This window comes from Leucopleurus acutus (genome assembly GCF_964270905.1).
Source record: "Leucopleurus acutus genome assembly, chromosome: 3".
NCBI lineage: Eukaryota > Metazoa > Chordata > Mammalia > Artiodactyla > Delphinidae > Leucopleurus > Leucopleurus acutus.
Window position 1 is genome coordinate 10588430 of NC_139145.1, and position 55638 is coordinate 10644067.

Sequence of the window (55638 nt, forward strand, 5' to 3'; positions counted from 1 at the left end):
AGGATTGAACCTTGGCCTTTTTCATAGCCATTCTGTTAGTTAAGTAGTGGTATCTCATTGCGGTTTAAATTAATTAGCCTTTCCTTAATAAAGTTGAGCACTTTTTCATATATTTATTGGCCATTTGAATATCTTGTTTTGTGATATGACCAGATTTATTTTGGGCCTATTTTTAAATTGAGTTGTCTATTTCTTATTGAGTGGGAAAATTTCTTTACATATTCTGCACGTGAATTATTATTATTTTTTAAAATTTTATTGGAGTATAGTTGATTTACAATGTGTGTTAGTTTCAGGTATACAGTAAAGTAGTTCAGTTATACATATACATATATATGTATATTTATGCCTTTTCAGATTCTTTTCTCATATAGGTTATCACAGAATATTGAGTGGATTTCCCTGTGCTATACAGTAGGTCCTTGTTGGTTATCTATCTATCTTATATATGTCTATCTTATATATAGTAGATATATACACATATACATAAAGATGTATATGTTTTTCTTCTGCTTTGTGGGTTACTTTTTCACCATCAGTGGTGTTTTTTGATGAGCAATTCTTAATTTGGTCACACTATGTGGCTTGCAGGATCTTAGTTCCCCAACCAGGGACTGAACCTGGGGCCACAGTGAAAGCACTGAGTGCTAACCACTGGACCGCCAGGGAATTCCCAAGCAGTTCTTAATTTTAATGTATTCCAGCTTATCAAATCTTTTTTTTCCCCCATTTGTCTCCTATTTAAGAAATTTCTGCCTACTCCAAGCCATAAAATCATGGGTTTTCTTGTTTGTTTTTTTGTGGTACGCGGGCCTCTCACTGTTGGGGCCTCTCCCGTTGCGGAGCACAGGCTCCGGACATGCAGGCTCAGTGGCCATGGCTCATGGGCCCAGCCGCTCCGCGGCATGTGGGATCTTCCCAGACCGGGGCACGAACCCACGTCCCCTGCATCGGCAGGCGGACTCTCAACCACTGCGCCACCAGGGAAGCCCCAATCGTGTTTTTCTCTATAATTTTTGTTTTACCTTTCACATTTAGTTCTGCCATCATTTTGGAATCATGGGGATCAATTTTCATTTTTTTCCATGTGAATATCCAATGGACCCAGCTTTATTGGAAAGACTGTCCTTGTCCCACTGTAGTCATTGCTGTCATACTAGGTGGTCCTGTGTGTGTGGTTCTGTCCTCTTGCACTGGTCAGTTTTCTACTCTTTTTTTTTTTAATAAATTAATTTATTTATTTTTGGCTGCTTTGGGTCTTTGTGGCTGGGCACGGGCTTTCTCTAGTTGCGGCGAGCAGGGGCTACTCTTCGTTGTGGTGCTTGGGCCTCTCATTGCAGTGGTTTCTCTTGTTGTGGTGCATGGGCTCCAGGCATGTGGGCTTCAGCAGTTGTGGCTCATGGGCTTAGTTGCTCCGTGGCATGCGGGATCTTCCCGGACCAGGGCTCGAACCCGTGTCCCCCGCATTGGCAGGCAGATTCTTAACCACTGTGCCACCAGGGAAGTCCCAAGTTTTCTACTCTTGCACCAATCCCAAAGGAGAGAGGCTTGATTCTACTTACATAAAGTTCAAGAAACAGGCAAAACTCTTCTATGATGTGTAAGGGAGGAAAAATCCCAAAACTTTTCTTCTACATTTATACATTCTTGGCTGGGGCTCTGTAGCAAAAGTAACGAGAGAAAAGCATACAAATCTGTTTTACATGACCCTGAAACCTTCATAAGGAGATGAAGACACACAAAAAAGTGGTTATGTCTGAGCACTTTTTTATGCTAGGTTTGATGCAGACTGGAAAGCCATAGAAAAATGTGATTGAACAAAAGGATATGAGCTAAGGGTAGTAAACTGAAGGAAATTTAGCAGTCTTGTACAGTTGGATTCCTTTATGTGTCCCTCCATCTTCAGAGATAAGGACACTCCTTTCCTCTGGTGTAGGAAGGACAACTATCACAGGAGGGTCCTATGACCTGCTTCAGGGGAAGGTCAAAGAATCCTCCCTGAGTCATTTCTCTGATTCCCTCAACTTAAAATATTTGATATGCTAAGGTGCCATATTTTAGGGTAGTTGTGTCCTGAACCATGTCAGATGTTATTGTTTTTAAAAGTTTTTGGCTGTGCCACGCGGCATGCAGGATCTTAGTTCCGCAACCAGGGATCAAACCCATGCCTCCTGCATTGGAAGTGCAGAGTCCTAACCACTGGACGGCCAGGGAATTCCCTTTTATTTAAAATTTTATTTTATTTTATTTTTTGGCCACAGATATTATAATAAGTTAAAATGATCTCAGTGGCCTTGGCTTGCAGTGGCTTGAAGCAGGATTTTGGTTCCCTGGCAAGAGATTGAAGTCAGGTTGTGTCAGTGAGAGCCCTGAATCCTAACTGCTAGACCATGAGGGACAGTGACAAGGCCCTGGCCTGTTGGCTTTGTAGAAATGAATTTCCACTGAGAGATGGAAAGTAGTGAAACAAGTAAAGTGTTTATTAGAAGGAAAAAGAGTATGTGTGAATAGACTCACATGGGCGAACTCAGAGAGAGAGTCACATCCTGCTGGTAGTTTGAATCACTTTTATAGGGCGTTTTTCCCAGGTTTCCTTTGGCAAGTCACCTGGCTTAGCCTGGTTCTGAGTCCATATTTGGTTTATCTCAGGGTCCTCCACTGTGTGCATGTGCATCTCTTAGCCAAGATGGATTCTAGCAAAGAGGCCTATGGGTAGGTTGATATCACCTACTATGGGGTGGCGCCCCCTCCCTTTTTGACCCCCAAGGAGCCTTTCTGCGCATGTGTAGTTGGGAAGGTCTCCTTGACCTGGAGAATGAGAAATATATGGTTTCTTTATCTTTTATCTGGGCAGGACTCTGCTCCTCTCTGACCCTGCTATTATCTTTGTCTTGGAGTATCTGGCCACAGGGGACAAACTCCAGTTGCTCAGCCTGGAGGCCATCTATCTCCTGCCTCAATAATAGGGTTTCCCTTGGAGGATGAGGAATTGTACTGACCAGGAGGGCCATGAAGGGAGCTTCTGTGTTACTGGTAATTTTCTTTTTGAAAAACCTGGGTAGTATGTGCATAGGTGTGTGCATTTTGTGGACATTTTTTTATAATTTGCGCATAGGTATGTTCTCTTTAAAAATTTATTTGTGGACTTTCTGTATGTTTGTTGTAAAACAAAGAATGTTTCTCTCCATCCAAGTGCTACAAGGATTAAGCCATTAGCCACTGCAGTTGCTGATGGACAGTAGTGCCTCCTGAGAGGAATTCAGGATGAAAAACAAGATGAGGCACTCTGTGCTTTAGGAAAACAGGCCCTTTATTTTATTTATTTAAATTTATTTATTTATTTATTTAATTTATTTATTTTTGGCTGCGTTGGGTCTTTGTTGCGCACAGGCTTTCTCTAGTTGCAGCAAGCGGGGGCTACTCTCTGTTGCGGTGCGCAGGCTTCTCATTGCGGTGGCTTCTCTTGTTGCAGAGCACGGGCTCTAGGCACACAGGCTTCAGTAGTTGTGGCTTGTGGGCTCTAGAGCGCAGACTCAGTAGTTGTGGTGCACAGGCTTAGCTGCTCTGCGACATGTGGGGTCTTCCTGAACCAGGGCTCGAACCTGTGTCTCCTGCATTGGCAGGCAGATTCTTAACCACTGCGCCACCAGGGAAGCCTGAAAACAGGCCCTTTAGATAGTATATTTCAAGAAGAAATTTAATGAACCCAGATTCTTGGATCTTCCCATACATAGAAAAGCACTAAAATCATTAACTGAGATATCTGTTCCTTGTGAGTAGTAATAATCTTTTACCGAGATATGTGCTTAACTGCATGTATTCCCTAGCCAAAAATCATATATATACTGGCTTCTCCCCCTACCTCTTTGAAGCAGTCCCTTCAGAGCTACTGAAAGGCTCTTGTTGCTGAACACAAGTTCTTGTGCCTGAAGCACAGTGAGGCCAAACAAACCAAAACATTGGAGTTTGGAGCAGAGGCAGGTTTATTGCAGGGCCAAGCAAGGAGAATGGGTGGTTTATGCTTGAAAACTCTGAACTCTCTGGTGGTTTCCTGGGAGAAGTTTTTATAGGCAAAATTTGGGGGTGAGGGCTGCAGGGTTTTTGACTTTCTTCTGATTGGTTGATGGTGAGGTAACAGGGCGGTGTTAAAGGAATCTTGTGCTCAGCCAGAAGTTACCATCGTCCACTTGGGTGGGGGCCTTATTGGGGACCTTAGTTCGTTCAAAAGAACTCAAAGATATTGTTATGTATATCCCTTGAGGAGGATCAGGATCTTGCTTTAATCACTGCACTATAGTTTCTTGACTATTCCTCCATTGTTTCTGCATTCCCTGTTTCCCTGATTAGCAGCTGTTTGAATCTGCCATTTGGAACTCAGGGAAAGTCTAGGAGGCTGAAGCCTTCATCCTACAAATAAGAAATGGGGGACCCAGAAAGGGTGTTTTGCCCAGGAGGGCCAGTTTCAAGTCCTGCTGTGACCTTTCATGACTCAGAAACAAGAAAAACATTTCTGGCAAAGCAATCAGATTCTGGATTGATGGTCAAGGTAGAGCTGAGCGTTGCCTGTTGGATCAATGGGACAAAGAAGGGTCCATGATGTTGCCAGGGTTTACAATGGACATGTGGAAAGATGGGGTTGCTATTATTTGAAGTTGATAAGGTGGAGTCAGGAGTTTGATTTGTGGACTTTAAATGTGTCTCTAAAATACCCAAGTGGAGAGAGAATATCTCATTCTGTCTGGCATTCAGGGCAGAGGTGTGGGATGGAATTTTGATTCTTGAGTGTATACACAGTACTTAAAGAGGTAAGATTCAGTGCTACCACAGGGATTATAAGACGAAAAGAGGCCTGAGAACTGAGTCCCGAGGCACTTGAACAATTAGAAGTTGGGGGGAAATTAGCGCCATCCGCAGTTTCCACCGAGGTACCCCCGCCATGCCCGTCTAAACTCCAGAACTACATTTCCCAGAGTCCTTTCCGTCTGTGCTTCCTGGTTAGAGGCCGTTTATGAAGTCCCGCGACACTTAGAAGGCGGAAGTGAAGCGGAAGCCATTACTCTCCGGAGGCGATTGCTGCTGTACACATGGGCAGAGGAGCGGTCCACCGCGGCTACTTCCGAGCTGTTGGTCCCCGCGACAGACCGGACCTTTCAATGAGTTTCTCGTCCCTTCGGCAGCAGCTTCCGTGACCTCTGCTCCCCGTGATTCTACCCTCCGTGATGTAAGACCCGCTTTCCTCACTTAACCCTTTACTCCCCGCTTTCCTGAGGACAAGAGAGGCCATAAGGCAGGGAGGGGTATCGGGGGATAGGGACCTGGGACCGGGAAGCCAGGCAGCCAGGAAGAGTGTGTTTTAGATCCTGTGATAAGCGGTATGAAACGCTAGTGATGAAGTTTAGGACCACTGTATTTAGCGACAAGGGGGAGGCACTGGTGATCTGGTCCAAAAAAACTGACATGTTGGGATGGGGACAGAAAAGCCCGGCCGAAGTGAATTCAGGACATTATTTTGTGTGTGTGTGTGTGTGTGTGTGTGTGTGTGTGTGTGTCAGGAATTGGAGACCGCAAGGATAAACTACCTACCTTTTGCTTTGTGGTCAGCTTTGTCTAACATTAATAGGAGCACACTGGTTTTCTTTCTGTTACCATTTATCTTGAATAATTTTTACACTTAAACATTTCAGTTATTTATCTTTATTTACTTTAGTTGACTCTCGTGTAAATAGCTTATAACTAGATTTTAAAATGCACTTCAACATTGTTGTTTAATTTGAGAATTAGTCCATTAATATTTATTGTGATTACTAATATTTTGCGTTGATCTTTACCACCTTATTTGGTACTTCCTGTTTATTTTTTTCCCTTCAAATAATTCTTTTATCAGAATATAGGACATATATGTCCCACAAAAATATGAAAACACAGAAAATTAAAAGAAAAATAAAGTGAATCTGCAAACCAGGCCAAGAAAAATAAGTATTTGAAACCTCGGAAACCTGTATTCTCTTAAACTGCGTCTTTCTCTTTCCCCATGATTTTCTTCCTGGATTTTACTGCTTATATGTTTTCTCAAAAATGTATTTACTAATTTTGGTAATTACTTGTAGGTGGACTTACACTAAAGTATTTTCAGAGACACCCTCTTTCCATATTGATGGAAGTACCCATTTTAATTTAGATATTTCCAAATATCTTGTAGAAGATTATATGCACCTACCTACCCATTCTTTTTCAGGTATTTTGTGACTCAAATTTTAGTCAGTTTACGAAGTTCCACATACCGGGGTTTTGTTTTCAAGTTGTGTTGAATATATATATGGATTTTGAGAATATTGGCATCATTATGCCATTGAATTTTACAATTAATTAGTTATCTCTTTCTTTAAATAAATTTATTTTTGGCTGCGCTGGGTCTTTGTTGCTGCGTGCGGGCTTTCTCTAGTTGCTGCGAGTGGGGGCTACTCTTCATTGTGGTGCACGAGCTTCTCAATGTGATGGTTTCTCTTGTTGCGGAGCTCGGGCTCTAAGCCAGCGGGCTTCAGTAGTTGTGGCACGCGGGCTCAGTAGTTGTGGCTCGCGGGCTTAGTTGCTCCATGGCACGTGGGATCTTTCCAGACCAGGGCTCGAACCTGTGTCCCCTGCATTGACAGGCAGATTCTCGACCACTGTGCCACCAGGGAAGTCCCAGTTATATCTTGTATAATGCCTTTCAATAAAGTTTTATGAGGATCAGCAAAAACGATTTAAGGGTTTGGTTTGTTGTTGTTAGATTTATTCCTAGGAAAGTGTATACTTTCCTTTTGCATCACACACATTTTTTAACATTTACTTTCTTTGCTAGACAGGCTGAGGACTTTGAGTAGCATTGAATGGAGTTGGATAGCAATCTTGAAGCAGTCCTGTTTTCTTTCTGACTTTAAGGGAAGTTAACTTGAAAGTTTGCTGGAGGCTTTTTTTTTTTTTTTTGAAAAGCGTTTATTAGGTAAAAGAAGTCTCCTATTTCCTAATTTAAGAGTTTTTGTCATGGACAGCTGTAAGCTTTTAACAAGTGATTTCCGCCCCCCCCCCCCAGCAACTTCTTTGATGTGTTGATGGATTTCAATCACCCTTTGAAAACTATGATAGGTCTGTGATAGGTTCTAGTTCTGTTTGTGCTTTGAATGAATAAGTGAAAACTAAGACTTTCTCATTTACCTGATAATGTGGTGAATTAAACCAATTGATTTTCTAATGTTACATTAAATTTGCTTTGGTAAAATAACTAAATTGGAAAGGATATGTACTATTTTACCATTTTTGGTTTCTGGTTGCTAGTATTTATTTTTTATTTTTTATCTTTTTATGATTTGCATCTATGTTTGAGTGAAATTGGCTTGTAATTTTCCTTTTCTGTTTCAGGTTTATTCCAGCCTCATAAAGTGGGGTGGGAGTGTTCCCTTTTTTTTTTTCTAAACTCTGGAATATTTTGCCTAAGAGTAGAATAACTTGTTCCTTAAAAGGGAGTTTTACCAGGAAAAACCATTGGGGTCTGAATTTTCTTTGTGGAAAATTTTAAAGCTGTTGTTTCAGTTCTATAAGAGTCATAGGGCATCCAAGTTCTCTATTTCATTATGGTAAGTAAAATTTCTTTAGGAATTTATTCATTCCATCTAAGGCTAAACTGTATAGTCAAAGTTGTTAATAATGTGCTTTTATTATATTTTTAATGCTGCTGCAAGTGTAGTGTTTTCTAGGTTTTCATTCTTGTATTTATATATTCTTTTTTTTAAAAAAATACATCCTGCCACAATTCTGTCAATTTTGTTTTTCATGAAGAACCACTTTATAATGTATACGTTTTCTATTTCATAACTTTCTGTTCTTTATAATTGTCTTCCTTTTACCTTTTTGGCATGTTTCTTTACAGTTTCTTACATTGGAACGTGCACATCCGAAAGGATTACAGTGGTAGTATTTTATTTTACTTCAGTTCTAAATATTATCAAATATTATGACTTCTTTGGCATGTGAATTATTTAGACCTTTTAATTTCCATTTCTGTGATGTTTTTCAGGTTATCTTTTGGTTTTGTTTGCTAACTTACTTGCACTATAGTCAGAGATTGATGACGTTTTCTGAGACACACATTGTGCCCCATGTGTGGTTGGAGTTTATAGTTAGGAAATACTGTTTCATCTTGTGCAATCTGCATATAGTTATTGAATTGTCTGCTTGAACATATTATTGAGAGCTCTGGTAGTGGCTTTGTCCATCTCCTTAGAGTTCTGCCCCCCACCCCTGATATATATATATATATATTTTTTATATATATATATATTTTTTAATAAACTTATTTATTTAACTTTGGCTGCGTTGGGTCGTCCTTGCTGCACGCGGGCTTTCTCTAGTTGCAGTGAGGGGGGGGGAGGCTACTCTTTGTTGTGGTGCGCGGGCTTCTCATTGAGGTGGTTTCTCTTGTTGAGGAGCATGGGCCCTAGGCGTGCGGGCTTCAGTAGCTGTGGCTCGCGGGATCTAGAGTGCAGGCTCAGTAGTTGTGGCGCACAGGCTTAGTTGCTCCGCGGCACGTGGGATCTTCCCAGACCAGGGCTTGAACCCGTGTCTCCTGCATTGGCAGGCGGATTCTTAACCACTGCACCACCAGGGAAGTCCTACCACGGATATATTTTTGAGGCTATATTATGAAATATATATAGCTTTTTCTTGGATTGTACCTCTTCTTTTTGTAATTCCTCAGTTTTCTCTATTAGCCTTTTTGCCTTAGTTCATTCTGATATTAATATATTTAAACCAGGTTTTTTTAAAAAAGTATTTGCCTTGTATATCTTTTTAAAATTTCCATTCTTGCTATATCCTTTCTCTTGTAAACAACATATAACTGGATTGTTTTTACTCCATTTTGAGAATATACATATTTTAGTTGAAGCATTTTGTCCCTTAACATCCTTTTTTCTTTCCTCTATCTTCCTTTGATTTGAGTACTTTTTTCATTCCACATTTTTCTCTGCATATTTTGAATTTATCTACATGTTTATATGCATATTGAATTTATTTATGTCTATTATTTTAGTGGTTATTTTGGAGTATTCTTATTCATGCTCGTTCATGAAATTTAGATTTTTTAATTATTCATGGCTGTGTTTTGTCTTCGTTGCAGTACGTGGGCTTCTCATTGCAGTAGCTTCTCTTGTTGCAGAGCACGGGCTCTAGGTGCACATGTTTCAGTAGTTGTGGCACGTGGGCTCAGTAGTTGTGGCTCACGGGCTCTAGAGCACAGGCTCTGTAGTTGTGGCACACGGGCTTAGTTGCTCTGCAGTATGTGGGATCTTCCCGGGCCAGGGCTCGTACCCATGTCCCCTGAATTGGCAGGCATATTCTTAACCACTGTGCCACCAGGGAAGTCCCTAGATTTTTGATATGTTATCACTCTCCTGATTTACATGGTTTTGTGATCATGAATTTTAATTCTATCTATTTTTAAACCTCAGAAGAGATTATCATTGTATACAGTCATTTTTAGTTTCATTTTACCCACACATTGTCCATTTTGTATGCTTACTTTGATTCTTGGACTCTTCGGTATAAGTTCTTAACACTCTTTACTTTGGTTCCTTGATTTTTTTATTTCTCTCTAAAATAACGTATTTTAGAATTTCTCTTTTCTCTGAATGGCAAGCCCCAATATACCTTTATTTTGCCATCTTAGTAGGCATTTTGGTTGCTAAAGGACTGTATATTTTATTCCAGAGCCATGAAGATGTTCCATTGTCTTTTGGCTTCCATTGTTGCTGGCGAGGAGTCAGGTGTCAGGCTAATGTTTATTTCTTTAAAGCAGTGATTCTTAAAGTGTACTCTTCAGACGTACAACATCAGCATCACCTGGGAACTTATTAGAAACGCATATTCTTGCATCCCCAGTTTCTGATGAATCAGAAACTGGGGATGCGGCCTAGCAATGTGAGTTTTTTGGTTTGTTTTTATAAAATATGTTTTCAGTGTTTTGTTTGTTTTTGCTGTACACGGGCCTCTCACTGTTGTGGCCTCTCCCGTTGCGGAGCACAGGCTCCGGACACGCAGGCTCAGCAGCCATGGCTCACGGGCCTAGCCGCTCCGCGGCATGTGGGATCTTCCCAGACTGGAGCACGAACCTGTGTCCCCTGCATCGGCAAGCGGACTCTCAACCACTGCGCCACCAGGGAAGCCCTTCAGTGTGTTTTAACAAGCCCTCCAGGTGATTCAGATGCATCTTGAAGTTTGGGAATCATTGCTTTAAAGATAACCTATGCTTTTTCCCCGGCTGCTGTTAAAATATTCTTTTTGCCATTGCTGTTTCTCTGGTTCAGTGTTGTTGTATCTGTGATCTGTTTTTATCTTCAGTCTCTTTATATCTGCTTTTTGAAATGAGAAATCCACAGCTACTATATTTTGCAATAACTGCCTGTGCTCCTTCTCTCTCCCTTTGGAATTCTATTTAGAATCAGTTCAGCCCTTTTCCCTCTGTCCCCCATGGCTCTTTATACTTATCATCGTTTTATCTGTGTGCCCTCATGTTTATTTTCTAGAAGTGGTTTTTAAATTTAAGCCTGCATAGAAGTCACCTATAATGCTTGTTAAAACAGATTCATCAGTCTACTCCAAAGAGTCTCATTCAGTTGGACTTGGATATGAACTGGGCATCAGAATTATTAAAGCTCTCTAGATGATGTTTATGCAGCTGGCTGGGGGAACCACACTTTGTGTGATACTCTAGAAAACAATTTTTTGGGGGCTGTGTGTAATCTGATAAAACTGTTTACCTAGTCCCTGCCATTTTACCTTTATTTCAGCAATTGTAATTGTCGTCTTAGAAATTACACATTTTTAAATTTCTGAGTATTTATCGCCAGCTTGTGAATGATTTTGAAAGCTATCTGTCTTTTTTAAAAAATTAATTAATTAATTAAATTTATTTTTTGGCTGTGTTGGGTCTTCATTGCTGCACCCGGGCTTTCTCTAGTTGCGGTGAGCAGAGGCTACTCTTTGTTGCGGTGCACAGGCTTCTCATTGAGATGGCTTCTCTTGTTGCGGAGCACGGACTCTAGGCGCACAGGCTTCAGTAGTTGTGGAACGTGGGCTCAGTAGTTGTGGCTCGTGGGCTCTAGACTGCAGGCTCAGTAGTTGTGGCGCACAGGCTTAGTTGCTCGGCGGCATGTGGGATCTTCCCGGACTGGGGCTCGAACCCGTGTCCGCTGCATTGGCAGGCGGATTCTTAACCACTGCACCACCAGGGAAGCCCTCTGTCTGTATTTTGTGTTGCACTTAAAATAGTTTTGAGTGGAAGGTTTAATCAGTATACCTAGATTGCCTGTTAACCTGCCCTTTTACCCCTGGTACATTTCATCTGGTTGAAAGCTTACAGATAGTGAAGTACATAGAGATATTAATTTACAAATGTAACACATTTCTGGAATGAGAAAAGTGGCATGCAGTGTTCTCACTACTGTTGTTACTTTGTCTATGTGTACAAGAGTAACACTGTTAGAAACAGTTCTAGCAGAGGCAGAAATATCACTCCATAAAAGTAACAAAAGAATCATTCTGTCTTTAGTATTTACATCTGCAAATTCTGAATATCTTGGGGCAGTATTATAAAATTGAATGTGGGGATTTTAAATCAAATATTGGAAGAATTATGGCCACAAAAGGAGAAGTCACAATAGAACAATTTTAAAGGGTAAAATGTGTTTTGGACCAAAAAACTGATGTAGGAGGCAGATCTTCTGTAATTGTGGGGAGCAGGGGTGAGATTAGGGTGAGGTATGTGGGCGGAGGCATTAACCCCGCACTTGTATGATGCTGAAAGCACCTGTTTGAATTTTGTACTCCAGCAACCTGTCTTACCTCACCCTCGTGCTGATCCTGGCACAGAGAAAAACAGATCCCAATGAGAATGGGCTAAGATGTATTGAAATAGAAAAAGGGAACTGTTTTCACTGTGTTATAAAGGAAATTAAAAGAGAAATTAAGCAATCTCAGTACCTCTTTGAAAATTCTCTCTCCATCGCATTTATCTGTGCTGATATCAGTCTGATCATCGTGGTTTTGTTTCATGTATTGTGTAGAAACAGGAGTCAAAACTTCTTTAATAGATCCCATAACTGTTCCTAGACTCCCCTGCTCCACTTCCAGTCACTTAGATGCTGAGGTAGTCCTGTTGCATCTGTATTCAGGGTCACTGAGTGTAGCTCAACAAGTGGTATAATTGCTCAGATGAGAAACACTCCAGAACCTTGCTCTGGCCTCTAGTTTGCATTACCATGAGACTTTGAAAATATCCCCCAGGTTTGAAATTGATGTGAGTGCACTCTCTATCCAGGCTTGAACCGTTTTGTTTACCTTGCCCCACATTGTGGGCAGTTCAGGAGCCAAGGTGTAGCTAAGCTTTATGGCTGTGTCCTAGCAGCTGGGTCAACATACATCTCATAGGACCTGAAGGGGAGCCCCCCCGACACATACACCAAGATCCATAGACCCCCTCCTTTGTGATCTTCCCAAGACCCCCAGGTTCGGGAGGGCCTTCTCAATATGAAGAGAAATGTAGATCAGCTTATTTGTCATCCATTCATTCTTTTGCTCACTATTATCCTGTTCGTCATCTGAGGTAACTGTTCCAGACACCTCAACAGTGAAAGAAACAAAGAAGTGGAAAATCTATCTGCCTGGAGCTTACTGTCTGGCTGGGCATAAGGGAAGAAAACTAAACAAGTAAAATACATAGTATGTGTGGGAGAGACAGTAATGCTTACTAGGTATTCTGTGTGCTGTCCTACACTTCCCAGGATCCCTGGAACTAGCAGGGGTATGTGACTAGTTCTGGGCAATGAGCTATGAGCACTTCAGGGCCAGAGCGTGTGTGTCAAGGTGCACAGTTCTCTAGGCACACCCTTCTAATCATCCTTGGACAGAATGACCACGGGTTTCAGTTGGCTCAGATACAAGAGGCATGCCCCCGTGTAACTGGTAAAGTTTCACCACCAGCCCAGGTTGAACAAGTAACATGAGCCAGACATAAACTTCGTTTCATCGAGTCATTGAGATTTGAAGTCTGTTTTTGCAGTAAAATAGAGCCTACCCTGACTTAACACGGTATATTAAGTGGAGGTTAGTGCTTTGAAGAAAAATAGAAGAAGGAGTGGGGTTTAGGGATAGACAAGCAGAGGTTTGCATTTTGATTAGAGTGGCCGGTAAATGCCATGTCGAGACACTTAAAGTTGACTAAAGATCCGAAGCAGGAGAGGGAGCAGGTACACTTGAATGTGGAGAAGCACATTTCCGTGTAGAGAACAGCAAGTGCAAAGATCCCAACGCGGGAACATGCCTAGCACAGGCATAAGGCCCAGTGAGGAGGATAGTGTGAGCAGGGCCACAGGGGCCGGGAGCCAGGAGGGGTTGTGGATGAGGCAGCAGGAATGTAGGGCTTTGGCTGAGTGAGATGGGACGCCAGCAGGTTTTGAGCAACGGAGTGATGTGACCTACATTTTACTGGCAAAGTTCTACTTGCCATATAAACTAAAGGACAGAAACAGGGATACTTTAGGAAGCTATTGGAATGATCTAGGAGAGAGGTGGTGCCTTGCACCAAGGCAGTATTAGAGTAGGTGGTGAGGAGTGGCCAGATTTTGGGTAAGCTTTCAAGGTAAAGCCCGTGGGATTTGCTGGTGATTTGGATCTAAAGTGTGAAAAAGGAGAATCCAGGATGACTTCAAGGCTTTTTGCCTGGAGCTCCTGGAAGCATGGAGTTGCCATTGAGATGGAGAGGCTGGCAGGAGCTCAGTGTTAGGTGTTTACCTTGAGGTCTTATTAGATATTGCAGGGGAAATGTTCACGTAGCGCTCATCTACCCATTTCTCTGGCTCATGCTGCCTGGGGCAAGTACCAAGTAGTGGAGAGTGGCATCCACTGTAAATTAACAGTTTACAGTTTAAATCGCCAACGGCCATTTTGTTTTATGATAAAAATAATAGTGTTTTAGAGTGAACATTTATTGAGCACATACAGTCCCATAATCCAGTGTTATAACCTCCAGTTTCCAGATGAGGAAACAAGTTTAGTGAACCCATTCTTTTTGTTTTTTTTTTTTTTTTGCGGTACGCGGGCCTCTCACTGTTGCGGCCTCTCTCGTTGTGGAGCACAGGCTCCGGAAACGCAGGATCAGCGGCCATGGCTCACGGGCCCAGCCGCTCCTCAGCATGTGGGATCTTCCCGGACCGGGGCACGAACCCGTGTCGCCTGCATCGGCAGGCGGACTCTCAACCACTGCGCCACCAGGGAAGCCCCCATTCTTTTTTTAAAAATAAGTTTATTTATTTATTTATTTATGGCTGCGTTGTGTCTTCGTTGCTACGCATGCAGGCTTTCTCTAGTTGCAGCGAGCGGGGGCTACTCCTTGTTGTGGTGTGCTTGCTTCTCATTGCCGTGGCTTCTCTTGTTGCGGAGCACGGGCTGTAGGTGCTCGGGCTCAGTAATTGTGGTTTGTGGGCTCTAGAGCGCAGGCTCAGTAGTTGTGGCACATGGACTTAGTTGCTCCGCGGCATGTGGGATCTTCCCAGACCAGGCCTCGAACCCGTGTCCCCTGCATTGGCAGGTGGATTCTTAACCACTGTGCCACCAGGGAAGTCCATGAGCCCATTCTTGAATGGAGCCCCCATGGGCAAGAAAGCTGGGCTTGCAGCACGGTGGGGTCACCTGAGGTCTCAAGGACAGACAGACAACAACCTTCGTGGATGTGTAATCAGAACCTGTATGTCAGTACCCAAGGGAGGAGGGATTTCAGAGTGTGAACATGTGTGGGATGAGGGAGAGGAAGGCTCAGGAGAACCCTGGCCCTTAGGGATCCTGGCAAAGGAGGAAGGACCACGAGCAGGAGTCTCAAAAAGAGCATTGCCATTGAGATGGGAGAGATGGAGGAGGACAACCTTGGGATATGATGCACAGTGGCCAAGAGCAGAGGTTCCCCGGGAAGAGGGAGAGAGGGGAGATTGGTAATGGGCAGGATCATGTATTGAGATTAAGACAAGAATCAGGAAAAAGCTGTTTCCTGATTTGGTGTCAGGGGGTTCACATGCAGAGGTCACCTTGAGAGGGGACATGTGTGGCTCTGGAATCAGGTTCATTAGCCCCTGTTTGACCTTTGTCACATGACCTAACCCTTCAGTACATGCCCCACTTTTTCCTCAGGATACTGCTTACCTCCTGGGGAACTTGTGAGTATTAAATGAGAGTCCCTGGAAAGACTCAGGAGATACTTTGTACATAGTAAGCATGCTTATGTTGTTATTTGTAGCATTGGTATTGATGTTGGCAAGAAAAGTTGGGGGACAGAAACTTGAGCAGAAATTTGTAAATTGAGAATAGAGGAATAAGTGGGAGGTGAGGGTGGAGACCTTGTTTTTCAGTGACTCTGAACTTCTTTTTTTAACTTATCGAGTCTCTCCTTAGTAATCTGATGTTGGAACCCAAATCCTCTACTTGAGAAAGGCAAAGGTTTGTTCCAAGTTCGACCTCAGAAGGCTTGCAATACCTCTTTATACCCAGAAGGTGGCAGCACCTGATCTCATTTGGAGACAGGTACCATGGTATCTAGAAGTGAATGAAAGATGGTTAACATTTGTGTATTTCCTCACTGCAAAAGGGGAAAGAGAAGGGAGCTAATATTTGTTGAGAATCTACTACATCAGCTGATGTAGTATTCTTGAATCTCTGAGAACCCTCACTGTTCTCACACAGGTGGTACTTATCAAATAAAACCATGCCGCCACTGCCACCTCCAAAGGGAGGAATGAACTCAGCCTTTTCAGTTAAAGAAATTAGGGCCCAGGTCTCACCCCTGCCACCTGCTATGCAATTTTCTGGCAGTTACTTAAACTCTCTGAGCCTGTTTGCACACCTCTGATGGTGCTATAAGACCCATCTGATTGGTTTTCTGTGGGGTTCAGGTAAACCCAACACTGGATCGTGCTTAACATGAGGTGGGACCTGGGTTCCCACCAGTGCAGTGCTGTTCACTCTCTTTGTAAACCTTTCAAAGAGAAATGCAACTACTTTTATTATTATTACTTCACCCAGTTTCATAAGTTGTTCCCAAGAGTATTACATTTTTCTATTTGTGTTTTATTACATCTGGTTTGTTCACATTTCTAGAAAATAGGTAAGACTGGTGCTTGGTAACATTTAATTACAGCTCAAGGAATTAAACAGCTTGCTCCTTATTTTCCAGTTGACAAGCAATAAAATTGTGTTCTACAGTATTTTACATCCCTACTCAGTTTTTAATTTGAAAAGAACATAATTCATCACCTTGGCAGACAAGTGTTTTTTTCTAATGTATGATAAGTATGTGTAGCTAAAGAGACTGCAGATAAAGCAGTTTTGCGAGCATTTTGGCAACACTTACTAAATGTTTAGTCATAAATGTTGACTAAACATTTCACTATCTAAAAATTCGTTCTAAGGAAAAACTTGAAAAAAACTGCAAAAATTTAGCTGCAAATATTTCTTCCAAGTGTTGTTTTTCTACTTGTGAAAAATTGGAAATATTCTAAGCATTTTAACGTAAGATCATTTCAATAAATTGATGTGCCTATTTAGAAACACTTAGAAAATGAAGACCTTAAAATATCAAAACATTAATGAAAATACATTATACAAATAGTACAGCTGATTCTAAATTTCATCTGCAAAAGAAAATATTCGAGAATATCCAATATTTTTGACAAAGGAAAACTGATGAGTGACACGTTGTCCTAGATACCGGAAGATACTAAAGTAATGTGATTTTTTTTTAACTTTTATCATTTGAACTTGATTTTACTATTCATATATCCTTTTCTTCATTCAATATTTTAAAAGTAATTTCTACGTGTGAGGTACTATGCTTGGCAAATGTATAACCGAATCACTTTGCTGTATGTCAGAAATTGCTGATATGTATAACAAATCAGCATAAATTCAGATGAGATTTGATAATCACCTATATGAAAAAACAAAACAAAACTGCTAAAGGATTAATTCAGCCAAACAATAAATGACTGGGGTAACTATGACATATGGATTAGCAGTGATGGAGGTCAGGGCAAGATGCCCCAAAATATGCCACTTTAGCATATTGATTATTTTGAATTAAAGTTACATAAGAAAACAGTTGGCGTGAGAAGGACACTCTGACCCTTTTTTGCTACCCTGAAAGTAGGAAATAAATCTCCGTGTGAAAGGCACCTAAGGCACCTTCCCTGTACCAGAAGGCAAAGAGACATCCTTATCTCCAGAGATAAATATGAAGTTCAGGGCTGAGAAGGCTGTATAAACAAAATTTATTACTTCTTTACCAATTTACTACCTCAGGCCCAAACTTTGTCGTGTCAGTTCTTCACAAATTTATTGTTTCCTTGTCTGAAAGGTATAAAAGCTGCCTGCTTTGTTCACTTGAGTCTCATAGAGAATAATGTGACATTGACTGAGAACCAGACAACCTATCAGCGACATAGAGTCTAAACACCACCCCAGGCTTAACATGTATACAGGTAGCTTGATCTCCAGGTAGCTTGGTCTCTTTAGGAGTCCAGAGGTGTTTGAGATTGTCTTGGTTTTGGTATCAGGGTAATGCTGGCCGTAAGGATTTTGTTAGAAAAATGTTACCTCTTCTATTTTTGGAAAAGTTTGAATAGGATTGGTGTTAATTCTTCTTTTAAGTGTTCGGTAGAATTCACCAGTGAAGTCATCTGGTCCTGGACTTCTCCTTGTTGGGAGAATTTGATGACTGATTGCGCCTGTTTATTTGTTATGGGTCTGTTGATTTTCTATTTCTTCTCTAGTCCATTTTGGAAAAGTGTATGTTTCTGGGAATTTGTCCATTTTATCTAGATTACCTAATTTGTCGGTGTATAGTTGTTCATGGTATTCTCTTTATTTTTATTTTTTAAAATACCTTTTCTATTTCTATAATGTTGTGGATTTTTTTTTTTTTTGCCCATGCCTCACGGCTTGCGATGACCAGGGATTGAACCCGGCCCTGGCAGTGAAAGCCTGGCGTCCTAACCACTAGCCCACTAGGGAACACCCTTTCAGAGTCTTTTTAATTTCTGTAAGGTTGGTAGTAATGTCCGCATTTTTACTTCTGATTTTAGTTATCTTGTTGATCTTTTGAAAGAACCAACTTTTGTTGATTCTAGTTTTTCTGCTCTCCATTTCATTTATCTTTGTTCTAATTCTTTTGCTGCCTTTAGGTTTAGTTTGCACTTATCTTGTGGCTTAAGGTGTAAAGTTAGGTTGTTTGAGATCTTCTTTAATGTAGGTATTAACTGCTATAAATTTTCTCTGAGCACTGCTTTCATTGCATCCCATCAATTTTGCTGTGTTACATTTCCGTTTTCATTTGTCTGAAAGTTTTTTCTAATTTCCCCAGTGATTTCTTCTTTGTCCTGTTGGTTGTGTGAGAATGTGTTGTTTCATTTCCATGTATTTGTAAATTTTCCAGTTTTCCCTCTTATCATTGTTTTTTAGGTTCATTCCATTGTGGTTGGAGAATATATTTTGCTATTATTTGTCTTAAAGTTGGTTGAGAATTGTGTTTGGCCTAATTTATGGCTTATTCTGGAAACCCTAATTTTCTTTTTTTTCGTAAGTTTAGTTCATTGATTTTCACTGAGCTTGTCCACTTTTTAATGTAGACATTTAACTGTATACATTTCATTCTGAGAATGATTTTAACCTCATTTCACAAGTTTTTATTTGTTGTATTTTCATGTAGTATAAAATATTTATTAAATTTCCTTTGTTTCATCCTCTACATAAAATTATTTGTCTTTAACTTCCAAATATTTGAGTGTTTTCTAGATATCTTACTGTTATTAATTTCAAATCTAGTACATTTGCTGTCTTTTTAAATTTGAGACTTTTTTATGGTCCAGCATATATGATCCAGACTCTATTGCTGGGTGTTGAATTGGAGAAAGCTAAATGATTTGGAGACATGTGGTGTAAGAGGTAGAATTCATTGACTTTTTTTCAAGAGTTTTAAAACATCTACTTAATTTTATTATTGAAGTATAATTAATTTATCATTTTGTGTCTATTACTACTGTACAGCAAAGTGATTCAGTTATACATGTATATACTTTATCATTCTTTTCCATTATGGTTTATCATAGGGTATTGAATATAGTTCTCTGTGCTATACAGTGGAACCTTGTTGTTTATCCATTCTGTATATAAAAGGTTACATTTGCTAACCCCAAACTCCCACTCTATCCCTCCCCCAAACCCCTCCCCCTTGGCAACCACCAGTCTGTTCTCTATTCATTGACCTTTTCTGCCCCCACCCCCCTTCATTTTCTATTTAATATCGGGTAGTGGATTAGGACCTGAGTACAGTGGTGCACTCTCCTAGTTTACTATATAGTTTAGGAAACAGTATAAAACAAGGAAATAAAAACAAGGGAGTAAAAACATAAAAATACATTGTGACAGGTTTTGTAGGAGAAAGAGAGTCAGCTAACAGAGAAAGCCAAGTTTTTTCATATGAAAATAATAACTTAAATTTTTAATGTGAAGAAGGTTGTGTGGATTTTTCTTTAGTTTGTAAGTGATTAGAGCCATGGAATGGAGCAGTTAAGTTGTAGCTTTTTTTTCCCCCTCATCTTTATTGGAGTATCATTGCTTTACAATGTTGTGTTGGTTTCTGCTGTATAACAAAGTGAATCAGCTATATGCATACATATATTCCCATACCTCACCTCCCTCTTGTGAGCGGCCAGAGGGCTGGCTACTGATTCTCTTCGTTGAGCCCAGAAACACAGGCTCAACAGGCTTTTGTATGAGATGTTCTTTGGTGGCTGTTAGTAGGCAGTGAGAATATGATTTTGAATTCATATTGGACCTTGAGTGTTAGAGATGAAAATTAAGGGACATTAAGGGAAGCCTTGGCAAAAAACAGAGTATGAAGAGCAATAGGGTAAGGGCTGATTCTTGAGCAAATCCAGCCTTTAATGGTAGAAGGAGACCTTCTGAAAAAAACCTTGACAGAGTATCAAGAGAAGTAGAGAGAGAACTAGGGAGAGAGTTATATAGAAGCCTAGAAAGAGAATGATTCTCGAAGAAAATAGACACCAAATTTTGCTGAGGATCTAAGACTGAAATACACTTACTGGATTCCACTGACACAGGAGTAGTTGTATTTTCTGTGAAGATGGAGATGATGGTAATTGACATCAGGTACACTGAATTAGGGAGATAGTGTGGACTGTCTTTATAAGCTTTTGCTCTGGAGGGAGGACTAAGTGTAGCTGAGGCAGATCTGAAGAGGTTGGCTTTAGAAGGGAGGGAGGGCAGACATCTTACTGGTAATAGGAGTCATAGGTCAGTTGTGGGAGGAATTTTTGTGTAACTGGAGACATGAAAGTTAGAAAGACTCCACTTAACTTTTTTAAAGTAGAGTATAATTTACGTTCAAGAAAATGCACATATCTCAGATGATCAGTTTGATGAATTTTTTGACACGGTGTACATTGTATAGCCACTAACTGAAAAAAATAATAAAATATTTCAGTTGCCCCAGAAAGTTCCCTCTTGCTTCTCATTCTACCACCATATCATATTCCTGTAAGGAGGCGACCAACTTTTTTCCTTCTGTTGACTTAAATAAACACATTTTGCTATCGACCTTAATAAATTTCACCTATTTGTGGAATAGGAGTTATAGAGCTTTTTTTTTGTCTCGCTTCTGTTGGTCAGCATTATAGAAGTTCATCCACGTTGTGTGTCTCAGTAGTTTCTTTTCGTTGATGAGTAGTAGTCCACTCTACATACCACAGTTTGCTTATTCATTTTTTTGTTGATGGATATTTAGATTGCTTACACTTTGGGGCTATTAAGAATCAGATTGCTATGACCATTTTTATATGAATCTTTGTGGACATGTTTTAAAATTTTTCTCTTGGGTAAATATCTAGGAGTGGAATTGCTGAGTCAAATGATAGGTATACTTTTTAAGAAACTGGTGCATTGTTTTCCAAAGTGATTGAACCGTTTCACACCCCCACCTTTAGTATGTGAGAGTTTTGGGTATGCTGTATCCTTGCCACCATTTAGTGTTTATAGTCTTTTAATTTTGGCTGCTCTGGTGGGTTAAAATGTTATACCATTAGTTTTAATTTGCATCCATCTGATGACTAATGATTTTGAGTAACTTGTCATGCTTATTGTTCCTCACTCATTTAATTTTGTGAAGTGTCTAAGTGTAGCCCTTGTTGAGTTTTTTTTTATTTTTTATTATTATTGTTTTGTAGGAGTTCTTTATGTAGTCTGAATGTGAATTCTTTGTCAGGTGTACGTACTGCAAATATCTTTTTTCCCCAATCTGTGGCTTGCCTATTTATTTTCTTTCTTTTTTTAAAAAAATTAACTTATTTATTTATTTATTTTTGGCTGTTTTGGGTCTTCGTTGTTGTGCGCGGGCTTTCTCTAATTGCGGCGGTGGTGCCCAGGCTTCTCATTGTCGTGGCTTCTCTTGTTGCGGAGCATGGGCTCTAGGTATGTAGGCTTCAGTAGTTGTGGCACGTGGGCTCAGTAGTGTGGCTTGCGGGCTGTAGAGCTCAGGCTCAGTAGTTGTGGCACACGGGCTTAGTTGCTCTGCAGCATGTGGGATCTTCCTGGACTAGGGCTAAAACCCATGTTCCCTGCATTGGCAGGCGGATTCTTAACCACTGTGCCATCAGGGAAGCCCCTATTTTCTTAATAATGTCATTTGATGATTAAAATTTTTTAATTTTGGTAAAGTCTAATTATTGATTTTTTTTAATGTTTAGTTTCATTTGTGTCTAGTCTAAAATGTTGTGTAACTCAATGTTGTTAAAGTGTTCTCTGGATTTTACTTTTTGGTGTCTGAGTTATCTCAAAAAGGATTTTTTTAATTCAAATTTTTGTGTATGCAGTGATAATGGAGGTCAAGGTTCCTTTTTGTCCATTAAGTTCTTGCAGCACCTTGTTTTTTTCCTAATTTGAAGATCTAATTGGCTTTCTTAGGCGATTTATGAATTGGGCAGCATCCCATCTATCAACTATAGAAGGGTGCTGTCTCAGCACTATTTATTAAAAAGACCACTTTCCCTAATGAATTTCTTTATTCCCTTATTGAAAATCATTTGACTATGCACATGTAGGTCTATTTCTGTTTTGTTCCATTGACCTTTTTGTCTATACTTATTCCAACAGCTCTTCATTACTGTAGTAAAGTTAGTAATAGGAATCTTCCAAGTTTATTTTTCTTTCTTAACATTGTTCTGGCTCTTCTAGATCTTCTGCATTTTGGTACCCATTTTAGATTTGGTTTGTCAATGTATAGAACATAACCTGCTGAGATTTTGGTGATGACTGCGTTGTATCTGCAGATGAATTTGGGGAGAGTGAATACCTTAATAATATTGACTCTTGCAGCCCATGAAAGTGATATAGCTCCTCACTTATTTAGGTTTTTTATTTCTTCCAGCATGGTCTCACAGCTTTTATTTGTTTATTCCTATGTGCCTTATATGTTTTATGCTATTATAAATGAAAGTATTTTTTAAGTTTCATTTTCCAGTTCTTTGCTGAGTTATGTTTTTTTTGTTGTGATTACTGTGAAATGAAATGTAAGATTATTTGCTGAAAGCAAGGGTTTGGGGTTTAGAAAAACTGGTGAGATTTTTACATGGTTTTGGAGAGATTGGGTTACCACTTATGCTTTTCTTTAGTATAGATGCTCCTTCAAGGTTAGTGACTGTTTTGAAAGCTGCTAGTGTGACTGGGTGTGTGCGGACTGGTCTTTCCAGGTACCTTCAGGGAGGAAACAGATGGTTGGAATCATCCCAGACTGGTCTTTTGCTCCTTGAGGGTATACTAGGTAGAGGATTAAAGGCATTTGGACAAAAATTTGTAGAAGTGATGGAACATGATGGATCTCTCAGCTGAATAGGTGGGGCAGTGAAGAAGAATTTGCTGTTAGGGAGCAAGGTGGTAGAAGCCTGGGTGGCCTGGAATCCCCTCTAAGCGGCAGAGTTTAAGTGAGAAGAATGTTGTGTAGGAGGTTTTGTCCAGAGGGCAAATTTCTGAATCATTGTTTGTGAAGTGAGTCTGATTCTGGTGATGACAAGGCCTGGGCTGTGGCCCACAGGTGTGTATGTTGGTGTGGAGTGGGGGGCCAAAAGGCATTGGTGATCAGAACACATGGTCCAGATGGACCAGTCCTCATGGAAGCTGGAGCCATCCTAAGCCAGGAGGACTATGCCTTGAAGTTGAAGAAGTCTGGGGCCCAAGTGTTCAATGAGTGACAGAGTTTAACAAAACTGTAACTGGGGACACATTACTTGAGAGAGTGAATCTGAATCTTACTTGAGGTAGGTCAGGGACCTCCACCACATTGCCTGGAGGTTTTACCTAAGCAGGGTTAAGGCCCAAGCTGAGACAGGCTGCTCCAAAGAGGAAACACTGAAAAACAAAAGTCAGAATTGTCCTGTTAGTGGGAGAGACAGAAAGCCTTTGGCTACACCTAGTAGTCTTTTTCTCATTTACTACAGATGCCTGCTCCAAGAGTCCCATGAGAGCGAGAGAGTAGCTTTCTGGTGCCAGTGCCCTGCTTTCATTCAGGCAAATTTACTATCATTCTCGGAGGATGGCAGCTCTTGGTCTGTCTCCCACATGTGGTAAGTTCTCCGGGTGATGAATGCCCTCAGAAATCAAGCTTCAGTGGCCCCTGCCCCTTCACTGCGGGCAAGGATGTGCACAGCTAGTGGGAGGGCTGCCAGGTTAGAAGTGGAGGAGGATACATGAACTGAACGGGGGTGGGAGTGAGTGAAGTCCTGAGAGCTCCCCAGGTGACTGTGTCTGATTCAGGGTATTTGTGAGTTTGGGTGAGGCAGGGAGTGTTTGTAGTTGCTGTGTAAGGAGGGATACTGGTCATTGGTAACCCTGTGGCATCCCATTTATTATTTTGATAAGTCTGGATGAAGTAACAGCTCTATCTCAGAGCTTCTATTTCTTTACCCATAAATTGAGAATATATATCATTATCTTTATGGCTATGTAGGCCCACCACCCTTTTTCCTGTCCTTGAGTAGAGCAGGGCTTCTCTGGCTTGTTGCACAACAGTGTGTGTGAGTGAGTGTGTGAGGGAATGTGAGATTGGGGCATGTGCACTGCACACATATCGTTAGTGTGAGACTGTTTCCTGATCTGCGAATGTCAGGTGGGCTTTAATCCTCATGGGTCCTCTTTTCTCTAGCTATGTCCAACCAGGAGCCTGCCTATGTCCATGAGTCAGAAATTCCTCTTTCTTCAAAAGACCATTCCTGTCCCCAGGATGTGGAGCTGTTTGCATACAATGGCCTGGAGCCTCATACATCAACCAGTGTTGGTTCCCAGGTACACCAAGATCTCAAGGCCCCTGAGGGTGGAGGAGGCACTTCCCTAGAATGCCCGCAACATCACATGTTAGGATTCTTTTAGATCTTTATCCAGGCTGATCAATGCATGATCAGGGTGCAAGAGGAAGAGCAGGAGAAGTTGGTGAGGCTGTCCTGGTATCAGGGATGTTAGGGGAAATGACTTATATAACAGGTGTTTCTCTCATAGTATAGCTAAAAGCTCTCAGGCCAGGTTTGGAGTGGAAGTAGGTTTGATCCCATGTCAGAGTTGCGTTTGAAGCAATGAGATTATCTCATGAGATTTCTCATTGGAAGAGAAGACATCTGAGTGACTTCTAGAGTAAATGTTGAGACCCCAGATCCCCATATTGAAAATCCTGTGTTTAGAGTCTCTCCTGTGTAATCTTTAGCCTCAGCCATCTTGGAACACATACAGGCTGGGTTCTCACCGACCCCAAATGTGTGTGGTGTTTCAGAAATCAGTGACTTTCCAGGATGTTGCCGTGGACTTCACTGAGAAGGAGTGGCCCTTGCTGGATTCTTCTCAGAGAAAACTGTACAAAGATGTGATGCTGGAGAACTATAGCAACCTTGCCTCAGTGGGTAAGGCTGGCAGCATTTCTACATTTATTCGTTCATGAATGAAATGTTTTTGTTGTAAGTACTTGCTGTGACCCAGGAACTGTGTGGGGATTCGGAACACAGTTATGAACAAGCCGAGCTGGTGCCTGCCTTGATGGTACCTTTGCTATTGAGACCTGTCCATTGTATTGCCCTTGGAGGTTGTCAAGTGTGTCTGAGCTTGGGCATAGCTTTCTGAGTTAAGACGTCCTCAACCCTGGCAGTCCAGTGGTTAGAACTCTGAGCTTTCACTGCCAAGGGCACGGGTTCAACCCCTGGTCGGAGAAGTAAGATCCTACAAGCCATGCGCCACGGCCAAAAAGAAAAACAAAATCCTCATTCTTTTGAAGGGCAAAATGTGTGGGTATTTGTGGTTTTGTGTTTTATGAAAGCCTTTCACTGTGTTCCTTAGAAATGTGGCACCATCATTTTGCTGCTCCTAAGTCAGACTTGTCCATCTTCAGAGCACTGAAGACCAAAACACTGACCCCAGACTAATGGAAGGGGTTGTCCTCTGCACGATCCTCCCTCAACATGTGTCTTTCCCCGTGAGTAGGGTGTCAGGTGAGCAAACCCAGCCTCATCTCCCACTTGGAGCAAGAAGAGGAGCTGAGGACAGAGGAGCAGGAACTTCACCAAGGCCCTTGTCCCGGTAAGCACCAGGCAGACACAAGTGCTTTTGAGAATCTGCTCTCTCCAGTGATTGGGATGACAGAGATCCATGAGGAAACGTCACCCAGGGAAATCTGAAAATGCTCTTTCTCTTTCACTGTCCCTCCATCCTCTCACAATTCTTTTGGTCTCCATGTCCCTTCTTCTTTAAATTCGACATGTGTCCAAATGGGTTCTTCGTCCCATTCTTTCCTACGCAACATTCCTGATCTCACTCTTAATGTCATTATCAATGTCATTCTTTGAAGAGGTGCTTCTTAGTGAGTCAGCTTAAATTTCTACCCTTGTCATTGCCAAATATCTCACATAACCAGATTTTTCAGTCATTTTTACTCATGTGTGTTCTCCCCTTTCATATTCCCTTTCCTTCTTTAGGGTTAACATTTGCAAAGAAAGCCACCTCTGTTTTTGTCACCATTATCCCACCATTTTCTTTCTCCAGCAAGTTAATATTTTCCCAATTTGTTTCAGATTGGGAGACTCCATCTAAAACCAAATGGTCAATTCTTATGGAAGATATTTTTGGGAAGGAAACATCTCATGGTGTGACAATGGTAAGATTTCCTTGGGATAATTCTGGATCTTCCATATTGGGAGAGGACAGGGGCAGCCAGAGTTAGAAAAGCAGTTCAAAACCAGGCAGGTCCCCAAGAGGAAACAGTGTCAGAGACACTGAATATTACCGATTTGGGGAAAACCCTAAAACCTGACCCCAAACCTCTTCACTTAAAGTTCCAGTGAGTAAATATTTCTATAACTGTGTCTCAGATGTTGAGTGTTGGGGCTTAATTGAGTTTTAAACAGTTAACAAAGTATATGTAAAAATCGTTGTGAAAGTTATACACATGGAGCCTCAGAGCATAGCATTCACTTGTTTTCTTTGATGGAGTCCAAATAAGGCAGGAGCAGTACTTTTGCACTGCAAATTATGACATCATTAGTCATAATGATGCGCTTCTATTTATGCCAGTTTATGTAGGGATAGTCTAAGGAATTTAATGAATATGGGAAATGCCTGAGTCAACCCTCTCTCTTCATCAACAGGAAAGCAGTCGGCTTGGAGAGAAATCCAGTGAATATGCTAACCTGTTTGACGTCTTCAGCATGGGTGCTCATCTTACTCAGCAAATGGGAAGGCACACTAGCAAGAGGCCTTATCACCGCCGGGACTGTGGGGTGACTTTCAAGAACAGATCTCATGTAACCCAACATGTGAACATTTACAATGGGAGGAAAATGCATGAATGTCATCAGTGCCAAAAAGCCTTCACCACGAGTGCTTCCCTTACACGGCACAGGAGAATACACACTGGGGAGAAACCCTATGAGTGCAATGCCTGTGGGAAAGCTTTCAATGACCCCTCAGCTCTTAGGAGTCATGCAAGAACTCACCTCACAGAGAAGCCCTTTGACTGCAGTCAGTGTGGAAATGCATTCCGAACCCTCTCCTCACTGAAGATACACATGAGAGTTCACACTGGGGAGAGACCTTATAAGTGTGATGAATGTGGGAAGGCATATGGCAGGAGCTGCCATCTCATTGCACACAGAAGAACACACACTGGAGAGAGACCCTACGAATGTCACGACTGTGGGAAAGCTTTCCAGCATCCCTCACATCTCAAAGAGCATGTCAGGAACCACACTGGAGAGAAACCCTACGAATGCACACAGTGTGGAAAAGCCTTCCGATGGAAGTCCAACTTTAACTTGCACAAGAAGAACCACATGGTAGAGAAAACATACGAGTGTAAAGAGTGCGGGAAATCCTTTGGGGACCTCCTCTCACGGAGAAAACACATGAGAATTCACATTGTAAAGAAACCTGTTGAATGTAGACAGTGTGGGAAAGCCTTCAGAAACCAGTCCATCCTTAAGACGCACATGAATTCCCACACTGGAGAGAAACCGTATGGGTGCGATCTCTGTGGGAAAGCCTTCAGTGCAAGCTCCAACCTAACTGCGCACAGAAAAATACACACTCAAGAGAGGCGCTACGAGTGTGCCACCTGCGGTAAGGTCTTTGGTGATTATTTATCGCGGAGGAGGCACATGAGCATTCATCTCGTAAAGAAGCATGTTGAATGCAGACAGTGTGGGAGGGCCTTCAGAAACCAGTCGACCCTTAAGACACACATGAGGAGTCACACAGGAGAGAAGCCTTATGAGTGTGATCACTGTGGGAAAGCCTTTAGCATCTGCTCGAACCTTAATGTGCACCGGAGGATACACACTGGGGAGAAGCCCTACGAGTGCCTGGTCTGCGGGAAAGCCTTCAGTGATCACTCATCCCTCAGGAGTCACGTGAAGACACACCGGGGAGAGAAGCTGTTCACATCATCAGTGTGGAAAAGGCTCCAGTAACACATCTCTTTAAAGAGAAACATGAGAGCGCAGACCTGGCAGGTGTAAGGAAGGCAGGAAGCCTTGATGAACTCATCTCACTGGGCACAAAAGAATATGTGTTAACTTGGGAGAAATCCAATTTGTGTAATAACTGTGGAAAGACTTGGGTTTTTCCACATCACTTTGGAGATAGTGTGAGAACTCAAGATAGTTGAGAAAACATGTGTTTGTGGTGTGAAGAAGCCGTCAGTGTACATTTAGCTCTCAACAAATGAGAACTTAGGGGGAGAAACCCTAGTCTGATATTTAATGTCAAAATGACTTTAGCATCACCTTGTACCTCCTTGGCACAAGAGTAAGCCCACCAGGGAGGATCTCTGTAAATTCCAAGACTGGACAGACCTTTCCTGGTCTCACTGTATTCCTCATGAGAGAAATCACACTGAAGAGAAAAACCTATGAAATAAGGAACATGGGAAAGTCGGTAATGGGTGGGCAAACTATGGCCAGCTGTCTGTTTTTGTACAGCTGGCAAGCTGAGAATATTTGTTGCATTTTTAAGAAGAAAAATATGTGCCAGAGATCATGTGTGCCCGACAAAGTTTAAAATACTGTCTGGCCCTTTACAGAAAAAAATTGCCAGTCCTTGGTCTACAGCAGTGGTTCTCGACTGGGGATAACTTTGCTCCCCGGGAGACACTTGGCAATGTCTGGAGACATTTTTGGTTGTCAAAGCTGGGAAGGTGCCACTGGCATGTTTTGGGAAACATCGGGGATGCTGTTAAATATCCTGCAGTGGACAGGAGGCTTCCCCCAAGAGAGAGAAATTATGTGCCCCAAAATGTCAGTATTGTTGAGGTTGAGAAACCTTAGCCAACAATCCCTCCATTTTTTAATGAAACACGTGGGTACTCACACTAGGAGAAATTTCTATTTAAAACTTCAAAATTATAATCTGTGTAATTCTTTCAGGAAACACATGAGAACCCACACTGCAGACAATCCCTATGTGGAGATAATTTTATCCACAGCCCTGTCACTTGTGCATATGAGAATTCACTCCCCAGTGGGATTTCTTAGTAAATGTGGAATTGCACTTATCAGTCTTTCATCATGAAAGTGGACCCCAGCTCATGAATTTTTAAGTCTTTAATTTTAAGATTATGCTCTTCCAAATAACCCTTATGCCCCATCACAGAAGGTTTGTATATAGTATTTTTACTAGAATTTCATTCTCGATATGTCTTCATTTCCTTTTGGACAACTTACTTGACCGATGGAATTTTTTAGAATAGTGTTATATGCTGTGTAACATGTGGGTATTTTTAGTACCTGTTTGTTACAAGTATCTAATTCAAATGCAGTTGTGATCAGAGCAGGATGTCTTCATCAGATTGATCCTTTGGAATGTTTTTGGCCTCCCATCCAGCCAAGAGTAACATATAGTTGCTCCTTCAGTATCTCATATTCTTTTATATCAAGAAAGTCCAAGTTTTGTCTGATTAGTAAGGTGTGCTATTTTTAAAAATCTCTTACAGGTTTTCCTGCAGCTAGTACAGTCCATGTCCACAGCCTGGCCATTGACAAATAAGCACATATCACTGTATGGGCTGTAAAAAAGCTTTTGAAAAAGAGTCATTCTTGCCTAGATTCTTCTCTACATTTTTTTTCCTTGCTCTTCTCATTACTTCTTACCTTGAAAAGAGATTCAGTATCTTGTGTTAAAGGTGCATCTTATGACCGTGAGGATGCAAGCCACAGGCTGAAGGGGGAGATAACCGCAGAAAAATCACAATGATCCTGGCTTCCCCCGTGGCTTCTTTGAGTGTCTGCAATAGTCCTGGATTTGTTGTTTCCAGACTTCCTATTACATGAGAAAAAAGAAAACTGATTATTGGTTTAAGCTACTTTGGATATTTGATTGTTTAATCTATTTAATAATTGTTTTATTGGTGGCAGGAGGGTTCCACTGTACCCAGCTGGATGCTATCTGTAACCCATACATCTGGTCATTAGTGAGGTTGGAGAGCTGCTACATGTGTGGGTATAATCTACTTATACTTTTAGTTGTTGGATATGGGTTTTAAAAATCTTTAAACCATGTTTTTAAATTGTATTTCAAATCCCTGATGTACTTAAACATTACTTCTTGACTTGTGTTGAAATAAGTGTATTAGTTTTCACAAAAGCTCTAAGAAGTAGGTACCACCAGTAACTCCCTTTTGCATATGGGCAGTCTGAGGCAAGGAAGTTTAAGGGTGCTCGTGTGAGGTCAGCTCATTAACAAGTAGTAGTGTCTGTGTTTTGAGTCCATACTCTCTTATGTCAGGCCCTGTTTGGTGCCCTGAATCGATAGCAGTGAGTCAGGATTTTTGCCTTCATGGTGATCACATTCTACTTGGGATTAAGGCACGTGATAAACAAATGAGTAAATATATTGTATATCAGGTGGTGGTCAGTTCAGTGCTGGGAAATTTAAGCATGCTGATGATGAGAGGGATGCGGGGGTTCCGTGGAACTATTGGATGGATAGTGAACTCCTTTCGTTTAAGGGGACATTTGAGTAGAGATGTAAATTCGCTGCCAGTGTGCACCATGCTGTAATGTGGGGAAGAGCACCCTCGGCAGTTCAAAGGTCATGAAAAAGAATTTTGCTTGGGACAGAGGGGCCAGTGTGACTGGAGTCAGGCAAGCTTGGGAGTTGCAGAAGGTGTTGAGGTCAGAGCTGGATTGAGGTCCTGTTCACTGCAGCATCTTGTGGGTTAACTGGAAGGACTTTGCCTTTCTTTCTCAGCGTGGAAAGTCAGTGGAGGATTTTGGACAGAGAAGTGACAGCCATTCAATTTCTGTTTTTAGAGGAACATAGTGGCTTATGGGTTGATAGGCTAAATAGAGGGACAAGATGCAAACAAAAACCTGTTAGAAGGTCATTGCAAAGTTCAAGTTAAATGTAACAGGGTCCAGATTATTAGTAGTAGGGGTGTTTTTAGAGTCACGTTGAATGTGGCTGTAGTTTCTTTTGTATTTTCATCCCACAATTCGTTTAACTAGTGCTGATGTACAGTTAGTTGCTGGACTATTTCCACTTTTCCCAGTTAGGAACAATGCTGCTTTAAGAAATTGTGTACATGCCTTCTGGAGCGTTGCTGAGTTATTCCAGGAGTGTGAAATTGCTAGGTTGTAAAGTCCACAGTTGTTTCTGCAGTGTTTGTGTAATGATACCTGTGTGGTAACATTTAAAACAGGTTTTACTGAAATGCAGAAAAGTGCTTAACTCATACAGCTAAATTATCACATGAACACATCCGTGTAAACAGGCAAGAAAAATGTTTTACTCTCATTTCTGATAACCCCTTCTCGCTTTGTCCACATAACAAACCTTTCCTTACCCCTCACAAGTGACTAATATTCTAACTCTGACAACATGGCTTGGATTTTTGTTTTTGAACCCTATGCAAATGGAGCCACACAGTATACGTTCTTTAGTGTCTGTCTTAATTTGCCCAGTATTTTTGTGAGGACCTCTAGATAGTAATACATTTTATTGGGTTCCATTGTTTGAATATTCCATTTATTTAAGCAGTTTGTGTTGATGGACATTTGTCTTTTCAGCTTGGGGCTATTGTAAATAATGCTGCTGTGAGCACATTTTAGTATTTCTGATAGTGCATAAGTGCATATATTTCTCTTGGGTGTATACCCTGGACTGAAATCACTGGATCACATGGATGCATATTTCATAGATGATGCCAATTTTCCAAAGTGGTTGTACAAATTTGTTTTTCAACAGGCTATTTTATGGAGTTGGATCAGATGATACTAAAGTTGCCTGCCTTTTTCTTACTGATTTATATATTCCAGATGTGGGCCCTATGGCTGGATACGTTTTGCAAGTAATTTTTCCCACTCTGGCTTATCTCTTCAGTGTTTTAATTGGTGTCTTCTGATTAAATGAGTTCTTGACTTTAATGTCACCTAATTTTTTTTTTTTTTTTGGCAACACAGGACTGAAAAGCCATTTTATTTCCACAGTTACAGTCTTAGGATTAATAAAGTTATTTTTGGAATTGATCTTGGAGATAGGGGACCATAATATTAATAATACCTCACCATTTCCCACACAGACACAAAGCAAATGCACAACACAACACCAGACATACCGAATGTCATCTAATCTTTATGGGCATCATTCTTCTGTTCCTGTGTAAGAAACATTTACCTACCCTGAAGGCAAGAAGATGTTTCACATTTTTTTCTATAGGTTTTATTGTTTTAGTATACACATTTAGATCTACCCCTTGGAATTGATTTTTTGTGTTATTGTGTGAGGGAGGATTAAGTTTTTTTTTTTTTTTCCATATTAACCCAGCATCATTTATTTTAAAAGTACATCTTTACCCTAGGGATTTTTCACCTTTGTCATATACTGAATTCCATATGTCTTGGGTCTAAATTTGGACTTTATTCTATTCTATTGGTCTGTTTGTTCACACACCATGCCACAGTGTTTAAATTATAAATCAGAGGCTTTATAATAAGTTTCAATGTCTGGATGGACTAGTTCCCCCTCATGGTTTTTCTTTTTAAGTGTTTTTCTAGGTATTCTTGTATGCATGTGTGTGTGCGGGGAGGGAGGTATATGTACTTGTCTATTATCTTGTCCAACTCCATAAAATTAGCTTGTTGGTATTTTTATTGGCTTTGCCTTGAATTTATAACTTATAAATTAACTTGGGGGAATTAATATCTCTATAATGTTGTCATCTTATCCAAGAACAGGGGATGTCTTCCGATTAGTTCAAGTCTACTTTAGTGTATGTCAGGAATGTTTAAGAATTTGCTTTGTAAAAGTTTTCTACATTCTTGTTAGGTTTTCCCTAAGTATTTAATATTACATTGTAAATTAAATTTTCTCTACCATTATGTTTTCTCTTCACAGTTTCTGTATATGAGAGCTATTAATTTTGTATCTTGATTTTATAATTTGATACTTCACTGAATTCTTTCATTTTTTGAGTTCATTTTATTATTTATTTTCTGGGATTTTCCAGGTATACTACCGTATCATCTGCAAACTGAGTGAGCTTTGCTTGTTTATCAGCTCTTATGCCTCTTATTGTTTTTGATTGTCTGATTGCATTGGCTAGTACCTCTAGTATGATAATAGAGGGCATTCTTGCCTTGTTCTAGAGGTAATGCCCCTATTGTTTTTCCATTCATTAAGATAAATGTTCTTTAGAACTAAGGTGTACAGTTGACCCTTGAACACCGTGGGGGTTAGGGACACCAACCCTCCACACAGAAAATCCATGTATAACTTTACTGTTTGCCCTCCATATCCATGGTTCCACATCCAAGGATTCAGTTGCAGATTATATAGTATTGTAGTACATAATTTTTGAGAAAAAAAAAATCCATGTATAAGTGGACCCATGCAGTTCAAGCCTATGTTGTTTAGGGGTCAACTGTATATTTTATCATATTGAGAAGGTATCCTGTGTTCTTGAATGTTTTACTATGAATGGGTATTGTATTTTGTGCAAGTTTTTCTGAAGATCAATGAGGAGGATTGTGATTCTCTTCCTCTGATTTATCAATATAGTATATGATATTAATAAATTTCTCAATACTCAACAGATTTTGTGTCCCTAGAATGAATTTTATTGGCCATGGTATATTATTTTCTTAATGTGTTGTTGGATTCTGTTTGCTAGTATTTTGTTTAGAATTTTGCATTGGTATTCATGAATAATTGATGTGTGGTTTCTTAGTACTGTCTGTCTGGTTTGGGTATTAGTATTATGGCTGCTTCATGAGAGGAATTAGGAATTTTTGCCTCCTTTTCAATGCTCTGGAATAATTTGTACAGCATTAAGACTATGTGGTTTTTAGAAGATTTGGTAGAATTCTTTGTGAAACCGTTGGGGTGGAGTGCTTTTTAGTGGTTTGTTTTCTTAGGAACTTTATTTCTTTAATGGAAATTAGTCTGTTTTAAGCTTTCTAACCTGAATGGAGTCAGCACTGGTAATCTGTATTTTCCTAGGAAATTGTTCATTTAACATAGAGGTCAGCAAAGTGGTTATATGATTTTAAAAATATTTTTTGATTCAATGGGCATCACCTCTTATTTTTTCTATATTTGCTTTCTCATTTTGTGCATCAAATAAGCTAGTGGTTTATTTGTTTTTTTGAAAAAAATGGAATTAATTTCTTCTTATTATTTATTTAGGCTGTACCGGGTCTTAGTTGCAGCATGCAGGATCTTTAGTTGTGACATGCGGACTTCTTAGTTGCGGCATGCAGGTGAGATCTTAGTTCCCCGACCAGGGATCGAACCTGGGCCCCCTGCAATGGGAGTGTGGAATCTTACCCACTGGACCACCAGGGAAGTCTCTTCCTCATTAATTTCTGCTTTTATCTCCACTACTTCCTTATGCTTTCTTTTGGCTTATTTTTCTTTTTCTAGGTTTTTTTTTTTCTTAATAGTAATTAATTTATTCTTAATCTTTCATTTCATTCACAAGTGTTTTGTGCAGTGAATTTTCCTCTGCTCACTGATTTGAATGCATCCCATAGATTCTAATATGTAGTTTGATTATCATCATTTCTTTACAGTTCTGTAATTTCAGTTTGTATTTTTACTTTCACTTAGGAGTTAATAAGGTTTTTAAATATCCAGGTACAGGACTTCTCTGGTGGCGCAGTGGTTGAGAGTCCGCCTGCCGATGCAGGGGACACGGGTTCGTGCCCTGGTCCGGGAGGATCCCACGTGCCACAGAGCGACTGGGCCAGTGAGCCGTGGCCGCTGAGCCTGCGTGTCCAGAGCCTGTGCTCCGCAACGGGAGAGGCCACAGCAGTGAGAGGCCCACAAAAAAAAAAAAAGTATCCAGGTACAAGAACCCTTTTTGTTTTTGTTAGTAAAGTCTAGGTTTATTTTATGTTGGTTATTCTGCAATTTGAATATAATATGCCTAGATCTAGGCTTTTTTTTTTCCTTTTTTCTATTGATCCCGTTTGTATTGATGATCTCTTAGTTTCCTGTATCTGTGGTGGTTTGCTATCTGTCATTAATTTTGGAAAATTCTCATCCGTTATTACTTCAAATATTCTGTTCTTTTCTCTCCTTCTTCTCCTTCTGGTATTCCCATTATATGCATTTACACCTTTTGTAAATTGTCCTGCAGTTCTTGGATATTGTTTTTCTTTTCATATTTTTCTTTGCATTTCAGTTTTGAAAGTTTCACTGCTGTATCTTCAAGCTCACTGATCATTCTTTCTTCAGCCACATCCAGTCTATTGAGCCCATCCTTTGATAGCATTCTTCATTTCTGATACAGTGTTTTTTATTTTTAGCATTTCCTTTGATTCTTTGTTTTTTTAATTTAAATTTTAATTTATTTATTTTTGGCTGTGTTGGGTCTTCGTTGCTGTGCGTGGGCTTTCTCTAGTTGTGGCGAGCGGGGGCTACTCTTCGTTGCAGTGCATGGGCTTCTCATTGCGGTGGCTTTTCTTGCTGCGGAGCACGGGCTCTAGGTGCGCGGGCTTCAGTAATTGTGGCACGCAGGCTCAGTAGTTGCACAGGCTCTAGAGTGCAGGCTCAGTAGTTGTGGAGCATGGGCTTAGCTATTCCACGGCATGTGGGATCTTCCTGGACCAGGGCTTGTACCCGTGTCCCCTGCATTGGCAGGCAGATTCTTAACCACTGAGCCACCAGGGAAGTCCTTGATTCTTTCTTAAAGTTTCCATATCTCTGCTTACATTACCCATTTGTTCTTACATATTCCCTTTATCCATTAGAACCCATACCATATTAACCACAATTAATTAAAATTCCCAGTCTGGTAATTCCAAAATCTCTGCCATAACTGAGTCTGGTTCTGATGCTTGCTTTCTTGTTTTAGACTGTTTCTTTTCTTTTTTCCTTGCCTTTTAATACGGCTTGCAGTTTTTTTGTTGAAATCTTGACATGATGTGTTGGGTAAAGTGAACCGCAGTAGATAGTCCTTTAATGTGCTTAATATTTTTCTAGCTAGAAGTTAGCCTATGTTTGCTGATTGCTGTAGCTATTGTGTCAGAGGCTAAAGTATCCTCCAGTGTCCTTATTTTTATCTTCCCTGTTCTTGGGTTCTTCTAGAGACTCTTTTTTAAATTTTATTTATTTGCTTATTTTTGCAGCCTCTCTAATTTATTTGGGTTTGTTTAACTTTAATTTTTATCTTTTGGCCATGCTGTGCGGCTTGTGGGATCTCAGTTCCCTGACCAGGGATTGAACCCCGGGCTGCAGGAGTGAAAGCCTGGAATCCTAACCACTAGGCCACCAGGGAACTCCCTAGAGACTCTTTAAATAGGAGCTTAAGACTAGCAATTCTTTAAACTGTAGTGCTTTGTTCTACACGAGCCCAGGAAAATCCTTTCCCTTCAGTTTAAGTTACGTGCGTTCCTTTATATTTGTCTTTAGCCCACTGCTACTTTTATGAATTCAGAATAAAAGCTGATTTTTTTTAAAAGTACTCAGTTACGCCTTGAGAATCTAAGTAGATAAATAAATCTGCTTCCTAAAGACAAGTTCCAGCCTCAGGCCTTTGACAATCCTTCTGACTTAATATTTGTGATATCTAAAAAAGTTTCTCTACCTTACCCAAGAAGAAGGCAGATTTGAATACTGTAACATAGATTAACTGCCGTCTTCTACACACCACTGTAAGTTAGTCATTCACCTGAGAAGACACAGGTGAAATAAGTCAACTTATCAGCTGGAAACTGGGACCATTTATTGAGTGCTGTCTGTTCAGCCTCACTTCATCTGTCAACTGCAGTACCTTTCATGCTGGTACCACCTGATAGATCAGTTGGGCTTATAGTGCATTATTTCAGGGGGGCAGGTCACAGGGCTTCCATCTTCCGTTTGTCTTCCTGAAGTCCCTGCACCCTGTCCACTTGCAGTGTTCCATGCAGGTCTTTGGGTGCTTGGTGCGGGGCAGTTGCACATCTGTGAGTGCAAGTGGTGAGTGTTCTGCAGATCAAAAGTTTTCCTCAGCTCATTAGTGAAGAAATAGCAATTATTGACTGGCTCTCGCCTACATTTGAAAAAAAAAATGTACCCTAGAGGCCAAGCCCAAGGGGAAAAGAGCACTTTCTCTCAGCATTGAGTAAAATATGACTCTTTCTTTAATTAGGAGCCCTGGGAACCCAGCACAGCTACTCCCTCAACCCAGTTCCTCCATCATGTCAAGTAACAGGGCAGAAGGAAACTGAATTCCCATCGCCACCTAAGTGGCTCAGAGCTCTTGCATCTCATTACACTGTTCTGCCAGTTCTTGGGACAGACATGATACCTTACACAGTCTCTCTGGAGAGAACTTGTAATTATACTCCTACCCGGTCTTCTTGTCTCACTGTGGCTTTCAGTTGTTGGGGCCTCTCCAGCAGGAAGCAGCTCTGTCTTATGTAATGTTTGGGTAACTCCACTCCACTCAGGAGTTTTTCCTCTCTAGGGAACCAGTGAATATCAGTTAAGTGCCTTACACTGGACTAGGCTTTGGGAAGAAAGACATGGTACTGTCCTTAAAGGAGTAAAGGTCTAGGAGGAGAGACAGATATAAACAACAAATGAGATAGTTAGTATAGCCTGGTAATCCATTAACAAGGCCCCGAGGAGGGATGCTGAACTTTGGAAGTTCAAGGAAAGCCATATTGAAGAGATGATGCAAGCTACGTGTAGAAGGCTTATTTATAGTGTTCAGGATCAGATTTGAATCAGCATGTCAATCCTGAGTGCAAAGGCACAGAAAAACACATATAACATTCTCTGACATGTAAAAGGACAATCTTTGAAGTAAGAGGTAAAGCTGAAGAGATAACATGGGACATTATATAACACTTACACATGTACATCAGGACTTTATCAATCGCAATTTAAATGTTAGTTGAAGTTGATGGAAATCCATTGGCATTTGATGCGATTTGCTGCGTAGGAAGAACGGTAGCCTGTGCATGCTCCTTAGTAGAATGGAACGAAGGGGGCCTGTTCATATTTGCTGCATAATAAACTACCTCAAACACCGTGGTTTAAAACAACCACCATTTACTTCGTTTACAATTCTGCTGCTTGACAATTTGGGCTGTTCTTAGCTGGGCTTACCATGTGCTTGCAGTTGGCTGCTGGTTTGGTTACTTGCCCTTCACTCCGGTCTCATCCCCCGGTAGTCTAGATGGGGCCTGTACACATGAGGCCAGAGGGTTCCAGAAGAGCGCAAGCTCCACTCTGCAGGGTGCTTTTGAAGCCCCTGCATGTGTCATGTTTGCCTGCACCCCATTGCCCAGTGCAGTCACATGAGTCAGCCCAGTGTGGAAGGGTCCTCAGAATTACACAGAAGGGACATGGGTGCAGGAAAGGGATGAAGAAATGGTACCTATTTTTACAGTTGCCACAAGGCCAGTGTTTATATTGCAAGAATTTCAAATGAGGGAGAATAGCTTTATATAGATACAATTGACATATAAGAAGCTGCACATTCTTAAAATATACAATTTGATAAGTTTTGACCTATATGTACACTTGTGAAACCATTGTCACAGTCAAGGTGGTGATCCCCCAAAAGTTTCCTCATGTCCCTTTGTAATCCTTCCCCATCATTACCCAGGCAACCAATGAACAGATAAGATTCTTGTTCTCTGGCGCTTCGGTCACTAAGATTTGTTCATCTGTTTATTCAACAAATGTCCGTTGATGGTCTGTTCCAGACCTATGGCCTCCTTCTCCATGCAAGGACTCTTCTGTCTAGAGACCAGTATTTTAGGTCCGTTCTCTTTTGGGCCTTAGGAAAACTAGGGTCTAACCCTTTTTTTTCCCCTTCATTTTCCTTTCATTGATTGTTCTGAGCCGTGGTAAATCAGTGGTTCTCATTCAAGAGTGATTTTGTCCCTAAGGGATATTTGGCAATATTTGGAGTTGTTTTTTTTTTTTTTTTTCTTGGCTGCGCTGCACAGTTTTCAGGATCTTAGTTCCTTGACCAGGGTCTAGTCCTAACCACTGGACCGCCAGGGAATTCCCTATTATTTTGCTTTTTTTTTTCTTAATTTATTTATTTTTGGCTGCGTTGGGTCTTTGTTGCTGCACACAACGAGAGAAATCTAGTTGTGGTGAGCAGGGGCTACTCTTCGTTGTGGTGCACAGGCTTCTCACTGCGGTGGCTTCTCTTGTTGCAGAGCACAGGCTCTAGGCGTGCGGGCTTCAGTAGTTGTGGCATGCAGGCTCTAGAGCGCAGGCTCAGTAGTTGTGGCACACCAGCTTAGTTGCTCCGTGGCATGTGGGATCTTCCCGGGCCAGGGTTCGTACCCTTGTCCCCTGCATTGGCAGGCAGATTCTTAACCACTGCACCACCAGGGAAGACCTTTTTACTTTTCTGAATGGGATGTAAGAGTGGCGGAAGCTGCTGGCATGTGGTGGATAAGACCACAGATGCTGCTAAACATCCTACAATGCGTAGGGCAGTACCCGTCCCCCCCTCCAAGAATTATGTGGCCCCAAATTTTAACAGTACCGAGGTTGAAAATCCCTGTGGTAGAATAATAATTTCTATACCTGCAACTAATTGAAAGATGGAGGACAGTCAGACACTGTTCAGGCTTATTAGGATGGTCCTATCTTGGCTTCATCTTACTCCAGTGCCCCAGGTCACCAGGGCCAGAGGTCCCATAGAATGGTTGGAAGCTAAGACATTGCACTGAATAAAGTGATTTTTTTTTTTCCAGTAGCAATCAGGTTTTTTTTGTTTGTTTGTTTGTTTTTGCGGTACGTGGGCCTCTCACTGTTGTGGCCTCTCCCATCGCGGAGCACAGGCTCCGGATGTGCAGGCTCAGCAGCCATGGCTCACAGGCCTAGCCGCTCCACGGCATGTGGGATCTTCCCGGACCAGGGCACGAACCCATGTCCCCTGCATCGGCAGGCGGACTCTCAACTACTGCGCCACCAGGGAAGCCCAGCAATCAGTTCTTATCTCACACTCAGACCTCTCCTGGAGAAGAATGCAGCTGGGCAGAGCTTTGTGGGGTGCAGGATCCTGCCAATAGATATACCTCTTTTTGGCACAAGATGGGGGCACAAATATTGTGTTCATGAATATGGTATCCACTGCTTTTTCAAAATGTGTACATTTGATACTTAACATTGATTTTCTATAATCACCCCAGCAATTATTTACAAATGAAGAATCTGAGGCTGCTTAGAGACAGAGAGTAAATAATAAAGTCAGGATTCAAACATTGGAATCTGCCTGCGTCCAAATCTTGTATTCAACAAGAGGGTTCCTTGTTCCTCAAGTCAACCCAAGACAGGTTTTAATTCTTTGCTCTCATTTCAAGAGAATCTCCCCATGGAGCTGAACCAGTATAAAGGATGCTCTGCCCTCCCAGTTCCCTGTTGTAGGGAGTCCTTGTTTGGGGCCATTTCCTGGCCCAATCCTTAGTCTCTAGATCCAGGAAAGTTCTCTCCTGGACTCTACAGATCTGATTTCCAGCACATGGTGCTCCTGGGGCGATTCAGAGGGCTGAGCCTTGCACAGGGCCCCTTCCTACATGACGTCCTCAGTGCCCTAAGTCAGAGCTCTGGGGATTCATTCAGCGTCATCTAAATCCATAGCCTGATCAACCCTCTCTAGTCAGCTTTTCTACCTGTTCTGCTGATAATGGATCCCTTTGTACCTTCACGTGGTGAACATGGACCCAGGCGGCTCTCATGGATCTTGTGATGGATAACAATTATTGAGTGCTTGGGCTTCCCTGGTGGCGCAGTGGTTGAGAGTCCGCCTGCTGATGCAGGGGACACGGTTTCGTGCCCCAGTCCGGGAAGATCCCACATGCCGCGGAGCCTGCGCGTCTGGAGCCTGTGCTCCACAACGGGAGAGGCCACAACAGTGAGAGGCCCGCATACCGCAAAACAAACAAACAAAAACAATTATTGAGTGCTTATACCAGACACTGTTCTGGGCTCTCTTATGTGTACCATTTAATCCCCATCAGAACTCTTCAGGAAATATATTATGGGGCATAGAGGCACAGAGAAGTTAAATAACTTGCATGAGGTTGCACTCGTAGTGAATGATGGCAATATTAACCCAGGGCCCTCTTAGCCTCTATGTTCTGCCACCCCTCAAAATATGATAAGTGCTATGGAAACGGATGAATAGGAGGATGGTGGTCAGGGTGGGGCTCTCGGAAGAGCTGACAGTTTTGATTTGAAGCCCAACTTGTGAAAAGGAAACAGGTGTGTGAAGATTTGGGGAAGCATGGGCCAGCCAAGGAAGACAGCGAGTAGATTGCTGTGGACCTCTATTCCAGATCAAATGGATTGACAAAGACCAGAATTTCCCTTCTCTTAAAGTAGACACTACAATGATTTTCCTAAAGAAGTTTCTTATTATCCTCAGTATAAGTCAGTAGCCAACACCAAAGCAAGAATCAGTAAGTAAAATCTTATGGAGTGAGGGAGGTTGGTATGAGACAGTCCAAGTAATGGTTTTCAGACCAAGACCAGGGAAGAACATGGTCCAGTAGGCATGGTGCTAGCATAACCCGAGAGGGTTAAAAGATGAGCCAGTGTATAAACTTTTGTTGTCACTCTTGTCCTCTTCTCCCCATCTGCATTCCTTGACTTGATTTCTCCTCCCATGATGCTTGTAGGACTCTATATCCTTGAAATAGTTTGTTTTCATGAGAAGTTTTGTTATTGGTTGGCCATTTTTTAAAAAACTTTTTATTGGAATATAGTTGATTTACAATGTTGTGTTGGTTTCAGGTGTACAGCAAAGTGAATTAGTTATACATATATCCACTCTTTTTTAGATTTTTTTCCTATATAGAGTTGGCCATTCTTTCTTGGTGGACAGTGAACATTCTGGTGTGCTGCTTCAAGTTTGTCTTTGGCTCAGGAATGTTTTCTTCTAGTATATCATAAATGGTATTTCTTTTCTATGTCTTCAGGTAACATATTCAGGAACACCAGTTATCAGCACTTGGGATTCTCTGTTGCCTGCCCTTAACTTCCATTATCTCACTGAGAGTACGTTCCTCTAGTGAAAAGTCTCCTCAGAGCCCCCTTCAGTTCCTCAGACTATAGATGAAGGGATTCAGCATGGGGGTGACTACCGTGTACATCCCCGAGGCTACTGAACCCTTTCTGGAGGGATGGGCTGTTCCAGAAGTGAGGGAGACCCCAAGGCCTGCACCATAGAACAAGGAGATGACTGAGAGGTGAGACCCACAGGTGGAAAAGACTGTATACTTCCCACCAGTAGATGAAATGCCCATTATGGAGGAGACAAGAATAAGAGAAAAGGATCCCAGTCAGGGAAATAACACCCAGCAGGCCAGTTACAAAATACAGCAGGATATCATTAACAAGGGCGTCAGAGCAGGTGAGCTTGAGAATCTGAGCAAGTTCACAGAAAAAGTGGGGGATTTCTGTCTCTTTGCAGAAGGACACCCTCAAAACCAAGCTTTGCAACAAAGAATATGTCAGGCAGATCAACCAAGAAAGCAAAAGCAGGAGACCACAAAGGCGAGGGTTCATGATGACCATGTAGTATAGAGGGTGACAGATGGCCACGAACCGGTCATAGGCCATCACTGTCAGTGGCAAATTATCTAGCCCAGCAAAGATCATGAAAAAATCTGGGTAAGGCAGCCTTCATACGTGATGCCTTTGTTCTGCGTTTGGATGTTCACTAACATCTTGGGGACTGTGGTGGTGCTGAAACAGATGTCAGTGAAGGACAGGTTGGAGGGGAAGAAGTACATGGGGGAGTAGTGGTGGGAGTCTGAGATGATGGCCAGGATGGTGAGCAGGTTCCCTATAACACAGACCAGGTACATGGACAGGAACAGCCCAAAGAGGAGGGGCTGCAGGTCCATATCTTCCGAAAGGCTCAGAAGGATGAATTTTGAAATAGCTGTTTGGTTCCCTGTTTCCATATAACTTATGGAAATTGCCTGGAAAGAGGCAAGAATAATGTTCAAACAATGACAAAACAGGAATGTGCCATACATTTGAAACTCATTCACTTATGAAGTCTTATCTAGCATTTTCTAGACCAAGATCTCCTCAATAATACCCTCCCTTCCCTGCTTCGACCACTACTACCAGGGACACCTCTTTAAAAATGAATGTCCCACACCATGCAGGGGTGTCTTGCATCTTCCCTGACTCATGACTATTCCTTTGCTGTATAATTCCTGCGAAAGTACCAGCCTCGGTAACAACTCCTTTCTGCCTTGCCATTGTGGTCTCTTTAAGTTCCAGGGAAACGTAGAGAGAAAGAGATCATTGGGAGTTGCAGAATTTAATGATGTTTTATTACCCTCATGCCATTTGCCTTGAAATAATATCTTGAAGCAGACCATTCTCTGTCTCAGGTTTGACTCGGAGAAGGATATCGTGCAAAGATTTTATAGATAATTCCTCCATTATCATATAGTAACTTCTCCATTACTCTCCCAATTTGTCCTTCTGTTGTTGTCGTAATGATCAGTGTAGCATAATACACCCCAATTCCAAAGACCAAATCAGAACTCCCACCATACATTCTAATGGTGCCCTGCATGCTCGTGTTGCAGTTCTTTAAATTTCTTTAGGTTGAGAGGACTATGCCTTTTCTGTTTCATGTTAATTTTGTAACCTAAGCACTTAGTACAGTACTTGGTATATAATAGGTGCTCTATAAATATTTGTTGAATGAATGACAGAAATTGTCAGGGTTTGTAGAGGCAATTCCCTATCATAAAATCTTTTTTTAATTAATTAATTTTTGGCTGCATTGGGTCTTCGTTTCTGCACACGGGCTTTCTCTAGTTGCAGCAAGCGGGGGCTGCTCTTCGTTGTGGTGCGTGTTCTTCTCATTGCGGTGGCTTCCCGTTGCAGAGCACAAGCTCTAGGCACGCAGGCTTCAGTAGTTGTGGCACGTGGGCTCAGTAGTTATGGCTCATGGGCTTAGTTGCTCCACGGCATGTGGGATCTTCCCAGACCAGGGATCGAACCATGTCCCCTGCATTGGCAAGCGGATTCTTAACCACTGCACCACCAGGGAAGTCCCTATCATAAAATCTTTTAACCAAGAACAAAGAGACCACTTATCATGAAGCCTTTTCAATTGAAAATAAAGAGAATGAGAGCCTTCTACCTTTTATGTCCCTCCTTAAAATTAAAAAAAAAGTCTTAATTTCTGTTTGAATATTACGTCTCTACCACAGGAGGGAATTTCTAAGCTAAGAGACAGTTATCCTCAATTTCATATACATTTAAGAAAAAGTTCCTTCCTTTGAGTTGAAATGTGTCTTTTTATAAAATGTGTTTTAGTTCCTCTCTCTGAAGATCATTTCTCTTTGTCATTATAATATTTAGATATTTGTAGACATCTGAATGATTCTCTGCATCTCCTCATCTTCTGTTTATTCCACAATTATTTATTTGAGTGCCTACTGTATGCCAGGCAGTGGGTTAGAACTAAGTATAGAAAGGTAAGAGGCATGGGCTCTGCTTTCCTGTAGTGTTGAGTGTTATGGTAATGTTGCTGCCTTTGACTCCTCTGAGGTAATTATTCTGATTAAGACTCTTATGATCCATCCACTCAAGGAAAGTGATCAGTAGTATTACCTGGTCATACTTAAGGAATATTAACTTAGTTGAAAATTCAAGAAAGTTTGTAAAAGGAGATGAATGAGGACAGGCAACTTTTAAAACAGTGCAATGGACATAAATACAGAAATATCAGTGGGACAGACTGGACAGTCATGAAACAGATATTAGCCAATATGAGAATTTAGTTTGTAATATAGATATATCACAACCCATAAAAGATAAATGACATAATAAATGGTGTTTAGAAAACTAGAAAACATTTGAAAAATACCTCAAAATAAATACGTAATAGAAAAGAAAGTGGCAAAACTGAAATCAGAACACTATTAGAAATGAATACAAATAATGTATTTATATGACTTCATGAAGTGTTCGAGCTTCCTAAGTAGAAGAGCAGTGAAAGGAATCACAAAGGATTAGATGAGTAGTTTAAAAAACATTCAGTAGGGATTTCCCTGGTGGTCCAGAGGTTAAGAATCCACCTTCCAATGCAGGGGACATGGGTTTGATCCCTGGTCTGGGAACTAAGATCCCGCGTGCCATGGGGCAACTAAGCCTGCGTGCCACAACTAGAGGGTAGCCTGCACACAGCAACGAAAGATCCCGAATGCTGCAATGAAGATCACACATGCTGCAACTAAGACCCGACACAGCCAAATAAATAAATAAATACATTCAATAAATCATGTGTTTATCAATAATACCAAATGACATGAGGTAGGGAGGATTTATAAGAAAATATAAAAGTGCAATAACAACATATTAGAAAGCTCGTAAAAACAGTAAGAAAAAAAACAAGTAGAAAAAAATAAAAGGCTAAATACAAGTGTATAAAAACATGAAAAAATGCTCAAGTTCCATAAATATATCAATGAAAACCAAAGTAAAGGAACAATTAGATGCTATTTTTGTAGACTTTAGTTTTAGAGTAGTTTTAGTTTACAGAAAAATTGAGCAGAAAGCGGAGTTCCCATTTATTACCGCTCTCCCTGCTGGACCTTGGTTTTACCTATTATTAACATTTTGCATTGTTGTGATACATTTGTTATCATTAATGAACCATTATTCATACATTATTATTAACTAAAGTCCATAGTTTACTTTAGAGTTAACTCTTGGTGTTGTACTGTTTTATGGGTTTTGTCAAATGCATAATATTATTTATCCACCATTATAGTATCATACAGAGTACCCTAAAAATCCCCTGTGCTCCATGTAATCTTTCCCCTCTCCAACCACCGGCAACCACTGATCTTACTGTCTCTATAGTTTTGCCTTTTCTAGGATGGCATATGGTTTGAATCGTGTAACCTTTTAAGACTGATTTCTTTTACTTACATATGCATTTACAGTTCTTCCATGTCCTTTGATGGCTTGATAGCTCACTCCCTACTATTCCTAAATAATATTTAATTGTCTGGATGTAACCACAGTTTGTTTACTGAAGAATATCTTGGTTCCTTCCAATTTTGGTCACTTATGAATAAAGCTACATAAAATTTGTATAAGTTTTTGTGTGGACATAAGTTTACAACTCACTTGGGTCAATACTAGGAACACAACTTCTGGGTAATATGGCAAGACTATGTTTCCATTTAAAGAAATAGCAAACAAAACAAAACAAAACCAGCACCAGATTTAATGAGACTATCAAATGTTGGTCATAATAAGTGAAATGGCATGACTGTGTTTGAAAAGACGCCTTTCGGCTAAGCTATTCTAGAGATCAAGTTAGTAAGTATTTGGAACCCTGCAAATGTATATATACACTGAGAGCCCTCTATTTTAATTCTAAGAAAATAGGTTATTAGATTGGTCCCAAAAGATTTAGGTATGAGACTGTTGCAACATTACTTCTTATGTTATGGTGCTTTTATTTTATTTTATTGAACCGAATGGATGAATGAATGATTTTCTATTTGGCCATGCCATGTGGCATGTGGGATCTTAGTTCCCCAACCAGGAATCGAACCCATGCCCCCTGCATTGGGAGTGTGGAGTCTTAACCACTAGCCCACACAGGGAAATCCATTATGGTATTTTAGAATGTACTGTGGAGTATTGCTGTTACAGTACAGGCATACCTCATTTTATTGTGCTTCACAGATACTGCATTTTTTACAGATTGTTAACTAAGTCTATTGACGCCGTATTACCAACCACATTTGCTCACTTCATGTCTATGTTACATTTTGATAATTCTCACAATGTCTCAAACTTTTCCTTATTATACTTGTTATATTATACTTGTTTATTATCAGTGATCTTTGATGTTACTATTATTCACTGAAGGCTCAGATGACAGTTAGCATTTTTTAGCAATAAAGTATTTTTAATTAAGGTTATACACATTGTTATTTTAGACATAATGCTATTGCACACTTAATAGACTACAGTCTAATGTAAACATAACTTTTATATGCACTGGGAAACCAAAAAAAATTCGTGCGACTCACTACTGTGCTATTCGCTTTGTTGTGGTGGTCTGGAACCAAACTGGCAGTATCTCAGGGGTCGGCCTTGTATAATGTTTATAGAACATTACTGTTAGAGTACAGATCTTTCTTGACTTATAAAGGGGTTATGTCCTGATAAACCCATTGTAAATTGAAAATATCATTAAGTTGAAAACACATTTAATACACCTAACCTACCCAACATCATAGCTTAGCCTAGCCTACCTTAAATGTGCTCGGAACACTTACATTAGCCTACAGTTGGGCAAAATCATCTAACACAAAACCCATTTTTAAATTGAAGTATAGTTAATTTACAATGTTGTGTTAGTTTCAAGTGTACAGCCAAGTGATTCAGTTATATCTATATGTAAAGAATATATTCTTTTCCATTAGAGGATATTACAAGATATTGAGTATAGTTCCCACAAAGCCTGTTTTATAATAAAATGTTGACTCACTCATGCAATTTATGGAATACTGTACTGGAAGTGAACGACAGAATGATTGTATGGGTACAGAATGGTTGTAATTGCATCATCGGTTGTTTACTCTCCTGATTGCTCTGGCTGACTGGGAGCTGCGGTGGCTGCCACTGTCCAGCATCATGAGACTACTGAATGCTAATCGCTTTCACTTCATTATAAAGTCAAAAATAGTAAAGTTAAACCACTGTAAGTCAGGGACTATCTGAATACTGTTTGGAGTATTGCTGTTAGCGTATAATGTTTATAGAGTGAGATTTTTGAACAAACAAAATGGGACGGTTGAGAACACTAACATGACAAAGAGTCCATGTTATAATCGTAAGTGGGGAGAATAGGACAGAAAGCCATTCATTTAGAACAATAGCAATTTGGAGATGAACTCTGTGACTAGAAAGAAATTCACCAGAATGTCCACATTGATTATATCTATGGGATTATCGGTGCCTACTTTCTTTGGATTTTGTTTCTTCCTATTCTACATTTTTTAAAAATTATTTTATTTTTTGGCTGCCCCACATGGCATGCCGGATCTTAGTTCTGCAACCAGGGATTGAACCCACGCTCGCTGCAGTGGAAGCACAGTCTTAACCACTGGACCATCAGGGAAGTCCCTACATTTTCTTAATTTTCCACAATGAGAATATATTATTGATACTTTGTGATCAGAAAAAGTTATTTATAGAGAACTATATTCATATCTTGGAACAAATTTCAGGATGGCCTTTCCATTCTCCCTGTTCCCATGGGGTAGGTCAGGTATAGCTCCCTCAACAAAAGATAATTTATCATGAGCCATTATTCTAGGCTGAGAGGGAATAGTGGTTGGAAGAGGAAAGGAAAGGGAAAGCAGGAGTAAAATAAAAATATAAAGATGAAAATAAGGTGAAGGGACTTCCCTGGTGGCACAATGGTTAAAAATCTGCCTGCCAACGCAGGGGACACGGGTTTGTGCCCTGGTCCGGGAAGATCCCACATGCCGTGAGGCAGCTAAGCTCGTACACAACAACTACTGAGCCTGCGCTCTAGAGCTTGCAAGCCACAACTACTGAGCCCACGTGCCACAGCTACTGAAGGCTGCACGCCCAGAGCCCGTGTTCTGCAACAAGAGAAGCCACTGCAATGAGAAGTCCATACAACACAACGAAGAGTAGCCTGGGCTTGCCACAACTAGAGAAAGCCCGTGCACAGCAACGAAGACCCAACGCAGCCAAAAATAAATAAATGTTTTTAAAAAAAGAAAAGATGAAGAAACTGTGTAATAAGTCAGGATTCTCCAGAGAAACAGAACCAGCAGGGGATCTGTGTGTGTGTGTAAAGAGATTATTATAAGGAATTAACTCACACAATTATGGAGGCTGACAAGTCCCAAGGTCTGCAGTTGGCAGGTTAGAGACCCAGGAGAACTAAGGTATAGTTGTCTGAGCCCAAAGGCCTAGGAACCAGGAGAGCTGATGGTATAGTTCCAGTCTGAAAGCTGGCAGGTTTGAGACCCAGGAAGGTATTTTAGTTCCACCCTGAAAGCTGGAAAAAAAAAAAAAAAAGAAGTTACAGGCTGAAGGCCGTCAGGGAGAAGGAATTTTCTCTTACTCAGCCTTTTTGTTCTATTCATGCCTTCAACTGATCAGATGAGGCCCACCCACATTAGGGAGGGCAATCTGCTTTCCTCAGTTTACAGATTCAAATGTAAATGTAAATGTAAATGTGTCCAGAAACATCATGGACACACCCTGAATAATGTTTGACCAAATATTTACCATCACAGAATTGTATAGGTTATAATTGGTGTGTTTATTTCAAAGGTAACAGCCTGCAGAACTAAAAGATCTCCACCTGGCTGCAATGATAATGAGGGATTGCAAACTGGGTAACATCCAGTAATGGGAGGCAGACATTGCTGATGACTCTAGCAGAGAATTGGAGATATTTGCTTTGATTTTGAATACTTGGTGATGGTGGTAGTGGTATGTATACAGCATACAGAATAAAAGATCTGTATGGGAGGGATATAATCAGACTATGTGACAGATGCAGGTTTATTGCTTCAGGACTCCATGGATCATAGGCAGACAAGCGAGAGGAACTTTGTCAGTGGGAACATCTGAGACTCAGACATGCAGTAGGATATGAAGCCAGGACTGAGTGAGGAAGGCTATTGCTACAATACCGATTAATAAAGCACATGGACATACGAAGATTGCTGTTTAGGGAGAGTCTGACTGCCTTTGGTATCCAGATGTCAACAGAAACGACCACTGGACACTTTGTTCACTCACCAATGCTGCTTTAATTCAGGTCCGCATAACCTCTCCACTGGGCTGCAGACTGGCATCCTTCTAAGTTCATCCTGCAGGGGATGTCAGAATAGTTCAGTGTCATCATTGTATGCATTTAAAAAATCATTCAGTGGCTCTATATCCTCTAGGAGAAAGCCCAAATCCCAATGTCCTCCACGATCTGGTCCCTGTCTTATTACTCCAGGTTTGTCTCCCACACTCCCACCCTCATCATGTATTCCAATCCATCCTTTGAATTAAGGGGAAAATTACCCAAAACTTTTCAATAAGGCAAAAGGATGCCTACATTTCTTTTCAATATCATGCTGAAGTATTGTCTGATAGGCCTGCCTACTTCTGTCATTTTGGGGGCAAGTGTTCCTTTGTTCCGTACCTAGACTCTGTGAAGTTAGTGTTAACTCATAGGAGATTAATAAATTGCAAGCAGTTTCTGTCCAGTGAAATGCAAATTATTTCTGTTCATCTAAAAATATTACCCCAAGGGTTATGTTTTATTGCCCTGTGAGTCTTCTCTATCTGATAGAAAAGATAACTCCAAGGGCTAAGGTTTTATTTTTCTGTATTTTTATATCTAACTTGAAAAACTAAATCCATCATTCCTGACAAAATAAATCCCTGTTCCTCAAATACTCTGCAAACTAGCTTTACTCACCTGGCTCCCTCATTAATAAATGTCCTTGACATACGCTCACTATATATTTGTAGGAGAGTCACATTTTTATCTATTGGAATATAATACTTTGACAATAGATACTCAACTACTCAACATCTTATGATTCTAGGAACATCCTGTACAATTTCATAGCTCTGGACCTTTGCACTTACCAGCTGCTCTCACTGGATGAGTCCTCTCTCACCTGGAAAAGTCCTATGCTCCCTTCCATACTCGGTCCTGAAATCTTCATTGGCATCCCCAGGCAGTGATGAACACACTCCCTTTGGACCTCCCCGTACCTTGTGGAAACTGGACCACACCTGGGACAAGCTATCACACTGCATGCACGTGTTTCATTTCTTGGCTTTGCATCCTCCCAGGAGAGCAATACATTATACTTCTCTCTTTATGTGCAGTACCTAGCTCAGTGTTAGGCATAGGGGAGAAGCTCTGTAGATGGAGAAATGTCCCCCTGAAGAAAAAAATGGGGGGAAGGATATTCAAGTGGGTGTAGAGTGGGTTATGAGGGGGAAGCCTAGAATTGAGGGACAACGAAAGGAGAGCTGACCTAGAGATAGAGGTAAAAGAACATAAGAGTGTAGACTGGGGCTTGGAGAGCCCTTTCCAGGGCTGGGGACTTTTTCTTGGTTTTGGTGGACTTTTCTTCCCCCTATATCCCTGCCTTTATGCCAGGAAAGCATGCAAGGAAAAGATTTGCCTCCTTCTTACCTCTTTGCCACAGCAGTTTCTAAGCAACACGAGGTCCTCACAATGGAATTTCTGAAGGTCTGGGCTCTATGATCTTTGCTTCTCCCGATGGAGGACAAATGACAGAGATCAGAGACAAAGAGCTGAATCTGGGACTCAGGGCCAGACTGATACCTGGTGTGGCACAAGGGCGTTTCCTCCTGGTATGGGATAGGTAAGCCAGAGGATAAGAAAATAAGAGGATTATCTGGGGCTGAATCCCCTCACTTCCCATTAAATAATTTGCTGCTTTGACTGTTTCTAGAGAGTTTCCCCCTCGAGGGTCAGGGGAGTGATCTGCTCTGCCACGTCTACCCACCGGGAGCAGCGTTGGAGCCACCTGTGGGATCTGCCCTCACCTCATCTCCACATCCTCCAGCCCCACACCTCAGCCCTCATTACACCCTTTTCTTCCTAAACCACTTCTTCTCCTCTTGGTTGTGGCCTCCAGGGTACACAGCTTCCCTTAGGGAACATCTTACTGCATCTCCATTTTTTTTTACAAGTCTAGATTAAGAAATATCTTTGGTCAAGTCTTGCTCTAGATCCCTGGGACACCTGTGGACCTTGCTTTGGAACAAATATCAAAGCAGTGGAGAGGAGGGCAAGCTTTCCAAAGAGTCACCTGAGTGACAAGGCAATGCCCAGGCCCTAATGGACATGAGGTACCTTGACCGTGAGTGTTGGAATGAGCCTGAGGTCAGGAGTACCTGAATGATGGGGATGTCAGGACCTTCACAGAGCCCTTTGCTAATCTGCTTTGCAGTCAGCCTAGCAGATGTCCCCTTGTTCATTCAACATGTAAGCCCTTTTTAAGCACCTTACATTTTTGATCGAGTGATAAACAGGTCAGATAAGGACCCTCCCCTCATGGGATTTCCTTCTAGTTGTGGGTGAGGTTATGCAAAGGGACAAAGGATAAATAAACAGGTAAAGATAATGATGCATATGATTAAAATAAAATAGGGCTATGTGCTGGAGCAAGCCTGGGGGCTTCTCAGAGGAGGTGACATTTGGATATAAGATGGAAATGTTGAGAAAAGGCCAACCAAGCAGAAGGGGAGTGGAAAAGTATACCTGGCACTCATGGGAGAGGAAATCACGCATGCAAAGGCCCTGAAGCAGGAACTGGTTTGACATATTTGAATCACAGGCCTGTGTTTCAGAAGGCAACGTGGAAAATAGTGTGAGATGGGTGTGGTCAAAAGTCAGGGTCCTGGTCATTCAGGGCTTTATAGACTCATGTGAGGAATTAGGGTTTTAATGTAAGAGAGATGGGAAGCCACTGGAAGGCTTTGTAGCAAAAATGATGTGATGTGATGTCCTTTTCTGATTTCTAAGTTTGCTCTAGCTGCTGTGTTGAGATTGGGCTGTAAGCGGGCCAGACTGTAGAAGCCATGGTGGGCTTCTAGGTCCATTCCTAGATGTGGCCGGAGTGGGAGAACGGGAACAGCTCCCTGGGCTTAAAATGATCTTTTCATTGTTGATTCCTGACTTAATGGCATTGTGATTAGAAAATGTTCCTTGTGATACTGCTGCTTTTTTCTTTTTCTTTTGATTTTTTATTTTTGACTGTGTTGCGTCTTTGTTGCTGCGCACAGGCTTTCTCTAGTTGTGGCGAGCAGGGGCTATACTTCATTGTGGTGTGCTGGCTTCTTGCTGTGGCTTCTCTTGGTGTGGAGTCCAGTCTCTAGGGGTGGGGGCTTCATTAGTTGTGGCGCGCAGGCTCGGTAGTTGTGGCGCACAAGATTCATTGCTCCGCAGCATGTGGGATCTTCCCGGACCAGGGCTTGAAACCATGTCCCCTGCATTGGCAGGCGGATTCTTAACCAATGCGCCACTAGGGAAGTCCCAGTACAGCTTCTTTGGTACTTGTTGAGATTTGCTTTCTCCCTGGTATATGATCAGTCTTCCCACCTTTGCACGTACGCTCCAGAAGCACAGGCAGGCCCCTAGTTCCATGTGTGTCCCCTTGACCAAGCCCAGCAGCTGTTCATCGAGGCTTCTGTGAATTTGGTCATCTCTATAAGACTCGTTGGTTACGACACGCAGGACATTCAGGCATCTTGTCCCTCTCAGGTTCCATCAGTTTTCGTGTCTGTCTTTTGAGGCTGTGAGAGGATCACAGTCTGGGTCCCGTCCCTTCCCCTGGAACCGCGTCTCCAGACAGCGTGTCCCTGATGCTGTCAGCCCCCAAGACTGCCCCCAGATTCCGCACCAGCACAGCCTCCTCCAGCCCTACCACACTCCCGTCCTCACACTTAGGGGTGTTGCTCATAACTGCTTTTAGAGAGAACTTATTTCATTTCACTTACAATCATTGCATTGTGTTCACCTTGCTTTTCCTTTTCTTTGCAATATGAACACATGAGCTCTACCTTTGGAACATTTGAAGTACACAGCGCAGTGTTGTTAACCACAGGTGCCTCTAGAACTGATGTTTTCCAGTCATACACACGTCTTTATTTTTAGTTTGAACTTTCTTTTTTATTAATGTATAGTTGATTCACAATATTATATTCATTTCAGGTGTACAGCATAGCGATTCACAATTTTTAAAAGTTACCTGTCACGCATTTTTTTTTTTTTTTTTGCGGTACGCGGGCCTCTCACTGTTGTGGCCTCTCCCGCTGCGGAGCACAGGCTTCGGACGCGCAGGCCCAGCGGCCATGGCTCACGGGCCCAGCCGCTCCGCAGCATGTGGGATCTTCCCGGACCGGGGCACGAACCCGTGTCCCCTGCATCGGCAGGCGGACTCTCAACCACTGCGCCACCAGGGAAGCCCCTTTTTTTTTTTTTTTTTTAATGTCAGTGACAAGTTTTGAGTGTTGAACCCCACCCAATCCCATTTTTCCCATAAGCCCTGTGGCTTTCACTGTGTGATTATGCATAACATTGGTTAGCAACACCTATGAAAAAGTCTTGTTTAAAAACAAACTTCCCTGGAGGGGGCAAGTTCCAGCCCACTGGCTGAAACTCATTAAGTTCAACCACGTCGTGACCTTCTGCCCTGTTGTCACTCAGGGAAAGGGGGTGGGGTCTCATGACTTGTCCAATCAGGGGCGCAGCACGGGAAGGTGGGTGGGGCAACACTTAGCCGACCGCTTAGAGGCACCTGTAGGTGCTCAGCGTAGCGTTTCATCGGCTCTCCCGGGTCCCAGGTGTTTGTCTGCAGCGTATATGATGCTGTGAACTGCAGAGGCGGCAGGAGTGGAAGGGAGGACCCCAGGGGAACCCCAGAAGCCAGGAAATGGTGAGTTGAGGGGCCAGGTGTCCCAGGACAGGGAGGAGGGGTTGAGTCGGAACCTGCCACTGTGGGACCCGTACCCTGCTGCGGTCAACTCCGGAGTCTGCAGACCCAAGTCCGCCCGGGGCTCAGCTCAGACCTAAGCCCCCTCCAGCTCTCAGCGCGGGGGCTGGGCCAGCTGCCGAGACTTCGGGCGTCCTGTCCCATCACTGTGCGTGGTGACTTTGGCCCCGGAGCCTCTCTGGGCAGCTCTGCACCCGCAACCTGTCTCTCCTCAGATTGTGCATTGACCTCGGGTAGAGTCTTCAGACTCTGTGTCTGGTCTTTAAGTGTGGGTGGAGCTTTAGTCTTTGGGGACCCCAGTGCCACCTTTCTCCCCAAGAGGACCCGTTTTCTCCTGAGTTCTCCAAATGTTTGGGGAAGCAGAATCTCGAAACCACGAACCTGTCGCCCCAGCCTAGCTCTTCCTAGGGCTGGCATTAAATTCATAAATTCCAGGTCCCTTCCCGCCTTCCCAAAGCCCTGCGTCTCTAATTCACAGCATCATTATCAACTATTTGCCCTCCGTGGTGCATGTCAAACAGACGCGGTATGTTTTTTTCCAGGGAGGAAAATTTATGCGTTCATTTATTTAATAATAAAATCAATAATATTATTAATGGAAATAAAAATTATTTAATGCTCACCATATATCAGGGACTGTGCAAACACCTTACCCAGATCTCATTTAATCCTAACACCTAATATATATATATATATACATATATATTTTTTTTTTCCGGTACGCGGGCCTCTCACTGTTGTGGCCTCTCCTGTTGAGGAGCACAGGCTCCGGACGCGCAGGCCCAATGGCTCACGGGCCTAGCCGCTCCGCGGCATGTGGGATCTTTCCGGACTGGAGCACGAACCCGCGTCCCCTGCATCGGCAGGCGGACACTCAACCACTGCGCCACCAGGGAAGCTCAGGTGTCTTCTTGATGTGGTGGTACGTTGAGGGTGGAAAGGAAATGTTTTATAGTCCCATGATTGGGTCTCAGTATGTGACCATGGA

At 41.7% G+C, this 55638-nt stretch overlaps 2 protein-coding genes across 3 annotated transcripts; one reads left to right on the top strand and one right to left on the bottom strand.

Annotated features, from left to right (window-relative positions):
- The first annotated feature begins 5092 nt into the window (after nucleotides 1-5092).
- ZNF317 (zinc finger protein 317) lies at nucleotides 5093-32979 on the top strand. 2 transcript variants are annotated; one of them, XM_082834933.1, is made up of 7 exons: nucleotides 5093-5221; nucleotides 23583-23708; nucleotides 24287-24426; nucleotides 24905-25031; nucleotides 25606-25701; nucleotides 26193-26275; nucleotides 26766-32979. In XM_082834933.1, exons 2-7 carry the CDS (start codon nucleotides 23678-23680, stop codon nucleotides 28083-28085), a joined length of 1797 nt encoding a protein of 598 aa, XP_082691059.1. In that variant the 5' UTR covers nucleotides 5093-5221; nucleotides 23583-23677; the 3' UTR covers nucleotides 28086-32979. The 2 variants fall into 2 exon arrangements, with proteins under 2 accessions (XP_082691059.1, XP_082691060.1); XM_082834934.1 differs by lacking the exon at nucleotides 23583-23708.
- A 9185-nt stretch (nucleotides 32980-42164) lies between these two features.
- LOC309958817 (olfactory receptor 7D2-like) lies at nucleotides 42165-43056 on the bottom strand (the record flags this gene model as incomplete). The annotated part of the gene is given in 3 exon segments (XM_082834957.1): nucleotides 42165-42387; nucleotides 42389-42737; nucleotides 42740-43056. Coding segments are annotated over 3 exon segments (870 nt in total). The 5' UTR covers nucleotides 43038-43056.
- Between the last annotated feature and the right edge of the window lie 12582 nt (nucleotides 43057-55638).

Coding starts and splice junctions, on each gene's coding strand:
- ZNF317 (XM_082834933.1), top strand. CDS start 23,678: ATGGCAGCTCTTGGTCTGTCTCCCACATGTG. Junction 24,427..24,904: donor CAACCAGTGTTGGTTCCCAG/GTACACCAAGAT, acceptor GTGGTGTTTCAG/AAATCAGTGACTTTCCAGGA. Junction 26,276..26,765: donor CATCTCATGGTGTGACAATG/GTAAGATTTCCT, acceptor CTTCATCAACAG/GAAAGCAGTCGGCTTGGAGA.